The sequence below is a fragment of the Pelophylax lessonae genome (genome assembly GCF_965119305.1).
Source record: "Pelophylax lessonae genome assembly, chromosome: 13".
In the NCBI taxonomy this organism is placed as follows: domain Eukaryota; kingdom Metazoa; phylum Chordata; class Amphibia; order Anura; family Ranidae; genus Pelophylax; species Pelophylax lessonae.
The window spans coordinates 159,563,017-159,635,105 of NC_138780.1; the positions used below are offsets into that span (position 1 = coordinate 159,563,017).

General features: G+C 43.4%; 2 protein-coding genes across 2 annotated transcripts; one reads left to right on the top strand and one right to left on the bottom strand.

The window, feature by feature from the left end:
* Positions 1-10,800: 10,800 nt before the first annotated feature.
* COA8 (cytochrome c oxidase assembly factor 8) lies at positions 10,801-31,654 on the bottom strand. The gene is made up of 5 exons (XM_082275562.1): positions 31,502-31,654; positions 20,741-20,938; positions 19,472-19,535; positions 15,791-15,881; positions 10,801-11,187 (listed from the first exon to the last, which is right to left on the bottom strand). The coding sequence occupies exons 1-5, from the start codon at positions 31,607-31,609 to the stop codon at positions 11,082-11,084; spliced, it is 567 nt and encodes a 188-aa protein (XP_082131688.1). The 5' UTR covers positions 31,610-31,654; the 3' UTR covers positions 10,801-11,081.
* BAG5 (BAG cochaperone 5) lies at positions 31,649-59,422 on the top strand. Its single transcript, XM_082275561.1, has 2 exons — positions 31,649-31,803; positions 57,922-59,422. The coding sequence occupies exon 2, from the start codon at positions 57,953-57,955 to the stop codon at positions 59,309-59,311; it is 1,359 nt and encodes a 452-aa protein (XP_082131687.1). The 5' UTR covers positions 31,649-31,803; positions 57,922-57,952; the 3' UTR covers positions 59,312-59,422.
* Positions 59,423-72,089: the final 12,667 nt, after the last annotated feature.

A 72,089-nucleotide genomic window follows, 5' to 3' on the forward strand; every position in this document is an offset into this window, starting at 1 on the left:
AATAAATAAAGAACATTCCACTTGGATTTTATGTGTGTTGGATTTGACCATGGTCTATAACATGGGTGTCCAACCTTATGGCTTCTCTGGGCCACATCGAGTGTAGAGAAAATTTCTCGGGCCGCATATAAAATATATACTATAGTTAAGGTATATAAGTAATAAAATGCCGCCGCTCCCCCGGCACTAATTTAAACACAACTAGAGGATGATCAAATTTAATGGAATCAGTAAACGGAGGTTTACTTCTTCTGAGAGATATTAAAGGAACACTCTAACCACCATGACCACTTCAGTGATTTGAAGTGGTCATGGTGGTAGGAGTCAGAAACACTGCACATGCTCACACATCCCCCCCCCCTCCCCTCTGAGGCAGCCTCTGCCTACCGTTAGTTGGAAGCCGCTGTGGCCATGCCCCCGACCCGACTTCCTTCCCCCCCATCAAAAAAAAAAAATTGTCAGGGGGCAGTGGGCCACATTGCCTGGGGTTCCGGGCCGTAGGTTGGACATGCCTGGTCTATAAGCTTGTATGGGCAGGTCTCTCTTCTCCTCTTGCGTCATGTCTTTACATTTTAATACAGCCTGTAGGTGACATGCTACACCCTTTTATCTCTGCACACTACTGCATAATATGTGGGTACCCCAAAAAATTAGGGATAACAATAAAAAAATTAATCTTCATTTAAGACCTCAGACACAAATGTTTCCCAAATTCCCAGAATTGTCTAGATGTGCTCTCCCTTTTCAGATTTTTAAGCTGGCCATGCACGGTGTGAATTTCAGGAACTGGCCCAAGTTCGCTTCATGGGTGACCCTGTCGGCTCACTCCCACTTAGCATCCTTCTATTAAAAAAAAAAAAAATAGGTGGAAATTTTCAGGTCAACAGCTCCTGCATCTAGTCATACACAGCCGCTGGCGGTGGCTGCCAGAATAACAGTCTGGCAAAGGGAATTTATCCACTCTTGCTATTACCATGGATGGAGAAATCCTAAGATTTCTTTTGTTCAAGCCTGTAGCCTGCAAAAAAAAAAAAAAAAATACCCAGTGTATGGCCAGCTTTAGCATTAACATACATGCTTGGGAAATTTGAGCATGTATGTTAGGCCTTGTATACATGGACTTTACTTTGTACATTTGTATAGCTTTGAAGCTATCTATTGTAAATGACTAATTCTTCCACATAATAGTGATGAAGATGTGTTTGCAGTCCAAATGAGAGGAGTAGACCAGTGACAGCCATGGCTCCCTCCATAGATACAATGCGAGCGAGCAAGCATAGCACTGCATGTGTAGCTCTGTGTACATTCTAATGAAGACTGTGAACAGTCAGGTAAGTTTGCTTTATTGCAGAAGAGACATAACACACCCAGGGAGAAATGTGTCATAATGTGCAAGTTTGCTGTGTACAGAATCTCACAAAAGTGAGTACACCCCTGACACTTTTGTAAATATTTTTTTATATCTTTTCATGTGACAACACTGAATAAATTACACTTTGCTACAATTTAAAGTAGTGGGTGTACAGCTTGTATAAGAGTGCAGATTTGCTGTCCCCTCAAAATAACTCAACACACAGCCATTAATGTCTAAACCGCTGTCAACAAAAGGGAGTACACCCCTAAGTAAAAATGTCCAAATTGGGCCCAAAGTGTCAATATTTTGTGTGGCCACCCTTATTTTCCAGCACTGCTCTTACCCTCTTGGGCATGGAGTTCACCAGAGCTTCACAGGTTGCCACTGGAGTCCTCTTCCACTCCTCCATGATGACATCACGGAGCTGGTGGATGTTAGAGACCTTAAGCGCCCCACCTTCCGTTTAAGGATGCCCCACAGATGCTCAATAGGGTTTAGAGCTGGAGACATGCTTGGCTGGTTCATCAACTTTAACCTCCGCTTCTTTAGTAAGGCAATGGTCTTCATAGAGGTGGGTTTGGGGTCGTTATGTTGGAATACTGCGCTGCAGCCCAGTCTCCGGGGAACGGTCATGCTCTGCTTCAGTAAGTCACAATATATGTTGGCATTCATGGTTCCCTCAATAAAATGTAGATCCCCAGAGCCGGCAGCATTAATGCAGTCCCAGACCATGACACTCCCACCACCATGCTTGACCGTAGGTAAGACACACTTGTCTTTGTCATCCTCACTTGGTTGCCACCACACACAGGCTTGATACCATCTGAACCAAATAAGTTTATCTTGGTCTCATCAGACCACAGGACATGGTTCCATTAATCCATGTCCTTAAGTCTGCTTCTCTTCAGCAAACTGTTTGCGGGCTTTGTGCATCATCTTTAGAAGAGGCTTAGTTCTGGGACGACAGCCATGCAGACCAATTTGATGCAGTGTGCATCTGAGCACTGATAAGCTTACCCCCCCCCCCCCCTTCAACCTCTGCAGCAATACTGGCAGCACTCATACATCTATTTCCCAAAGACAACCTCTGAAATTGATGCTGAGCATGTGCACTCAACTTCTTTCGTCGACCACAGTGCGGCCTGTTCTAAATGGAACCTGTCCTGTTAAACCGCTGTATGCAGTGCTGTATCTTGGCCTAGGCCAACAAGGCCCAGGCCTAGGGCAGCACTTTGCAGGGGGGCAGCAAAATAGCTGATGGGGCTGCACTGATATGCTGCCCTGATGGGCACTGATATGTTGCACTGATGGGCACTAATAGACTGCACTGATGGCCACTGATGAGGCAGGACTGATAAGCTGCACTGATAATGCAGCACTGATGGGCAATGATATGATGCACTGATGGGCTGCACTAATGGGCACTGAGAGGCTGCACTGGTGGCCACTGATGGGGCTGTACTAATGGCCACTGATGAGGATGCACTGATATGCTGCACTGATGGGCAGTAATGAGGTTGCACTGATGATCACAATGGGCACTGAGGAGGCTGAACTCATGGGAACTGCTGAGGCTGCACTGATAGACTGTGGTTGTGGTCTGTGGTTTACAGATTACAGGGCGGGTCATAAACAGGAAAGGTTGTGGCCTTTACAGGAAGGGGTGGGTCATATTTAAATTAGGGGTGCCCAAGTTTAGTAAGGCCTAGGGCAGCACAAAACCTAAATACACCATTGGCTGTATGGTCTTGGCCACGTGTTGCAGCTCAATTTCAGGGTCTTGGCAATCATCTTATAGCCTAGGCCATTTTTTATGTAGAGCAACAATTCTTTTTTGCAGATCCTCGAGGAGTTCTTTGCCATGAGGTGCCATGTTGAACTTCCAGTGACCAGTATGAGAGCGTGAGAGCGATAACACCAAATTTAACACGCCTGTTCCCCATTCACACCTGAGACCTTGTAACACTAACGAGTCACATGACACCGGGGAGGGAAAATGCCTAATTGGGCCCAATTTTGACCTTTTCATTTAGGCGCGTACTCACTTTTGTTGCCAGTGGTTTAGACAATAATGGCTCCGTGTCAAGTTATTTTGAGGGGACAGCAAATGTACACTATTAAATAAGCTGTACAATCAATACTTTACATTGTAGCAAAGTGTCATTTCTTCAGTGTTGTCACATGAAAAGCTATAATAAAATATTTATAAAAATGTGAGGGGTGTACTCACTTTTGTGAGATACTGTATATTTTGACATTATGGGAAATGCTGGCCGCCATCACTACCAACCTTTACATCCACTTAAAAGGCTTTAAAAAAGCCTCTTGTCCTGAAGCAATACCAATGAATCAAGGGCAAGACAACGCCAACAGGCCCCCTGCAACAACCAAAAGGGTCAAAGATTAAATTCAAATGGCAGCCTGGAGCACCTTGCAAACCAAAGGAAGCATCAAAAAGCTAGTCAGATTGTGTCAGGGTAGCCATGGCTGAGTGGCAGACTAAGAGCTTGAACCACATCCAGAGTATAAAGTGCCACCTCTTCGGAGGGGGAAAAAAGAACAGAATAACTATGCCCTCATTGAGGTAAAAGGAATACACCACCTTAGGCAGATAGGAGACCTTAGGTTGAAGAATGACCTTAGCCTTGATCCATCAGTAAGGGCTTCCGACAAGATAATCAAACCAGTTCGGATGACCTTCTAGCAGAGGTAATACGAATCAGGAACTTATCTTAGTTTACTAATGAGGTCAGACAAGGGGAGATCTCTGATGGCTCAAAAGGAGGAGCCTGTAGCACCTGGTTTAAGTCCCACTGCACCACCAGAGGGCATCTAGGGAGAGAGATATAATAGATCTCTTTCACAAAAGACTTTACCAGTAAGAGCTACCAGCAGCTGTTGAAAAGAATGGCCAAAGCCAAAATCTGGCCCTTGATTACACTCAGAGCCAAACTCTGATTCAGCTCCAAATGAAGAAAGGCCAAGACGTGCCACAGAATACTGGGGAGGATTAACCTTCCGCTAGATCTCTAGCTCTCAAGAGTTGGTCCTCAACAGCCAGGTTGTCAAAGCCAGTATGGTAGCAGCAACGGAACATCTGCCCAAAGGTGGAGAAAGAGGAGACATCCAATGACTGAAGATGCTAGAAAAGAACTATGGCTTTCTGGGAGCAGGAGTTATATTGGGGGTCCTCACAGTTTTTTATGCCAGCGACCAATCACCTGAGGTGCCTGCCTATAACCAAATGGTCTCCGAATCTGCCTGCGTCCTGTACTGTATGAGCAAGAAAAGAAAATATTACTGAAGCCAAATCATTCCTCAGCTGCCCTTTAATGCCTATACAGGCAATTATAGAGCCAGCCCTTATGTGTCCCAACAAAAGTGACCTAAAGAGGCCTTTACTCCCATGTCTGCCCATTTGCAGCAAACTATTTAACCTCTGCCTAGATCACTGTGGCATATGTACACTCCATAATAGATGAATTGGGTATCACAAAACAGGCCCTTTGATGCGATTTCTCTTCAGCTGACGCTAGATGAGGCTTCTATTTTAGACTTCCCATTCCACGTATAATTTTCCATAGAATACCGTGTACTTTCTCACTCTGTTTGACCTGTTAATGTGCAGCTTACAATTTCTGGCAAAGGTAATTATCTCCTAATAGTGGAACCCCTGCGGTGCTACTTACATGTGGAGGAGGGAAAATTAATATGACTTCACAATAATAGAGCCTCACTGTCAGATCAATGCAAGCAACTGATGCTTGTATTAGTCACCTTAGCTGTCATAGAGTCACATTCTCTACAATACAAGATGAAAGTTTAAAAAAAAAAAAAAAATAAATCAACATTGACTTTTTATTTCAGATACAAGAAAACCTAGACATTGAACAGAGCTTCAGATATATCTCATGAATATTTAATGAGTACAACACTGCAGAATGTTACAGGTCTCATTATGTGCAATTTGTTAACATTGCTATGTAAGAATGGTTTAAAAACGGCTTCCCACATATTCTAGATGTTACATTTTCAAAGTCAACTCCTTTTATCCCTTCCTATTGTAAAATGCATCTTTAAATCCACTGTATATGAAACAGCCCTTCCTTTCCAAACACCTTTTCATTAATATTTCAACAAAAAAAGAATGCAGAATTTACTCTTCAGTAGACCATGTAAAAGACAAAGGCCTTAAAATATTCATTATGTTTTGGTTACAGAGCTAAAGCAGAACTATTGCCAAAGAAGCCCACCGGCCACTATGGAGCCCAGCGGCAATGGAAAGCCTGATGGGAAATTTCTCCTTGCCAAAGACTTCCTCTACAGACTGTGGATTGTTTAAAGTGCTCTTTTTTTTTCTCAATGTGTTAACACATTGGAACTTCAACAATATGACCCATCTTGTTTTTCAGATTCACTTCTCCCCAAAATATGCAGACTGAACAGCCCTGTTACCGATACGCAAATGTAGACTTTTTATGAAATGTCAACAGCTAAGCCCTCATTTCCATCTCTAACCAACCATTTGATGCCAATATATACAAACAGCAGTGACTGTCACAGAAAAAGCAGAGGTGTCTTGGATGGGATTTACAGCCTGGCCTCACTTTCATAATGGGCGATCCTGGATGCAAAAAGATTGCGGCCAGGGTCGGACAGCCGTCTTTAATGGCAAGTAACTGCTGCTTCTGCAAATACATGCAAACAGCCACAGGACCTGTCAGGCTATCATTGCTTTGTACAGGCTTCTGGGCTGCAGCTGTTTGCTTACACCTCTACTGCCAGCCGCAATAATCAGCTTTCTTGCTGTAGGAATCCACCATATGCCACTAATTACCCACGTGAATATAGCCCAAATAAAATATATCGACTTTGCATTTTCTTTAGCATTTACATTAAAGCGGAGTTCCGGGCACAAAAACGATTTTTTTTTTGTGCCCCTCCGCTAGTTCGACATTACCTGAAAAGGAATTGGTTATTTTTTTTTGTTTACTCACCTTTTAATTGAAGATCGTAAATACTCACCTCAGAGTACTTCCTCCCTCGGCGCCGCGGCTCACCCCGTCACTTCCTGTCTTGCTATGATTCCTGGGAGCTGAACGTCATCGCTCCCAGGAATCAATGTGACGGCACCGGCCCCGCTCGTCACTTCCGGGCGACGCCGCATTCCCCTGCTAAACAGCTTCTGGGCATGCCCAGAAGCCATGGAGGAATGCGGCGCCGCACCGGAAGTGACTAGAGGGGCCGGTGCAGGCGCATTCTGGGACAAGAAGACGCGGAAGAAGACACAGAAGAGGACCGCGCCGGCTTCAGCTGCCCACAAGAGAGATGGAAACGCTGTGGAAGAAATTTTATAAGTAAGTATTTCTTCTAAAAGGTTAAGTGCGAACCGGGACAGATCAGAGGCTATCCATTGTGGAATGTGCTAGCCCTGACTGTCCCGGGGGTATGTTTATTAAAAAATTACTTCTGTGCCCGGAACTCCGCTTTAAGGTTATCAATTTGCTTTGGCATAAAAAAAAAAAGTTTCTGTGTATAGTTTGTAGATAGATGTAGATACATAGACACACATACTTAGGGCTCTTTCACACGGGCGATCCGATCAGATCCGCCTGTCAGTTTTTTAGGCAGATATGATCGGATCCTCCATGCAGCTCTATGGGGCAGCGGGTGTCAGCGGAGACACCTCCGCTGACACCCGCTGCCATCCGCATCCGATCCTGTCAGTGAAATCTGGACGGATGGAAACCCTATTTTTCCATCCGTTCAGTAATCGGAGCGGATCGGATCTGATGAGAGCGGACAGGTGGTCCGCTCTCATCTGATCCCCCATAGAGGGCAGCGGGGGCTGAGACACCTCCCTCTCCGCTCTGCAAGCGGAGACGGAGCTGTCATCCACCGGCTCAGCGGGGATCGCTGATCGATCCCCGCTGAGCAACACGGATCCGCCTACGGAGGCGGACCGTGTGAAAGAGCCCTTACATAGTCAGGTTGAAAAAAACACCAGTCCTAGTTCAACGAATAGAAAAAAGAAAAACTTCCATATACGTCCCTATAGATCCAGAAGACAGCAAACAAACGCCAATGAAGCATGATCCAATTTAATCCACAATAGTTTTCTGATCATGCAGGAGGAAATTGGATAACCCATCCATCAACTATAAATGAGGGCAACTTTTTTTGCTCAGACATCTGTTTTTTCCTGCTGTGCAGCTCTACACAATGGTTGTAATTTATTGCTCCTCTTTACAATATACTGTGCATACTATGAGTTAGGCAGCCCATACAGGACTCATCTTTTGTCGTTCAACCAGCAAATTGAACAAAACAAAAGGATTCATATCCCCATCTACACATCAAGGTGAGTGGAAGAAACCTCCCCGCTGAGCTGATGTATTCTGACAGCGGGAAGACTTTCCTGCCATCAGAATACACTGATCAGCACTATGGGCTATAGCCGTCAACACTGATCGAGTGGAAAAAAAAAAAAAAAAAAAAAAAAAAAAAGAAAGATTTTTGTAAGTTCTTACCGTAAAAACGTTTTCTCTGATGTCCATCGACAGACGCAGCCTCGTCTCCATGAGCTGAGTGGGTTATGCTCCTCCCATCAGTAGTCTAGGCAGGAAAATTTGAATGTACACGCCCTTAGGGCTGTACCTTCAGGTATAACCCCCACTGCCACAGCCCAGCACATCAGTTTAGTTTTAAAGCAGTGAAGACAAAAGTTCCAACCCCAAACAGAAGGGCGGATGCTGCGTCTGTCATTGGACATCAGAGAAAAAGATTTTTCGGTAAGATCTTACAAAAATCTTATTTCCTCTATTGTCCATCGACAGACGCAGCCTCATCTCCATGAGCTGAGTGGGACGTCCCAAAGCAGTATAGGCATGAGGGGTTGGAAAAATGCAACCAGACAGTAATGTCAACTCCAAGTGGCTAAACCTAGCCAACCGGGCAACATAGAGCTAGACCAAACAGGAGTTCACCCAGGTAAAAGATCCCTAAGAGAACAAAAAAAAAAAAACATTCACTTATGAAACAGCAGCCTGCAAAACCTTGGGGCCAAAAGAGGCATCCGAAGATGCCAACAAATCCACCTTGTAAAATTTTGTAAAGGTGTGCACAGACGAGCAAGTCGCTGCCTTACAAACTTGTACAACAGAGACCTGATGGCGAAAAGCCCAAGAAGCACTCAGCGCTCTAGTAGAATGCGCCTCACCATACCATGGACCGGGTGGGCTCCGCTCTGGGCAGACTGCCTCCCATCCAAAGTGGGGGTGCTGCCAGCCGAGGGGTAGGCTGCGGCTCAGGGCGTGTTCCAAGTCATCGCGTCCCAGCGAGGCATCCGCTCGCAGGCTCGCCCCCCTCCGGAAAAGGGGCACTGTCGTGGCTAGGCCTAGGTTGGGACTATAACCTGCTCAGGCTCGTAGGCCAGACTGGGGGGACCATAAGGATCTAGATTATCCAGTGCGAAGCCCCAGCCGGCATCGTTGCTTGCAGATCACCAGGAAAATTCTTCCCTGAACACTAGCTAGCGAGCGAGTAAAGAGAAATAAAAGTAAAATATTCCTAAAAGAAATAAAAAACTGAGACCGGAGTCCCTGCAGGAAACCTAGGTCCTACTCCTTCTCTAGGCAGAAACAAAACTGATGTGCTGGGCTGTGGCAGGGGAAAGTATGCCTGGAGGGACAGCCCCTAGGGCGTGTACTTTCAAATTTTCCTGCCTAGACTACTCCTGATGGGAGAAGCATAACCCACTCAGCTCATGGAGATGAGGCTGCGTATGTCGATGGACGATAGAGAAATCCAACAAGGAAGTTGTACAGAATCAATTAGTGGATTGACTTCTGTAAAACCACCCTGCCCATACACAGACCAAAATTTGGCCGGTCCCTACTGAACCAGCCAAATTTCAATCCAGGTATGGCCAGCTTAAGCTGACAAATTGAAAATAATTTACTCCCCATGCAAAATCGTATTTCAACAGTTGGTAAAGTTACACTAAACTCTGGTTTGAAAAAGGAATCTATTCAAGCATGTATTAACATCCGTTCTATATGGTCCCACTGTACGTATAATGTAGTCAACCTCTCTTGCTCTCTCCTGAGATGGACTAAAGACCAGGAACTATGGGATTTATAGTGTGCATAGAGCAGTGAAATTTTTTTTTAAGAAACTCAATTATTTACCTAAATTGTAGGATATACAATAGACCTGTTTCTATTTTTTTTTGGAATGAGGATTCCTCGTTGTGCATGTTGACCCTGGTAACATGAAAACTTCCCAAAAGTCGTGGCATCAGGACACAAAAGGCAGGAAAAAAGATCAGTTGGCGGGCCTGGATGCAGCTTCTGTCTCATGGAAAGAGGTGCCAAGGAGGGTCACATGATGTTGGACTCAAGCAACCAAACAATGTTTTCTTTTATAAATAGGTAACAAGCTTTAAAGTAAAGGAAGAGCATATAACAAGCTGCTCTTCAAGCAAACGATATGTTTGAAAAAAATTCCTGTGTGAGCTCCAAACCAATTTGTCTGAGCTTACACAGAACTGGAGATTCTCTTCTTGCCCCCATGAGCTGAACCAATCCCCAGGCACCAATGGGGTCATGTGGAGAGGAGGGGAAACAAGTAATGCTCAGCCATATTCAGAAGTATTTCCTTCACTCCTGCAGGCTAAATAGGCCATCAGGGGGCTGAAGAAAAGGTGAGCATGCACAGCTTCAGGAAGAGGCCTTAAATGGGCAAAATAATTGGTCACTTTAAAGAGAGCTTATACCTAAAATAAAATAATAAATTAGATAAAAGCAGAGAAAAATAAAAGGTTTTCCTTTCCATAAACGATTGTTTATTAAACGTGCTTCTGAACTTACCAGCAAATGTCACTACTTCAGGAAGAAATTACCTGGCACAACCCTCTCCTCTTCTGGGGGTTTTCGATTACTGCTGTCAGTGCTGGCCTAGGTCAACCACTATTCCTTCATCGCTCTATATAGGGGATGGGGTGTGGGGAGAATACTCTAGTATATATGCTAGCTCTAACTGCCGGCATCACATCCAAGATGGTGGCACCCAGCAGCAAGCTCAAAGATTTTGGACATCTACACAAGGGTGGATTTTACAGGTAAATAAACATGGCTAAAATATGGTGAAATGCACATATAATTCTATGAGAAAAAGCTTTTCTTGAGATAAATGGTCTGGTGACAGGGTCTCTTTAGGGAAAACACTAAAATAACTAAATACAAGTGCAGTGTAAATACACTATACTTCCCCTTTAAAGTAGCCATCTCTTTCCAATCCACTGCCACAATAAACATAAAATAATGCTGCCAACTGTTCCTTAGCAGCATCTCTGTTTTTAAAAATGATTCAAAAGAAGGAAATGACTAATGAGCTTCAACGCAGCCAACATTAGCAGCCATGAATGAACACAGATCACAGCACTAAACATTCAAAGTCTTTTAATATTTAGAAATATACACTCTTTAATATACAGCTCTCCCTGGTTAAAGAACGGATTTGGCATCTTTGAGTTGAGGTTTTACAATATAGACATTTTCTGATTCTGAACACTTGTCCTATCGAAAAACTTCAGCCGAATGTCAATGCGAGGTAATCTGAGACACTGTTAGGAAAAATAAACCGTGCAGCCAGCAGAGATGACGTCTGTAGACTCGGCTGTATTCTTGTAAATGACGGCAATTTTTTCCCCACTTAACAAATATTGTCAATTTTCTTGTTTTGTCCATTCCCAGCCGATCTTTTTTAGTGCTCTCTGCAGTCTAACTTTTCCCATAAGAAATGTGATTTCTAAATTCCTTTTATACCACTCTCTGAAAAACACAAGCAAGAAGAAAAAAAAAACAAAACATTATTTTATAGGTTCCATAATATAACCCTTCCGCATGGCTTATTCAAAAAGGTTTCCTCAAAGCTCCAACTGAATTTGGTATTGTAAAGCCCAGCAATGCAATGAAGCACCTTGCAAATGGCATCTATTACATAGAATGCTCAGTTATGACTGTACAGCCTTTAGAAGTATCCAATCTAATCAATCCGTTGCCACATAGAAATAGGTGCAACCAGGTATTTATGCATCCCTGCAAAACATGCAATAAATAGATTTTGTTTGTTTTACAGATTGTACAGATTCTTTTGTAAAACACACACACCTGGGTTAAAGTGGAAGTAAACTCTGTTTTAGCACTTATACCTACAGGTAAGCCTATAATAAGACTTACCTGTAGGTACTGTGAATATCTCCTACATTTCCTAAATCTCCTAAAGTATATGCAGCCAGTGATGTCACCGGCGGCTCCCACGCACATGCGAGGGACGGACGTCATCGTGCCCCTGGCCACTCGTGTAGCGGGAGGCGGTGTACCCAGAAGGAAGACTGGGTGAAGATAGAAAACCTCTCAGCGGTGACAGCGTGCCGCTGGACGGCTTCGTTTTAAGGCAAGTCTCTCATAATGTGCTAGTATGCGATACGATTTACTACCACTTTAAGGTGAAAGTTCACCCAAGAATTGACTCTGTCAACGTTAATGATTGCCGTAGATTTACGGTCTGGACTTCAAGTGGTAAAACAAACTCACAGCAGCTGCCATGAACTTCCATTTTTTTTTTTTTTTTTTTAGCCAGCTCCTACCTTTTCAGTTACGGAGAAAGAAAGGCGCCTCTGAGTGCAGCTGAAAACACTTTATTGCACAAACGATAAGCAGACTAAAGCTGGATACACACTATACAACTTTTGTTGTTAGATTTCCTTTAGATTTACCTTCAACTATGTAGTGCAAGGGCCGGCCTGATTGCATACAAATTGAAAGTGTTTAGATTTACCAAAACCATATAATATGAGGTCAAACCTAAAGGACAAAATCTAAAGAAAATTGTATAGTGTGTATCCAGTTTTACAATTAGGATAACATGTGTCCTCACGGCTCGGGATCTCTTCTTCTCTTCTTGTTTGTGCATTTAAGTGTTGTTAGCTGCACTCAGAGGCGCCTTTCTTTCTCCTTGCCTACTAGTTGGAACTGCTTCTGCCATTCCCAAGAGCTGCCCTCAGTGCCAGCGTGGCACCCTTGCACATTATCGGAAGTCCATCCATCTCCCCATTTTTCCTCCCCCTACTAAGATCTAGTTGGAGGACTGGTTTTTCAGCAGAAACGCCCAACAAATATTCCTTAAAAAAACTAGCTTTTCAGTTAAAGTGATCACTTTCCCTCTTTGGCCCCTTTCACATGACCATTCCGATCAGGCCAGCCTGTCTGTTTTTCAGACAGACCGGATCGGACCCTCCATTCACCCCTATGGACCGGGGACTGTAATTTTACAGCCGCCTACCTCCAATCTGAACCGGTCTGACAAAACAAACAGAAGGTGATCAATCTATTCTTCTCCGTGTAGGTGGATTGGAGGATAGTCGGGTGTAAACAGACAACCGATTCTGTTCACACCTGGCTGCCCATAGAGCAGAGCGGGCTGTGTTTGTGTCTGCTTAGCATAACTAAGCAAACACGAACCTGTCATCCATCCGCTCAGCAGGGGATCAGCAGAAAGATCCCCTGCTGATCATAACGGAGTCCACCCTATGTGAAAGGGGCTTTATGGCACCCCTGATCTCCCCATAAAAAGAAACTGTCGCTTGCAAATTCTTTCCCATAGGGGCTTTTTAGCCCCCTTCTGATAGAAATTGAGTTAAATGAACAAAAAAAAAAAAAATAAGTGTTAAAAAATGTAAAAGGATGAAAAAAAAAATAATGAGGATAAATATAAATGCAACACTGGCACCCTGTGCACAAATGCAATGCGATCGTGTGTGTAGGATGCGTGAATGCATCTGCTGCTTATCTTTTGATGTTTTCACCTGTTTTGATACATTGTTTACAATAAAGATGATTTTTCCGTCAGGTTTTGAATAGAAGGTAAAGTAGAACTATAGGCAAAACTCCCCCCCCTTTTGGATAGATTATTATTTCAGGTACTTATATAGCGATGTCAATTTACGCAGCGCTTTACATATACATTACACATTCACATCAGTCCCTGCCCTCAAGGAGCTTACAATCTAAGGTCCCTAACTCACATTCATACATACATAGTAGGGCCAATTATTTTTTATACAGGATCCAATAAACCTACCAGCATGTCTTTGGAGTGCTTAAAGCGGTTGTATCCCGCTTTTTGACACTTTTACCTACAGGTAAGCCTATAATAAGGCTTACCTGTAGGTACAAATAATATCTCCTAAACCGGCACGGTTTAGGAGATATTTACAGTGCATGCAGCCGCTCGCGCGAGCGGCGCATGCGCTCTGAAGGTCCGGGGGGACCTTCAATTAACTTGCCGGGAGCTTGCCGGAAAAATCACTCCCGCGTGCATGCGCGGGAGTGACGTCATCGCGGCTCCGGCCAATCAGCGCGCTGGAGCCGTCTCTTCCGGCCAATCAGCGCGCCGGAGCCGCCGAACCCGGAAGAGACGACGAGGGATCATGGCAGCGCCCGCATCGATGTCCGGGGGTCCGTGTCGGGGCTTCGTTTTAAGGTAAGTTAAACATAATGGGCTAGTATGCGATGCATACTAGCTCATTATGCCTTTGTCTTGCAGGTTTTTTTTTTTTTATTTTTTTTTTTATAGGGTTTACAACCGCTTTAAGGGAGATTTATAACCCGTGAGATTTTTTCTGCCATCTATGTCCCATTGCGGAGATTTCCCTTCAATTCCTGTCTCTAGGCCAAACAGAAGTGAGAGAAAATCCCTGCAAATTAACCACTTAAGCCCCGGAGGATTTGGCTGCTAAACGACCAGGGGGTATTTTGCGATTTGGCACTGCGTGACTTTAACGGACAATTGCGCGGTCGTGCGACGCTGTACCTAAACAAATTTGGCGTCCTTTTTTTCCCACAAACAGAGCTTTCTTTTGGTGGTATTTGATTACCTGTGCGATTTTTTGATCATGCGCTATAAACAAAAAAAGAGCGTCAATTTTGCAAAAATAGCAATATTTTTCACATTTTTATATGAAATTCCCCCCCCAAAAAAATGTAAAAATCAAAATTTAACATTTTCGGCCAATTTGTTTTATGCTACCTATGTTTGGTAAAAAAAAAAAAAAAAAAAAAAAAAAATCGGAGAAAGCGTATTTTGATTGGTTTGCACAAAAGTTATCGCGTTTACTAACAAAGGGAAAGATTTGTCATTTTTGTTGTTTTTTTTTTTAACGCGTAATGGCGGCGATCTGCGATTTTTTTTGCGGTACTGCGACATTGCGGAAGACAGATCGGACCCTTGACTGACATTTTTGACACTTTTGGGGTTACCAGTGACATTTCTACAGTAATCAGTGCTATATATATGCACTGTTACTGTAAAAATACACTGGTAGTGAAGGGGTTAACTTTATTTGAGAGGGAGGGGCTGTGTGTGTCCCTAGGGGCGTGCTTTCTACTGTGATTGGCTGTGGCTTCAGCTGTATGAACGGTGATCAATGGTTCTACATAGTAGAACCGTATGATCATCTCTCATACACAGGGGAGAATGACAGGCAGCTTGTTTACACAAGCCGCCTGACTTTCTCCCTCTCCCCCGCCGATCGCAGAGTGGCCGGCGGACATCGGGTCCGCCGGTCACACGCGCGGAGGGGTCCGGGGGCGCGCGCTCGCTCCCTAGACCCTCACAAGCAAGCGACGTAGACCTACGTCAGTTTGCCTGTGAGGGGCTGACCGCCGACGTAGATAGTCGTGCGGCGGTCGGTAAGTGGTTAAGGGAATTCCTTGGGGACCGCCAGATCACTAAAACTAGTATCACCCATTATTATTTTTCTGGGGATAACCCAAAATTTGTGATTTTCTTTTGCTTTCCCTTTCAATGATTATGGTAAACAGGACAAATAGAGAGGATGATTCTTCTTAAAGTGGGCACAGACAGCAATAAAAATTGACACGCGTTCTAATCCATCTCCACTTTATCCAAAATAAACAAAAAAAAAAAGTTTTGACTTTAGTTATATTTTAAGGTGCTATAAACAAAAAAAGAATTTACAACCCATTAATTTAATTTCATTCAAACCTCAAAGATTTCAGTGCAGAGCGTATCAGTCATTGTAACACAATACTCCCATGTCCATTTATCTGACCAATAACACATCTGTCTAGAAGAGACCGTGAGAAAAGGTTCCTCTGCTGAGATTAGCCAGTTGCTCTTTGCATAAGAGGTAAATCAACTTAGCCCAACAAGGGAAATAAGCATTTTTTGGGATTCATTTAAATCCCAATTCTCACTGTAGTATGCTTTTCCCCAAATGGCAATCTATTGGCTCTGTAACCTAAAAGTCATATAGCTTTCTTCTGTAACTTGCTGAATGTGGAAGGCCCTGCTGCTATGCCAACTCTTCTACCTGGAAAATGACATCCAGAAAGGAGATGTGACCATTACCTGTTATAGCGTGCATGCTTCTCAAAGTTTTTGCTTAGGAAATCCTTATAAAAATCTGCCATTACATCTGCATCTAACGTCCTTTTGCGTCCTGTGAAGAAAAAGAGTAGAACTCTGGTTGGGACATTCTCAGTATGTATTCCCTAAACAGTTGAAAGACATGACTTGCTTTAAGGGAATCTACAAACAAAATGGGATTCACTTACTAAAACCGGAGAGTGCAAAACCAGGTGCAGCTCTGTAAAGGAACCAATCAGCTTCCAGTTTTTTTTTTTGTTAACTTGACTGAACAAGCTGAAGTTAGAAGCTGATTGGCTACCATGCAGAGCTGTACCAGATTGTGCACTCTCCCGTTTTAGTAAATGAATCCCTATGTTTGCTAAGTTTATTATTCCTGAGCATTGAACACTTTCATTGGATTTTATATGAGAGAATACAAGAAGACTAACTTGAGGAAAGGAAATTTAAAGAAAGAGGTCAGCAATGGCAGCCTATATATATTTCTCTCATCGAGGCCTCCACTATGATCCCTAAAGACTCATCTCTTCATGGAAGCTTATACTGCTTTCAGCAAATTCCCGAATCTTCTACTTCAGGCCAGTCAAGTTCCTCCACCCCAAACTCGCTTATTCATGTCTTTATGGACCTTGCTCTGTGCACTGGTGTGCAGTCATGTTGAAACAGGAAGGGACCACCCACAAACTGTTCCCACAAAGTTGGGAGCATGAAATTGTCCAAAATGTCTTGGTATGCTGATGCCTTAAGAGTTCTCTTCACTGGAACTAAGGGACCAAGCCCAATCCCTGAAAAACAACTCCACACCATAATCCCCCCTCCACCAAATGATTTGGACCAATGCAAAAAGCAAGGTCCATAAAGACATGGATGAGCAAGTTTGGGGTGGAGGAACTTGACTGGCCTGCACAGAGTCCTGACCTCAACCCAACAGAACACCTTTGGGATGAAATGGAGCGGAGACTGAGCACATCAGTCCACATCAGTGCCTGATGTCACAAATGTACTTCTGGAAGAATAGTCATACATTCCCACACTCCTAAACCTTGTGGACAGCCTTTCCAGAAGAGTTGAAGCTGTTATAGCTGCAAAGGGTGGGCCAACTCAATAATGAACCCTACGGACTAAGACTGGGATTCCATTAAATTTCATGTGTGTGTAAAAGGCAGGTGTCCCAATACTTTTGACAATATAGTGTAGATCATTCCTTCTGTTTAGATTATCACTTGATTTCTTTGATAGGGGTTGATCCAAAAATCTTTGATAAAATGATAGCCCCTCATTTACAACCTCTTACCCCTTCAACAAAAAATAGACTCAAACCAAGCTGGCTTCATCCAAGGGTATAACAACATCATAAAACAATTTTAGTGGCTCATCACGCTCAAACTGCAAATACCCCCCTGTGCCTTTTGCCTCTTGACACAGAAAAGGCTTTTGATAAAGTCAGTTGACCTTTCCTTCGCCATATTCTTCTTCAAATGGATCTAGGCCCCAACCTTCTACACAAAATTATAGTATTCTACTCGTCACCTTCTGCCAGGATCTGCATCTTGATTGTCTCATAACACAGAGCCTACAACCCATCTTTTTGGGAATCCAGGGTTTTCCTCTGCTCTGGCGATGCCTTCCGTCTCTGGAGACCCCCCTGCCACACACTATTCAATCGACGCTATAATGGCTGGCATATCAACAGCTTAATTCCTTCTTATCCTCAATCCCGGACAAACAGGACTTATCCTCTCTATCTCCCCTATTTGAGAGCCTTCTTCTACAGGACTGGACACAAACAATTTCTCTAATCTACGCCATTCCTCTCTACTGCACTCATCCCGCTCTTACCAATATACTGATTAATAGACGATTAAACTTAGGGTCTTCTCTCGCTTATAAGGGTTGGGAAAAATCTTCTGTTTGGACACAATGGGGGAGATTTACTAAAACTGGTGAACCCAGAATCTGGTGCAGCTGTGAATGGTAGTTCATCAGCTTCTAACTTTAGCTTGTACAATTAAGCTTTGACACTAAAACCTGGAAGCTGATTGGTTTCTATGCAGAGCTGCACCAGAGGTTGCTGCACATGAGGTTTTAGTAAATAACCCCCACTGAATTTCCCTGTCAACAAAGCATAGGAAACCAATTTTAAAATCCTCATTCATTGATTCTGATATCCTCCCACACCCCATAACACCTACCCCTCAGTCTCAGATCAATTCTGAGGATGCCAAAGCTATCCTGGTACTATGTTTCACATTTGTTGGGGCCCCCTTACAAGATATTTTAGAACTTTACACTAAGGCCACAGGTACTGTGGTCCCTCACCTTCCCCAGTTCCTAACCTTCCCTAAATAGGTTTGCTTTCTGTGTTACCAGGCTTTATTTAACATGCTAAATAGATAACCTTCAACATTTCCTTATGGCTATTCGTACTTTGATTCCACACCACTTAAGCCCCGTACACACGTACCGATCGGCCGTCTTTTGTCCAGGGCTGTCGTGTCTGTTGAAAACTGCAAAAAACTGCACACGAATTTTGTCGGCCAACAACAGCCGACTGCAGAAGTGATGTCATGTGATGGTTAACTTTCCTTGTCTTTTTTCTTTTCTGAGCATGCCCAGTCTTGCAAATCTGCTGTCTGTCGGCCGAAATCTGTACTAACTGGCGAACAATCGGCCGTTCTGGTGTTGGCCAACAAAAATTTTAATGCCTGCACGACAGATTCTGTTCGGCTGAAAATGCGCTGTCGGCTGTCGGAAGCATCATACTAACAAGCCTACAATCGGCCGATCGGTCGTCGGCCGAATATTTACGGCCGACAATCGGTACGTGTGTACCTGTGGCTTTACCCTCCCTAGAGTGGGTCAGTGAATTAGACTCTCTCCCATGGAGCTCAAGACAATGATAAATAGGATTCTTATTCACAGACCTGGGTTGCTTGGACCGTCCTCCAGAACTCCTAGGAATTTTGTGACCAAATGTCAACCCTCTAAGTTTATGCATTTTCTGTTTGCATGTGGGGATGGTTGTGAGGCCCTCAGCATCCAGCATTACTTACCCTCTACAACTCCTCTCTCCTAAACTACCCCTTTCCAATACTCCTCTTCTTATATGCCCGCTTTTACATTTGTTTTTTTTATTTCTCCTCCTTTTATCTACCTGCTTATTCCCCCCACCCATGGAAAATTTCCTCCCCCCCCGTCTACACATCTTATAATTATTTATGTGAACACAAGCACTCAAGTCTTCAATTTTTGGAAATCTTACTATTCTCTGTCTATATCTGGAAAACCACCCTTTATTTTCCAGTGTACACACTCACATGCCTCCATATGATTTATCCTGTTTGAGATACAGTCACCTTTGTGATGTAGTATTTCCAAAATGGTTCTGTTATGTCCTGGAAATTCATGCCTGCGCTCTCGCTACAGAAATGTGATTCTCTTATAACCTAATTCCATTTACCCCCCCCCCCCCCCCAATATTTGCTGCAATCTGTATCCCTTATTTGTCTTAACTTAAAATCCAATAAAATTGGATTCTGAAAACTTTTTTTACATGTAAAGCAAGTCATAGATGTGGTAGGACTACAGTGTTTCATACAAAGATTATATTGATCAATATTGATATTGATATATGAAACGACTTTCTGTTTTAACACATCTTACCTTCTTCATCTTTCAGCCCCAGACCTAAAGCGCTAAGTTTTGAAATGACAAATGCTTCCTTTTCCTGAAACACATAAAAAATCCCAGTGGGATTGCATTATACAAATTGAAGGGCCAGTCAGTGGATTTGGTAAATTTTATTGAACCCCTTCACGCCAACCATACGCGAATAAGCAGTTCCACTGTACTGGACTTTTTTTCCCCGTAGGGCTGCATATTTGCGTGCTCCCAGCACAGAGAACGAGGTCTGATCAAAAGCCCTGGGCCCTGTTCCAATGATCGGGACCAGGAACTTCCGATTTCGGGTCACCTGATCACTGTGATAGCCTCTGGTTGGCTATCACAGTGACTGTTAAGCCTGCCCCTGTGTTTTCTGTCTCTCTGAATGGACAAGACACATACATTGTATATTTCTCTGTCCTTGCAGAGATAGAAAAAAAAAAGTGTGTGTAGAAAAAATATATATATAAAAAAAAAAAAAAAATAAAAAAAAAATGCTCAGATCAAGATTTTCTCTAGGTCAGACCCAGGGTTAGTGCTTGGTATTGCTGCGATTGTCAGGAGCAGAACATTTTATTTTGGCCTGTTCTTTGGTGGTAGGTTATAGTAGTAGCAAGAAAAATAGTTAAATTTAACATTTTTTTTTTTTTTTTACTATTTTGGGCTAGTTTTCCTTCGATAATATAAAAAAAAAAAAAAAATCTGGAGATATCCCTTATTTACCTCAAATGAAAGACCAATTTGAGCTGAAAAAAACACAAGAAATAATCCAACTGGATGCACAAAGTAATTGTGATGGATGTACAGGTTTACCAACACATGTCAAAGTTGCAAAATTGGGTTTAGGCATTAGGATTTATTTTACCCTTAGGAAAGAAGGGGGTTAAAGAGCTAGCCAAAGTTTGACTCAAGTCAAAAGAGGTATGTGCACAACTGTCAGTCTTTCCCCTGATAAAATACAAGTTGGGCTACCGGTCAGGAGGCCTGCTGGTTGATGACCTGACTCTTCTCTGCTGCAATCATGTAGTACAGCCAGGTAATCTACCAACTGTTAGCTTTTTATAGGACAGTAAAGAGAAGCAGCCTAAAGATAAGCTCATTCGTCTCATCTCTCCTCCCTGGACCCTAGTGCCGCATCCCTTTCCCCAGTCTGGTGTAGGTACTAGAGGGTAAGAAAAATTCTAATTCAGATGCTCATACTACATAAAAATTAACATCCGATTTGTTATAAATACTTAAAGCTGCCCTCTAGACAATTATTACAATCACCTTAAAAAATGAGAGATTCTGGCTTTCCCAAAACCTTTGATTCCATTCGTGTGTTTCCTGTCTCAATTCTCTGAGTTTTCTTTCCAGATGGGACTCATCATTAGGAATAAAATATTTTATAGGTCGCAGATTGGAGAATCGATCAGGAGGACCAATCCAGTCATTTTTGGATTGTGCTGGAGGACAGAAGCTGATGGCCTGAAAAAGAAATACAGAATATTACACATTTCACCACTCAAAAGTGGAACACCGCTGATCTGTTTCCTCCCCCGGTACCCTTCCCTACTTCCGGGAGACAGCGGCGCGGCAATGTCCCTTGGAAATTTGGCCCCCTCCTTTATCCTCCGCCGCTGGGCCTATTACAAAGCACAACGCGCTTTGCGCATGCACAGTAGGGAACCAGCAAACTTCACTGCCGGGTTCCCTTACCCTGGATGGCGGCAGCGGCGGCACCCGAGAGCCGATACGAAAATCGGCTCCGGGTGCCGACATCGCAGGCTCTCTGGACAGGTAAGTTCTACCATTTAAAAGTCAGCAGCTACAGTATTTGTAGCTGCTGACTTAATTTTTTTTAAGGGGAGCAGAACTCCACTTTAAAAAGAAATCTAATCTGCATTGTGTTACGAGTCACACCAAAGATGCAGCAAACAAGGTTTTTTAAAATGCAAAGCTTGTATTATTAAGGTGCGTTAAAAGACATTGTCACCCCCCGTCCATTCAGGGCAAGGTGACAGTGTCCATAGGAATGCATGGACCTTCTGAGGAAAGCTGCAGGGTCTGCATTCTTTTAAAAGTAATTACCCCCTGGGGAGTATCTCACAAAACAATGGGATTTTTGTTGCAGAGGGTGCCAGGAAATTTCTGGGGGAAGTTCTGAATACCAACGGTGTAGAGAATTGTCTCCAGGTTTCCATATTGGATTCAATTTTACAGAAAGTTACAGCACTGCAGACTGAAAAGTAAAAGGTAATTTTTAATAACATCAAAGTAGAATATGGCTCGTGTAGCAATTGTATGTGCTATAATAGTTTTCTCTATTTGCTATATTTTTTTTTCCCCTCACATAAGTGCAGTTACCTTTTAACCACTTCCATACCAGGCCGATTCTGGCACTCCTCTCCTACATGTAAAATAATTTTTTTGCTAGAAAATTACTCAGACCCCCCAAACATTATATAAAAGTTTTTTTTTAGCAGAGACCCTAGGGAATAAAATGGTGGTCGTTGCAACTTTTTTATGTCACGTCTGGGCCACTTTTTGCGATTCGGCGCTGTGCGACTTTAACTGACAATTGCGCGGTCATGCTACGCCATACCCAAATAAAATTGACGTCCTTTTTTTCCCCACAAACAGAGCTTTCTTTTGGTGGTATTTGATCACCTGTGCGATTTTTACTTTTTGCGCTATAAACAAAAAAAAGAGCGTAAATTTTGAAAAAATAACAATATTTTTCACATTTTTTTCTGTTTCAAGTATTTTATTTAATAGAAGAATGCAAATGAGTAACAACGTTTGACATATAGATCAAATTTTTTTATATGAAATTCCCCCCCAAAAAAATGTAAAAAATCAAAATTTTTTAAAATTTTTGGCCATTTTGTTTTCTGCTACCTATGTTTGGTAAAAAAAAAAAAAAAAAATCACAATATGCGTATTTTGATTGGTTTGCGCAAAAGTTATTGCGTTTACTAACTAAGGGAAAGATTTCTGTCATTTTTGGTGTTTTTTTTTTTTTAACGAGTAATGGCGGCGATCTGCGATTTTGTTTGCGGGACTGCGACATTGCGGTGGACAGATCGGACCCTTGACTGACATTTTTGACACTTTTGGGGGTACCAGTGACATTACTACAGTAATCAGTGCTATATATATGCACTGTTACTGTAAAAATGACACTGGCAGGGAAGGGGTTAATTTTATTGGAGAGGGAGGGGTTAATGTATGCCTGGTGCTTACTAACGTGTGTGGGGGGAGGTGACTGAGTGACACAAGGACAGATCGAGGGTTCAGCTATGCAGAACCCTGCAATCTGACCCTGCCTGTCACGTAGGAGATCCGCCCGCTCTGTGTTTACACAAGCGGGCGGATCTCCACACTCGATCGCTGTTGCTTCTCCCCCGCCCGACTCCCGCTGTGACTGAACACAGCGGGAGCGAGCCTCCGGCGGCACGCGCCGCCGAGAAAGGGGAGTGTCTGGCGACGTAGGTCTACGTCGCCAGACGATAACAGATCACTTTGCCGCAGTAGTGCTCGAGTGAGTTAAAAAAAAAAACAAAAAAAAAAAAAAACCACAGTAAAGTTAGCCCATTTTTTCCTGTATAATGTGAAAGTTGATGTTACCTCAAGTAAATAGATACCCAACATGTCACACCTTAAAATTGCGCACACTCGTCGAATGGCGCCAAACTTCAGTACCTAAAAATCTCCATAGGTGGCGCTTTAAAAAAATTTTTACAGATAACCTGTTTAGAGTCACAGAGGAGGTCCTGGGCTACAATTATTGCTTTCACTCGAATGTTCTTGGCGATACCTCACGTGTGGTTTGAACGCCGTTAACATATGTGGGCACGACATACATATGGTGTTCACTTCTGCATTTGAGCATTATTTTGACACTTGTAATAACATCCCTTGTAATAGGAATAGGGCATGACAGGTCCTCTTTACAGCGAGGTCTGGGGTCTATAAGTCCCCAGATCATGCCTCTAGGCTGGAAAGCCTGAGATAAAAAAAAACAAATAAAAAATAACTGTCAGTGTTTACGTTGCCTCGAAGGTCATAGAGATGACTGAGGAACATCTGGTCCTCAGTCAGCTCTATGGTAAATGGCCACTGCTGGCCAATTAATTCTCCGGTTCGGTGATTGCAGGGGCAATTAGGTAGAAGCAGCGGAGGGCGGCAGGGGAATGTCCCTCTCCTGCTGCCTGTAAAAACAATCAGGCAGCTGAACAGCCGCTATGATTGTTTTTACATGATGGAATCGCCGGCATGTAGAAAAAGAGGATGTCTGAATGATGCCTGCAAATGCACCCATTATTCAGATATACCTACTTAAACTCCACAGCGTCATATGATGTCCACCTAAGGAGAAGTGGTTAAAGGTTAAGTTCACCTTTGTTTAACTGCTACCTGACTGGGCTATTACCGAATAATGGCTACAGAGCACTCAGCCAGTTCAGAGAGGGTGTCCTATGATGTCGTCCTGTGATCGTGCCAGAGGTGGTGTGCTCTGTGACCACAGCGGCCATTTACCATGTGATCAGCTGTATCCAATCACAGTGCCCATCACTGCAGCCTATCAGTGCCGCCTCATCACTGCAGCCTATCAGTGCCGCCTTATCACTGCAGCCTATCAGTGCCGCCTTATCAGTGCCCATCAGTCCAGTCTCATCAGCGCACATCAGTGAAGGAGAAAAATTACCCGTTTGCAAAATTTAATTAAAAAAAAAAAAAACTATGGAAAACTTTTTTTTTTTCAAAATTTTCCATCTTTTTTCCGTTTATTTAGCAAAACAAAAATAAAACCCAGTGGTGATTAAATACTACCAAAAGAAAGCTCCATTTGTGGGAAAAAAATGATAAAAATGTCATGGGTACAGGGTTGCATGACCGTGCAATTGTCATTCAAAGTGTGACAGCGCTGAAAGCTGAAAATAAGCCTTGGCAGGAAGGGGGTTAAAAGTGCCCAGTAGGCAAGTGGTAAAAAAAAAAAAAATGCACGATTGTGCAAGTAAAAAGTGTGCATTTATTTTTCACAGGTCAGCGGGATAAATAAAAGAGGTAACTATATCCAACCGGGACACAGTCAGCAATAAATAAACTGACAGGGGTTCTAGAGATTTCCTGGTGACTCTAAAGTGAAATAAATGCCTATAGATAACCCTTAATGTATTTTCATAACACTAATTGGTATATGGAGAAAGTGCAGTACAGCCATAATGTTCAACTTTTTATAATCATCTATAGCAACAGTGACATCTGCTGGAAGTGAGACGTTATAACAAAGAAACAGAAACAGTTTGTAACATCAGCACTGTATCAGAGCAGATTCTACTGTTCTTGGCAAAGAGAAAACTACAGCCAACCAGCGGACTTCCTTCTTGTACCAATAGAAATCCGGGGTTATCATCGCTGACCTCTGTTTAAATACACAAGCAAGATGCCAGGCTGTCTTTAGTTTTCTAAAAAGAAGAGAAGCTCAGCAATAGCTCTGGTCTGTCCTAGAAGCCTTACAGCAGTAGTAGACAAACTTCCGGAGGTTGAGATCTACCTGGACAACATGGAGGAAAGAAAAAAGATCCCTGGGATGGGGGGGGGGGGGTTTGGCACACTAAAGATAGAAAAGAAAAACAAAAGACTGTCAAGCTACCAAAAAAAAAAAAAAAAAAGGACGTAGACGGCCCCCCACTGTAGTGTTCTCTGTCCATTCCCCCTCCCCAAAGCAGTGTCCTCTGCCTCCTTCACTTACCCCCCAAAACAGTGTATTCTGCCCCCCTGGAGTGTCTTCTGCCCCCCTGGAGTGTCTTCTGCCCCCCTGGAGTGTCCTCTGCCTCCCCATGCCCCACAGAAATGTCCTCTGTCCAATTCTCACCACAATGCCTCCCCCCCCAACAGTGTCTCCTTTGTCCCCTTCAAACCCCCCCCCCCCCCTCCACAGCGCTGTGTAGGTAGCACTTCCTACCTGCCAGCGTGTGTCCAGTAGACAGGAAATCGGGATACGGCATAGTGCTGGGTGGAAGGTGGGAGCAGGAGCTGCCAGAGTCAGCATTTCATAACAATATAAATGGGGGGGGGGGGGGGGGGGGTAACATGGTTAGTACCAGGTACAAAGCAATCGGCATACTGGGTAAAAAATAATTATAGTATATAATATAGGATCCATAAACTAGACATTAGTATTATGCAGCCGATTCGCCAAATGTTACTGACAAGGAGAAACGGGAAGGGGGGGGGGGAGGGGAAGCGGGACTTTGTATGAGGTGTGTGAAGACGATTGGCAGATAAACAGTAAAATCATTGGTACAGAAGAACAATTTAATAATAAATCTCATCACGATATATGGCATAACAATGAATGCATGAGATAAACATGTGACAATTTATAATACAATAAAGAAAGTGGTAATTGACAATTCATGCAAAGCTTGTAGGATGTACATTGGAGAGGAATGTAATGGTAGAGTAATGGTTAGTCATTGGTTGGAAGCCTAGATCTTTATACCTTATTTTGGAGATTTTTCCACCTGGGCTGTTGTCTGGTTCAGGAGCTGCGAGGCACTCCGGGGGGCCTCCTCTCTCCCCTATCGCCCCTGTGTGGATGCGGGGAGCTCGGGCGACACCCTGTTGTGCATCGGCGTCACGCATTCCGCGCCGTACATGTGACGTTATCTGTGACGCCATCACGTCGACACGTGAAGTCCATCTCGCACTCAAACATTAGGGGGATTTGCGGTGCCATCATCCTGGGCGAGCTCTCTTGCCCGCGATGCAGCAGCCTCCTCCCTCCACTGAGCGTGGACGTGACGCTGGGGATCTCACCGTGACCGACTTCGGGTACACTTTTTGGACACTCCTCACTTCTACCTATTTCTCTTTTCATATTTTTTTAATTTTTGTCTATATCTCCCTGAGGCACCTATTACACTTCCCTATGGTCACGTATTTGTGATCTTTTTTTGGTGATTTTTACCACAATTCACAGATTTTTCTTTTTTCTCTTTCTTAACACTCTCACTAATATGGATTATTATTTCTTACCCTTGGCATTTTTATTCTTCTGGTGATCACTGGTTTACTTTCTTTCCGGTATGGGTACTATCCCTATAGATTTGTCACTATAGCATTCCAATATTTCTAAAGTAACAATTTATCTTTTACACATTTATTTATATAGTAATCCCTTGGGATTGTTTTATGTGACATCTTCACCACTTAAGAACTTCGGCCACTCATGCCCTTTTTTTTGGAATGCCCACTTGGAGTACCCTACTGGCCGTGGATGAGGCCACCACAGCTTCCAACAAAGACTTCTTGCCCATCTGGACAATTGTCCACCATATTTTCACCTCATCCTTAGGACTCCACTGTCTAGTGGGATTGGGATGCACACGCTCCTGATGAAGTGGAATTTATCCACGATACGCGTCGAGCCTATCAATGTGCATCTTTTAAATCTTTGAATACCTGAATTCTTTACATGGCAATAACCATTACTATACATTCCTCTTTTGTTGCCAGCGGTTTAGACATTAAATGGCTGTGTGTGGAGTTATTATGAGAGGACAGCAAATTTACACTGTTATACAAGCTGTACACTCACTACTTTACATTGTAGCAAAGTGTCATTTCTTCAGTGTTGTCACATGAAAAGATAGAATAAAATATTTACAAAAATGTCAGGAGTGTACTCACTTTTGTGAGATACTGTATATTACACACACACTGCTCAAAAAATTTAAAGGAACACTTTTTAATCAGAGTACAGCATCAACTCAATTAAACTCCTGCGGTATTGATCTGGTCAGTTAACCACTTGCCGACCGCCACAAGTACATATACTGCGGCGGTCAGCCCCTCACAGGCAAAGTGACGTACCGGTACGTCACTAGCCTGTGAGGCTCTGGGGAGCGGGCGCGCTCACGGACCCCCCCCCCCGCGTGTGAGCGGCGGACCAGATGTCCGCCGCTCACTCACGATCGTCCGTGACAGCGGGACAAAGGCAGGCGGCTAGTGTAAACAAGCCGCCTGTCATTCTCCCCTGTGTAGGAACAGTGATCATACGGTTTTACTATGTAGGACCGTTGATCATTGTTCCTACACCTCAAGCCACAGCCAATCACAGTTAGAATCACGCCCCTAGGGACACACATAGCCCCTCCCTCTCAAAAAAAAGTTAACCACTTCACTACCAGTGTAATTTTACAGTAACAGTGTATATGTATAGCACTGATTACTGTAGAAATGTCACTGGTAACCCCAAAAGTGTAAAAAATGTCAGTCAAGGGTCCGATCTGTCCGCCCCAATGTCGCAGTCCCGCAAAAAAAAAAAAAAAAAAAAAAAAAAAAAAAAAAAAATCGCAGATCGCCGCCATTACGCGTAAAAAAAAAATAAAACAACAAAAATTACAAAAATCTTTCCCTTGGATAACTTTTGCGCAAACCAATCAAAATACGCTTTTTGCGATTTTTTTTTACCAAACATATGTAGCAGAAAACAAATTGGCCGAAAATGTTAAAAAATTTAGATTTTTAAATTTCATATAAAAAAAAATGTGAAAAATATTGTTATTTTTGCAAAATTGACGCTCTTGTTTATAGCGCATGATCAAAAAAAAAAAAAAAAAAAAAAAAAAAAAAAAAAAAAAAAATCGCACAGGTGATCAAATACCACCAAAAGAAAGCTCTGTTTGTGGGGAAAAAAAGGACCCCAAATTCGTTTAGGTACAGCGTCGCACGACCGCTCAATTATCCGTTAAAGTCACGCAGTGCCGAATCGCAAAATACCCCCTGGTCAGGAAGGGGGTAAAATCTTCCGGGGCTTAAGTGGTTAAGTAGTGGGGGGGGGGGGGTGTTAATCAGTTTCAGCTGCTTTGGTGTTAATAAAAATTAACAAGTGCACTAGATGGGCAACAACAAGACAACTCCCAAAACAGGAATGGTTTTACAAGTGGAGACCACTAACATTTTTTTCCCCTACTCATTTTTTTCTGACTGTTTTTCACTAGTTATGCATTTGGCTAGGGTCAGTGTCACTACTGGTAGCATGAGGGGATACCTGGACCTTCTAGAGGTTGCACAGGCAGTCCAACTCCTCCAGGAAAGCACATCAATACGTGTCATTACCATAAGGTTTGCTGTGTCTCCCAGCACAGTCTCAGGAGCATGGAGGAGATTCCAGCAGACAGGCAGTTTTTCACTAGTTTTGCATTTGGCTAGGGTCCCTCTAAATAGGATTGGGATTTAAGTGACTTTGAACGTGGCATGGTTGTTGGTGCCAGACGAGCTGGTCTGAGTATTTCAAAAACTGCTGATCTACTGGCAAACTCCACACAACACCATCTCTCGAGTTTACAGAGAATGATCCGTAAAAGAGAAAATATTCAGCTGTGTGGAGGAAAATGCCTTGTTGATGTCAGAGGAGAATGGTCAGACTGGTTCCAGGTGATAGAAAGGCAACAGTAACTCAAATACCCACTCATTACAACCAAGGTATGCAGAATATAATCTCTGAACGCACAAAACAATGAACCTTGAAGCAGATGGGCTACAGCAGCAGAAGACCACACCGGGCGTCACTCCTATCAGCTAAGAACAGGAAACTGAGGTTACAATTCACACAGGATCACCAACATTGGGCAATAGAAGATTGGAAAACATTGCCCGGTCTGAGGAGTCTCGATTTTCACTGCGACATTCAGAGGTTAGGGTCAGAATTTGGTGTAAATAACATGAAAAGCATGGATCCGTCCTGCCATATATCAACGGTTCAGGCTGGTGGAGGTGTAATGTGGGGGGGGATATTTTCTTGGCACACTTTGGGCCCCTTGAGAATCGGTTAAACACCACGGCCTACCTGAGTATTGTTGCTGACCATGTCCCTCCCTTTATGACTACAGTGTCCCCATCTTCTGATGGCTCCTTCCAGCAGGATAATGCACCATGTCACAAAGCTCAAATCATCTCACCACTGCTTTCTTCAACATGACAATGAGGTCACTGTACTCCAATGGCTTCCACAGTCATCACATCTCAATCCAACAGAGCATCTTTGGGATGTGGTGGGAGATTTGCATCATGGATGTGCAGCCGACAAATCTGCAGCAACTGCATGATGCCATCATGTCACTATGGAGCAAAAATCTCTGAGGAATGTTTCCAACACCTTGTTGAATCTATTCCAAGAAGAATGAAGGAAGTTCTGAAGGCAAAAGGGGGTCCAACCCGGTACTAGCAGGGTGTACCTAATAAAGTGGCCGGTGTGTGTGTTTATATATATATATATACACACACACACACACACTATATATATATATATATATATATATATATATATATATATATATATATATATATATATATATATATATATATATATACACACACACACTCACATAATATCTCACAAAAGTGAGTACACCCCTCACATTTTTGTAAATATTCTTGCCAATGGCAGGTATTGATGTGCCATCCTGGAGGAGTTGGACTGCCTGTACAACCTCTATAGGGTTCAGGTATCGCCTCATACTACCAGTAGTGACACTGACCCCAGCCAAATGCATAACAGTCAGAAAAGTTGAGTAGAGAAAAAAAAAAGATCAGTGGCCTCCACATGTAAAAGCATTCTGTTTTGGAGATTCTCATTGTTGCCCATCTAGTGCACCTGTCAGGGGGGGAGGGCAACAGGTACCCGTTTTTGACAGGTACCCTTCCCCACTTCTGGGATACGGCGCCGTCCCTCGGAAGCTCGCCCCCCTCCTCCGATAGGGGTGCACTGATCCGATATTAGGATTGGATATCGGCGCCGATATGGCCATTTTAGATGGATCGGTAACATTGACCGATCCACTGGCCGATCCGGTTTTTGCTTGGTAACGGCTCAGCCATCCCTTACTAGGTGCAGTAGCAGTATGGGATGGGAGCGACTACTTCCTGTATAGGTCCGGCTCACAGGCGGAGTGATATCAGATGCACTCCGCCTGTGAATGGAGGAGCCACACACAAGCAGCGGCTTTGCTCTGTACTACAGCTGCTTGCTTTGTGTGTAGCTCTGGATCGGTTCCGGTATCGGCGATCTCACAACGCCAGATATCGGTATCGGGTCCAAAAAAGTCGGATCGGTGCATCCCTATCCTCCGAGCCAGTAGGAATGCGCAGATTAGGGTCCCGCCCGTGAAGCTGCAAGACTTCACTGCCGGCTTCTCTCACCGTCAATGGCGGCGGCAGCACCCGACAGCCGATGGAAACATTGGCTGTGGTGCCGACATCGCTGGACTCCAGGACAGGTAAGTGTCCTAATATTATAGTCAGCACCTACAGTATGTGTAGCTGCTGATTTAATTTTTGGAGGGGGAGGCGGAACTCCACTTTAAAGCATAGTTCCACCCAAAAGTGGAACTTCCGCTCATTTGCTCCTCCCCCCTCTGGTGCCACATTTGGCACCTTTCAGGGGGGAGGGGGAACGGGTACCTGTTTTTGACAGGTGCCCTTCCCCACTTCCAGGAGACGGCGCCGCGGCGCTGTCCCTCAGAAGTTTGGCCCCCTCCCCCTTCCCCTTCCCCCACCCCCGAGCCAATCCGAATACGCAGTAGGGACCCAGTGGCTTCACGGCCGGGTTTCCTTACCGACAATGGCAGGCAAACATCGGCTGCGGTGCCGACTCCCTGGACAGGTAAGTGTCCTAATATCATATTCAGCAGCTACAGTATGTGTACAGTAAGTGTAGCTGCTGACTTTTAATTTTTGGAGCGGGAGGCGGAACTCCGCTTTAAGTTAACACCAAAGCAGCTGAAACTGATTAACAACCCCCTCTGCTACTTTACTGACCAGATCAATATCCCAGGAGTTCCATTGACCTGATGCTGTACTCTGATTGAAGTGTTTTTAGAACAGTATATATATAGTGGTATAGCTCTTCTAATGGGTTTAGTCCTTGCTATGTCCCTCCCAAGCACGCCATTGTGACCCCTCCACAGCCATATCCTCCAAACACAGCTCAGCCTGGGCCGCCGCACAGCACTCTGGGTAAGCCCGCAGTGACGTCACCTGTGGAGGCCTCCGCTCGGCGCCGGACGAGTCTCCGTAGTGCCGGTACCGGCAGAAGAGGACGAGCCGGGGACGCAGGCAGGTCACACGCACGCAGGGCGCCGCCATGTTCCAGCGCCGCACCGCGCGGCTTTACGGCAGGACGTCAGCTCCGGAGTCGCCATGGCAACGCCGAACTGCGCAGACGTCTGCAGCCTGCGTGCCAGACAGTTGGGCCCCGGTGAGCCGCCGCTGAGCGGTGTGCCTGGGAGCCCGAGGAGGGGCGTGGTCGGCTCTTATAGTAACCCTTGACTGGGTGTGAGGTGAGTGTAAGCTCCTTGTATAGGTCAGAGACAGGGGGGAGGCATGGAGCTGAGGCCAGGCTTTGTGTGGGTGCAGGGCAGGCGTTAAAGCGCACTCCTGAACGCCCCCTGATACGTCGCATGTATCCGCCAGTCGCAGGTTTGATTATCGCTGTCTGCTGCGTTCGCTTTGCGTCACACAGCGTGGGCTTGTTTGCTTCTAATGCGCTCGCTGTAGAGTATTGAATCCAGAACCCTGCCATGGTCACGTGTTTCTGCCGCCAGCGCCAGAGCATGCAAGCCAATAAAACCAATGGATACGCCACGTGAAGAACGCAGCCCTCTGCTGCCTTGGGGTGTGTGCCAGCAAGGCGCCCGGCGTGTTCCCGGGTGGACATTGGCTGCTTCAGATGTGCGGAGCGGTCCAAGGTTTGCTTAGTATCCCCTGCAGCGTTTACGTGGCGTCAGACTCCGCGGTCTGGCTGAATTCCATAAGAAACGCAGCCATGAAGGCGCTGGGGGACGTGCTTTTATAGCAAGTGCAACAGGAAGGGGAACCCTCGGGTGCCTGGCACCCAATTTCTGGGTTCCTAGGAGCCCAGACATCCCGGGATCCTCCAATAAACAAATCATTAACCTCCCTGGCGGTATGATTATGTCAGGAATTATGTACCAAAAGCGGTACAATTTTGTGATATTTATAATATATATATATATATATATTATAAAATATAAATATTATAACATATAATAATATAATTTACAATTTATAATATTTGATATTTTTCTGATACTAAGGTGATACAGTGTAATCCTCTCAGATTACATTGTATCACCTCCTTTTTATGTGTTTGTGTTTTGTGCAACGTTTGAATTTCCCTCCCAGTTCCGCTCCCATGCACCATTGCTGCTGCAGGGAACGGAACCAGGAAGTCATCAGAGCGACGGACGAGCGGCGGGGATCTCGGCGGCGATCACAGCAATGGGAGATCATCGCTGCATCGCCAGGAGAAGGTAAGGAACCCCACTGCAGGCTCTGCACATCTACCCCGAGCGTGACTCGGGGATACCGATCCTAGCATGAAAAAACCACCCCGAGTCACGCTCGGGGTTACCGCTAAGGGAGTCAAAGTGTTTGTAAACCCCCCGGTACTGTTTGTACCTATGGCCTATGATAAAGCTTACCTATAGGTACTCCAAACATCTCCTAAACTTGCACCGTTTAGGAGAAATTTACATTGCATGAAGCCGATGACGTCATCGGCGCATGCGCCCTGAAGGAATGGCCGCCCATGCCGTTTCTTCAGAGCCCTGTGCCGTGACCAGCGGCTCTCGTGCGCATGCACGGGAGTGACATCATGCAGCTTCAGTCAGTAGCACAGCCAGAGTTTGCAGAACCGGAATGAAGACGGGCAAAGATGGAAGCGGCCTCCAGCGGGGACGATGAGGGCTTCGTTTGCAGGTAAGTGTCACATAATGTGCTAGTATGCGTTGCATACTAGCACATTATGCATTTACTGTGCAGATAAACAAAAAAATTTTTTTTTCAAGACGACTTCCTCTATAAAGTGGTTGTAACCCTAAAATAAAAATAAGATCCTGTTCCTTTAACCACGCCAGCTCTGGAAAGTTTACCCCCTTTCAAGAGGAAGTAAACTTTAAGGCCCCTTTCACACCGTAGAGTCTGTCGGCGGAATCCGTTTTTCTCAGCGGGGGATCGATCCGCCGATCCCCTGCTGAGCAAGCGGATGGCAGGTGTGTCTCTGCGCTGTGTGTGGAGACAGAGCTGTCAGGTCCCACTGTTCTCTATGGGGTAATCCGCCTGTCCGTTTTCATCCGATCCGCTGGACGGATGGAAAATAGGGTTTCCATCCGTCCAGATTTGACGGACTGGATCGGATCACATGTCTCCGTTGACATCCGATACCCCGTAGAGATACATGGGGCATCCGTTCAGATCCACCTGAAAAACTGACAGGTGGATCAGAACGGTCCGCTAGTGTGAAAGGGGACTTAGGCATAATTTGTACCTATAGGTAAGCCTAGAATAAGACTTACCTATAGGTACTGTAAATATCTCCTAAACATGTACAGTTTAGGAGATATATACAATAAATGCAGCCGATGATATCATCAGTGTATGCGCTCTGAAGGAACAGCCACCTGTGCCGCTCAGATTCCTGTACCATTAATGATGGCTCTCCTACATGTGCGTAGGAGTGACATCATCGTGGCTCTGGCCTGTCAGACAGCCGGAGTTCGCGGACCCAGAAGGAAGACCGGAGAAGATGGACGCTGCCTCTAGCAATTATATTGCATCGCTGGAAGGCTTTATTTTCAGATAGTTTTCACATAATGTGCTGGAAGGCTTTGTTTTCAGATAGGTTTCACATAATGTGCTAGTATGCAGTGCATACTAGCACATTAGGCCTTTACCTTGCAGGTCCAAAAAAACAACCAGTAGTTTACAACCGCTTTAGTGACCAGGCGATTTTTTTGCGATACAGCACTGTGTCACTTTAGCTGACAATTGCGCGGTCCTGCAACGCTGTACCCAAATAAATTTTTTCCTTTTTTTCCCACAAATAGAGATTTCTTTTGGTAGTATTTGATCACGTCTGCATTTTTTATTTTTTGCACTGTATACAAAAAAAGGCCAACAATTTTGAGAAAAAAAATAAATAATTTTGTACTTTTATGCTATAAAACATTCCCAATAAAAAAAAAAAAAGTAAAAAATCTAATTCCGTCATCAATTTAGGCCAATATGTATTCTGCTACGTGTTTTTTGGTAAAAAAAAATCCTAATAAGTGTTTGATTTGCACAAAAGTTAGAGCGTCTACAAACTATGGTATATTTTTATTTATTTTTCTTTATATTTCACTAGTAATGACAGTGATCAGCGACCTATAGCGGGACTGCGATATTCCCGCGGACAAATCGGACACCAAACTGACACTTTTTGAGGACCAGTGAAACCAATACAGTGATCAGCGCTAAAAGTATGCGCTGTCACTATACTAATAAATCTGGCTGGTAAGGGGTTAACATCAGGGGTGATCAAAGGGTTAACTGTGTTCCCTGGGAGTGATTGCTAACTGTTGGGGAGGTGCTTTGATTGGGGGAACGTAAAGATCCGTGTTCCTGCTTAGCATAAAACACAGGATACGTACATTCCTCTCACAGTCCTGACTTTCTCCTGAACGATCTGCAGGTCCCAGTGGACATTGCGTCCACTGGACCCGCAGATTGGCTCCCGCTGTGTCCAGTCACAGCGGGAGTGGGTCGCCAGCAGCGTGCGCCCCAGACCCAGAAGTGTCAGATCACGTACTAGGTCCGTGATCTGGCACAGAGTGGCTGCCCTGCCGCAGTATATACACGTGTATAGGCATGCTGTATAGCACAGTGCTTGTGCTATGTAATTTTTCCCTTCCTGTCTTGTAATATACCAGGTTGATCCTGCCAGTTCCTGTGCCCCCTTGTCTGTGCTGACCACGGTAATCATGGCTGCTAATCCTCGATTATCTTGGTTAGGTTACATGCCTCCGTCAGCCTGCTCCTTCCCCTCTCGCTCTCCCTTTCCCTCCCTGTCAGCATGAAAGCTGCTCTCCTCACTGCCCCTCTCCGCCACTATTCGCCACTATTCCAGCTGCTTTATGAAGCATAAATACATGTACCCCCTCCGCCTTAGGATGTCATCAATAATGGGTATGTGATTTTTTTTTTTTTTTTTATAAATGAAAAGGCTAAATGCCTTTTCCCAGCTGCCGGTGTTCGGTCACATTATTCCCCTTAGGTGTCTGGCTGAGGTCACATGGGAATTTCGGCCCCTGCCACTTCTCTCCATAGATCAGCGGAGGGGGATCACTTGACCGCACAGCTGCAGTGTGAGAAAAGTTATTTAGCCTTTTTTATATAAAAAAGCCAAAAAACCAAAACACTTCCACTGTTGTTAATAGCAGCATACTCCAGAGGGGATACATGTAAAGTCACATTGTGACTTTACAAACCGTTTAACTGGGACAACTAAAGTCCGTTTATCCTTGTTTGGTTGATGAGCATGGTTGTCATTTTCAAGGGCTAATAGGTGGTAGGAGGCCAGACAATTATTGACTTTTCTTGTCCAAGTTAGAATTTGCATATTTTTTTCAGGTACTTTTATAGCATCATCAATTTATGCAGCACTTTTCATATACATTGTACATTCACATCAGTCCGTGCTCTTGAGGAGGTTACAATCTAAGGTCCCTAACTCACAGTTACATACTAGGCCCACTGAGACAGGAGACAATTAACCTACCAGCATGTCTTTGGAGTGTGGGAGGAAACTGGAATACCCGGAGGAAACCCACGCAGGCACAGGGAGAACATGCAAACTCCAGGCAGGTAGTGCTGTGGTTGGGATTTGAACTGGCGACCCTCATGCTGCTAGGTGGAAGAGCTAACTATTTACTGTGGGAGCACTTCATGCAGCTCTGGCCAGTTGCACAGATACAGGAAGACGGGCAAGGATGGATGCGGGCTTTGTTTGCGGGGTAAGTGTCCCATAATGTGATAGTAACCCTAAAATAAAAATAGGATTCTGTTCCTTTTAACCACTTCAGCTCGTGAAGGTTTACCCCTCTTCAAGAGGAAGTAAACTCTAGGGCATAATTTATACCTATAGGTAAGCCTCTAAGGTGCTGTAAATATCTCCTAAACGTATACAGTTTAGGAGATATTTACAATAAATGCAGCCGATGATGTCATCAGCGCATGCGATCTGAAGGAACAGCCACACATTCTTGCTGTATTGATCATGTGCCTGGGTAATCATTTCTAGAGGTGCACCGAATGGAAGTTTTGGTGCCGAAATGCAGGATGCACGTGGCCGAAAACCTAAAATTACAGTTTTTAAAAAAATATTCATATTTTTATACATAATTTAATTAAATTTGTTTTTTTCTTTTTAATCTTCACTCTGGTCCGTTGTGATGTGTGTTAAAAATCTGGCTTACTGCATTTTTGGTCAGTTAAAAAAAAACGCACCAAAAACGCACCTCCCCGTTGAAATACATTGAAAACGCAGCAAGAACACATCCCGTTTTTACTTTTTTGATGTGGTTTTTGAGACACATGACCTATGAAAAACAAACCATAAGCACAGTAAAATCGTGGTAAAAACGCTTCAAGTTCGCGGCAAAATAAAGTGCGTTTTCCTTTGCCATTATCGTGCAGATAATTCCATTTTTGGCCAATAGGTTTTGGCGGCTGAAATTTTGGTGCATCTCTAATAATTTCATGTAGTGTTTCCTGAAAAGGGTGGAGAAATGAAATAGGTATTGGCCAGTAATAATGTCTACGGTGTTACCCAATACAGCTAATATGATGCTATACATTCCTCCAGTAGCTAGAGATGGATGTTGAGGAACACCAGATGTGTAAGAGAGTGCCGCCACCTTAGAAACATTGCCAGCAGTGGTTGGACAACGTTAGGGAAACTTGCAATATGTAACATGGTCGGTACCCTGTTGGGGAAACGCATTGTATAACATGGACTTGACCTTGCACCATCATGAGCGTACAGTACTGTGCAGAAACTGAGTGAATGTTCCAGTCCACTATTCTTCTAAGCTGGCACACACAAAAATAACTACTCCCCTTTGCTTTTGGGCAGTGATAACTGTGTGCAAGGCTTATCCAAGGGGTGGCATTTTCCAAGTAAAGGCCCTAAACTTCCTTTTAGGGGAAACAAAGGAAGACCTGGGCAGAAGTATTGGGATAGTTTGGAAGACACACAAGAGACCTGGGAGGATGTATGCTTTCCGAACTACTGCCCTTTAAAAACATGAGAGGTGTGTTGGGTCCCATGCTTTCAGGTTTTGTTGGATATCTCTAAGGAGAGTGGTGTGGTTATGTTGGAGCAGAGCTCAGTTGGGTTTAGGCTTGTGACGGTATCAGATTTTCATGCTGCGATTAATTGATTAAGGTTTTGCCACGGTATACGGTATTATCACGGTATTCTAATATTAAATTTAAATTATTAAATTTCCACCTCACTTCAATTTCATTGCTGAATTTAGGGGCTTTGGTTCACTTATGCACATTATTATATAGTCAGTACAGACTCTGTGAACCAGGCCTAAAATAGGTCATCAAGCAGTGTCTGGCCTACCTGGTGATAACTGGTCCTGGAGCTCGGCTCCGATCCGATGGCCTGGTCATTAAGAGGGCAAATCCTTGTGGTCAAGAAGTGGTTAAACCTGAAGGAGGTGTTTATAAATTACTTTACTATTGCTTTAGGCCTGGTTCACATGTAACCCGCATACATGTGAACCAGGCTTAAAGCAATAGTAAAGTCATTAATTGGTTAAACCTGCAGGAGGACCGGTGTTTTTATCTTGATTTGCCCCTTTAAAGACCAGGCCATCGGATCAGAGCGCCAGGACCAGTCATCACCAGGTAGGCCAGACACTGCTTGATGGCTATATAATAATGTAATGTGGGCTGCTATGCGTGCGTGTGTGTGTGTATATGTATATGTATATATATATATATATATATATATTAGAGCTGTACGATTCTGGCCAAAATGAGAATCACAATTTTTTAGCTTGGAATAAAGATCACGATTCTCTGTGTAACAAAAAAAAATTGGGATAACTTTACTGTTACGTTTTTTTTTTTTTTTATTCATTAAAGTCTATTAATTGCGTTTGAAAGACTGCTGCGCAAATACAGTGTGACATAAAATATTACAACAATCGCCATTTTTTTCTGTAGGGTCTCTGCTAAAAAAATATATAAAATGTTTGGGGGTTCTAAGTACTTTTCTAGCAAAAAAAAAACTGATTTTAACTTGCAAGCAGCAAGTGTCAGAAAAAGGTCCAGTCTTTAAGAGGTTAAACTTCCTTTCTCCCTGGCAGAGGGAAGGAAAAGATGCAATGTAATCATTTTTGTTTATAGTTAGGAGACTTAATGCTGAAAGGCTTAGCTGTGTGAGTGAATGAGTCATCCAGCTCACTGAAATGTATCAATTCACAAGTCAGACCCAGGAGCAGAGAAACTCGGTATTTTAAAAATGCCACAATAACAATACCGTGGCTATGCAATACCGCGATATATCGAATTACCGAAAACCGGCATATGTCTAGTTGGGTTGGAGGGGTGCTGAATGCCTAAATATGTAACATTGTTGGATTGCCATTCAAATATGAAGTTCTGCAGGCATAGTGCCACTGTTGCTTGGGAAATGGTCAAAATTTAGTGTAAACAATTTGGAATAGTTTTTTCATTTGTACCTGGAATTTCTCCAAAGCAGATATATTTGCGTAAGGTGATATGGGGGTTCCGTAAGAAATAGGAGCATATCCTCTAAAAAGGCTAATAATTTGTACACCTTACTGGATATGATGAAGCCTTTTGTGTTGGGGCCCTTGAGGAACTGTGGAGAGGGTGGGAGTCGCTGACTCGGGCTCTTAGCAGTACGCTGAAAGGCTGAGCCAGCTGCCAGTCAGGCATCTGGTTCCATGGATCTCATCATTTTTTGGCCATACTTTCTCTTTTAACTTTGACTTGAAAGAATGCCATGTGTCATGGAGTGCGGACTATTGCACCCTAATGTGGCGCAGCACTCTGTAGGTAATGTAAAGTAACCCTGAAGAAGTATCCAGTAGGGAATTAAATGGGATGAAATCACCCCCAACTATTACGATGCTAGTCTTGAACTCATGCAGTTTTTCACACACCCTGATTTTGAAAAGTACATGCTTACTGTTCGGGCAGTAAATATTTGCTTTCCGAGCTTTCCTCGGCCATTTGATTAAGCAAAGTATTCTTGGAGAAGATAACAGCCACACATTTTGTGTTAGAGACTTCATTGGTGGCATAGTAGATCGTAGAGAATCTGATTTGATAGTCTAGGGCTCAAGTTCCTTTTTAGAAATGGGTTTCACGGAAAAGCGATGTGAATTGTTTGTGACTTTCATGGAGCATTTAGGAACGCTTTTTGGAGGCGTTAAAGGGATTGTAAACAATCACTTTGTAAAACAACCCATTCGGTATAAAATAGAAATGAAAGGCAAAACATTTTGTGTATAGATCTATTAAAAAAACATAAATACCTTTTTCCCCTTTTTTGTAAGTGATTACATTCCCTCTGTTCTCAGTTGCATAAGAGCTGGGAGAGGAGAAACAGGGGTGTGAGTGACTGCAAAAGGGATAAGCAGGCAATGGGATGGGACAAAAAGAATTGAAAAAATTAGGGACGGGACTGTGGGAGGCAGAAAAGAGAGAAAAGGTGGGGAGTAGGGCTGCCACGACGCGTCGACGTAGTCGACTACAAAAAATCGTCGACGTGCGTGAAAGGCGTCAACGCGTGACGTCACACGCCCCCTGGCCGGCCGCAGCGCCACTTGAAGCATTGCCGGCCGGGTGAAATCCCCCCCCCGGGCTCCGTCCACACCGGTGTCAGAGACAAGGTGAGTGCTGACCGTCTCCAGCACCCCCCTACTCCGCCACAGCTTCTGCCGCAACACATTCGCCATCCTCCCCGATCACCCAGGTACTTAGAGATGTCACATGTGCGGCGCTACACCGGTTTGTACTGTACTGTGGCGGCTTGTAATGGTCTGTACTAGGTGGGAGGGCTTACTGAGGGGTCTGCACTGGGAGGGGGGGCTTACTAAGGGGTCTGTACTAGGTGGGAGGGCTTACTAAGGGGTCTGTACTAGTGTACTGGGAGGGGGGCTTACTAAGTGGTCTGTAAGCCTCCCAGTACAGACCCCTCAGTAAGCCCTCCCACCTAGTACAGACCACGTAGTAAGCCCCCCCTCCCAGTGCAGACCCCTCAGTAAGCCCTCCCACCTAGCACAGACTGTACTAGGTGGGAGGGCTTACTGAGGGTTCTGTACTGGGAGGGGGGCTTACTAAGTGGTCTGTACTAGGTGGGAGGGATTACTGAGGGGTCTGCACTGGGAGGGGGGGCTTACTAAGTGGTCTTTACTAGGTGGGAGGGCTTACTGAGGGGTCTGTACTGGGAGGGGGGCTTACTAAGTGGTCTGTACTAGGTGGAAGGGCTTACTGAGGGGTCTGCACTGGGAGGGGGCTTACTGAGGGGTCTGTATTAATTACAGGATTAATTAGCTAATCAAAAAAACACTCAATTAAGCAAAAAAAATAAATAAATATCGTTAAATTAATCGACTAATCGTAAAAATAATCAATAGATTAGTCGACAGACAAATTAATTGTTAGTTGCAGCCCTAGTGGGGAGGAGGGGCAGCTCCAAAAAGGAGGACGATATAGAAAGAGAGAGGGCTAAGGCTGGGTACACACTAGAAGTTCCTTTTTTTTTCAATCCAGCAGGTTGGACAAACAATAATCTGAGAGATTGCTGTACTAACACAAGCAATGTTATTGCGGCAATCTCCCCTGCTGTGTCTTTGTGTTCTTACAGGGGGAAAGCCACTCTGCCAGAACACACTAAGTGCTGGCAGCCATTGGGTGACATCGGCCAGTTCAATAAAAACTGTCCGACATTTGGCCCATGTGTATGGCAGCAGGTCTGACAGAAGCCAGCCATTTGGCCGGCTTCTGTCGGACGAGCATGCTGAAAAGCCAGTAAATATTTTTAATTTAAAAGAGGGCTGATTGGAGTGTTCTGGTGGGGGGGCCATCCCCCTGTCAGAACCAGGGCTGTGGAGTCGGTAGATAAATGTTTTTTTGTACTTCCGACTCCCCGACTCCTCTGTATTAATATGCGAATGTATTTTATACATTCCTTGAAGGAAAGAAAGGCAACATATATGTCATTACCACAGGACTACTGGCTGGGAAGCTAACAGTCTACTGTATTGAACAGTTTAAGGAAAAGACAAACACAATGAAAACACTGGTTCTGTAACGCTTATGCGACGTCGCTTCCCTTTAGCACCTTCCATTTTGTCTAAGAAGGAATCAAAGTCTAATTCTTCGTTTGAAGAAGATGATCCTGAGTTACCACTATTGCTTAAAAGAACTTCATCCTGTGGAGGTATTTCAGGTCGTAATCCCTTCATGCGAACTGCTACATCACAGAGGGCCTTTTTCCCCAGTAGCAGTCTGTTCAACAAAAGTCGGCTCATTGGGTCGACATAAATAGCCGCTAACAAGATTTCATTTTCCAGCAAAAGACTCTCTCTTTTCATCATTGAAGATGCAATTCCCTCAGCTATTAACCCTCCATTTTTGTTCAGGTGATATAACAGGCTCTTCCATTCCAAGAGGAATTTACCCAGGGTTAGATCGTCACATTGCAACCTCTTGGTGACAGTGAAGGGGTGAGAAAGAAGGTTCTCCAGCTCTTTTGTTTGTGTCCACTGGCTTTCAGTTAATGCAAGATTTTCATTGTCCATTTCTTCAATGAATTCTTTAAGTTCAAGCAATCGCTTCACCATTAAATAAGTGCTTCCCCAGCGAGTTGTTTGATCCAAAATGGCTCCTTTTCCTGCACGTCTTTTCAAAATTGCATCTGTTTTCGGGGCCCTGGCTGCAACAGTTACTTGCCGTAATTTGCCAATTAGTGTAGCTGCATGGCGATCTTTTAATCCATCTCTTATGGCAAGTTACAGTGTATGAACAGCACATCGCATATGAATAGTAGTAAGCTTCAATGCTTCTTCAACAACGTTGTCTAAAAAAATGTCAGCATTCTCTTCAGTTTCTAAACTTTCTCCAATACTTGCAGAGCTGTATTGGATGTCCTTTCAGAACTTTCTGTAGTTCTTCCTTTTTACATTTGGCCTCCTCAATTATGTTTCCTTATACTAAGTTATTATAACTTTTTGTGAATTGGGACACTTAAACTTGCTTTTTTTAATTCCAATCTAAATTTAGTAGGAGTCGGAGTCGGTGCATTGTTTGCCCACTCCGACTCCAGGTACCCAAAATTTCCTCCGACTCCACAGCCCTGGACAGAACACAATAGCTCAACAGGGGAGATCACTGTACTAACATCAGTTTGTTAGTACAAAATAGTAGTGCGTACTAGGCTTAAGAGAGAGAGGAGGATGGAAGGTAGAAAAGAGACTATAGAAGATCTCTCCCTTTAAGGGAGGGGGGGGGGAGTGGTTGAATTGGGTTGGCAGTTAAAAAAGGTGAAGTCTCCACTGCTTGCGTACCTGGATAGGATACCTATCACCTCACCTAAAGGATGAGGTTCTGACTATAGAGGAAGGTAGTATTGATCGACTTTCTGGTGCAACAGAGTGTGCACTATGTTATGGGGAAAAAAGAGGTAGACTGCTGATCAACATTATTCAGTGAATAAGGGGCTGATGAGAAGATCCAATAAGACCTATGTGGGTAGCGGGCTGTGTATGTCTTGGGGAGGGGCAAGGAACTCATCAAGGTCGTATAGAAGTGTATGGCAGTTTTATCGTGCTCGGAGTCGCAATGCCAGTCATCTTGTCAAGTTCTAGCCTAAGTCAGTCGTATGTTCTATCCAAATTATGTAGGGATCTGATGCTGGGTAGTGCAAATTAAAGGAAGTCCACATGTGATTGAGCTCAAATGCAGGTTTTTCCATGATATGTCAAGAAGCATAAGCCTACACGAGCTATTGTGTCATATGGCTATATTGTCTGCTTCCCCTACAGCAGAGGCCATATGGGAAAGTAATTAAGTGGGATGGCATAAGAGCAGAGGTTTATAAACTCAATCAGAACATATGCATAAGCAAGGCATCTATCCATCCTCCACACCACAACCGACTCCATGGTTGTACATGGACCGCAGAAGACAAAGCTCAGACTCAGGTGTTTCTGGTCGGGTGCTAAAGGACGCCTGCAATAGACCAGGCCAGTAACAGACATGTACAATACAAGATCTGGTATACCATTCCTAGTGTCCTACAGGAGCTAGGCTAAAGCAAGTTCAGGTTTCAGGGTTTCCGATTTCAGGGGTTCAAAAGCTGTGATGAAAGAGGTATCCCAGGCCCCATGACACTGATAGGGGTGAAATGATGCAGTCCAACTGAAGGAAACTTTTCACTCAGGTACCCTGGAGAAAAAAGAAGTGGGGAGAGGCATAGTAGCGTCTCGTGGGATATCCAAAAACAATGGGTAACAGTCAAATCTGCCAGCCCTGGTGTCCCCCTGCAAGATTGGATAGGAAGTGCCACAGGTAGGGAATGTTCCTCCTATCTAAGGATGGTTGAAGCATCCATCTATTGCGTAGGGTGATGGTGAAGTAGAAAAATGTAGATTTCTAGGCCATCATGCAGAATATGCACCTGATTTCAAATATATTGTGAAATCTATTCTTTGAGTTAAAACCAGATGATGTTTCTGGGGGTGGGGAGGGGTCAGTCCCCTTCTCCTAGTCCAAAGTGCTCAGTCCTCCCTTTCAAATTCAATATGGGTGTCCAGTGGTCCCTCCAGGATGTTGGTATATATTTTTAGGAGTGTGCTGTGGATTTGTTAACTTTCCAACAACTCTAAAATCTCCCCTTAACTAATATTTTTGTGGTGTCCCTTCTTGTTTCGGTCTTCCACATGTTGATGCATCCCAATCAAATTTTGGTGTTGTGGTGCAAAACTGATCCATATGTCATGACACATACTTCCCTCTCCATATTAGACAGTCTTGTGACTACTGAGCGTACTGTGTAACTTCTTCAGGTCTGAGATGGCTGCCACCAAGGTTCTTTTAAAGTCCATGGCAACCGATTGGATGTCGGACATTGTAGGCACCTGGCTACATAAGGCAAACGTAGGCTTGGTCCATGGGCTGTGTGCCACCTTGCCCAGGAATGGGGAGTCTAAGCCTTCAGAATTATCGGGAGGTTTAATGGGTTGTAAGTAGAATATTTCCAGTATGTTACATTCCATTTTGGAACAGGAAATCTTTGTGGAGGGGATCACAGGCCCAGATTTCCCCATGGTGCATAAAATGACAGGCTTGGGGCTTAAGAATCATTCCCTGGCACTCCATGCCAGAGTTCCTTTGGTGAGCAGCCATTTGTTTGAGCATCAGACCACATCCCACAAGATTTATTTTTATTTGACCATTTAATTTGGTGAAGCACCATGTACCCAACAATTACCATTTTTAAAGACAGTTTTCACTTTTTTTTTTTTTTTTAATCTGTTTTTTTGGTGCTTCTGATCTCCCCCAGCCACCTCCCATTTAAATGCTCTTATTTCAGCTTTGGTACAAAGGAAAAAACCCATATAGGGTTGTGGAAATTTCAGGGCAAAGAGAATACCACAAACACATAAGTAAAAATATAATGTTTAATAAATCATTTAAAACATATAACATGTTTAACATGCATTTAAAAGCTAGGGAGAAATGTATATAAAGACATATGTAGACTATAACATGACAAAATGTCGCATTTTGTTTCCAACGCACCCAACGCGTTTTGGGAATACCCTTCGTCAGGGATGTAGATATAGGAAAAAAATATGCATATAATAGTTTTCTCTAATGAAAGAGTTACAATGCAATTAAAATGCAAACAATGTGCCAATAATTCATGACATTATATTTGCTGATAGATCACATATCGCAACTATGCCAGTTGGATAAATACATACCACAATACCTTTTTGCCCTGAAAGTCCCACAAACCTATAGGGGGGTTTTTCCCTTTGTACTATAATTGGGATGTTGGCAACGAGACACCAAACTCTGCAAGGGTGAGTGAGTATTGATTCTTTCAGCTTTGGCAGCACAGCATTGCTTTGGACTGACTTCCTGACAGTGATAACAGTAAATTGTGCAATTTGTGTAAGCAAGGCTGCTTGTAGTCCACACCTGGGTAGCATGTGACAGGATGACGAGGAAGAAAGACAGGAAGTGCTAGAACAAGGACCTTCATGGGAAGAACAGGGATTATTATTGGAGGAGGGAAGATTTCCGCTAAGACAGCAGGCACCAGCACAAGGAACACTTCTCCACTGAATGCAAGTACCATTTCTTGTGCTGATTTAAAAAAAAAAAAAAAAAAAAAAAAATCAACTAAACTTAGGCTTTAAATTAAATGCTTGCATTTTTTTGTAGGAGAGCTCTATTCCCCTTTTGACACTAAATTGTGATGTCTTGGGGGGGGGGGGGGGGGGTAAGATAAAACATGGTTGTGAGGACACAGATTAACACTATGATGGCCTTTTCAAACGTTTGCAGTAGTTAAAATTTCAAATGATATTGTGTTAACCTCCCTGGCGGTATGATTCTTTTGGATTTTAGGTGCTGGGGGCAAACTAATGTGATTTTTTTTTTTTTTTTTTTTTTTTTTTTTTTATTTTGAACGGTATCAGTGTGTTTGGTGTGTTTTTACATTTGAATTTGCCGCCGGTTCCACCCCCCTGCGAATGTCACGTTGCAGGAGACGGAAGCCGGGGCACAGAGACGATCGGGAGGAAGATCTGCCGCGAGACACCGCCGAGACACATCGCTGGATCCCGGTGACAAGGTAAGTAACCTCTTTTACAGGATCCAGCGATCTTCCTAGCGGTACCCCGCTTTTGGCTCTGAAATCTAACCCCCGAGCCACACTCGGGAATACCGCTAGGAAGGTTAAATAAAGCCTGCTGTCGGCTAATGTCCCTCAGCTATTCCAAGCTGGGATAAGATCCGACTTTACAGTCTGGATCCACCCAGACGCCTGGACCTGCAACTGGCTCAGCCTCTGAGCTGTGCTGCTGGGAGGCTGAGCCAGCCACCCCCCCCCCCCTCCACAGCCCAGGGCTCCAGTGAGCACTGGAGGGGCAGAGCAGCATAGAGCGGTGACTGACCGTCCCTGCTCTCTGCTGAGAGCGGAGGGGAGAAGTTAGTGATCAGCGGTGCCTGATCACTCAGTTCTCAGTGCAGAGGCGGTGGGGAACAGATGCATCTACCTAGGTGAGTATAAGGTGTGTTTTTGTTTTTTTTATACTATACCCTATAACCCTTTACTTCTCTTTTAACACTCATGTAGTAAATGCAAATATTATCCACATGATTCAACGTAAATTGTTGGGACCTGGGGATTAAGAGAAGTTTAGGTTTATTCTTCCTTTTTTTTTTTTTTTTTCTTTTTTTTTTTTATACTTAGGTGGATGCAGCATTGGTCCCTTGGCGCCTCTGCACTGAGAACTGAACAATCAAACACAGCCGATCGCTCAGGTCTGACTGCTTCCTGAGCAGAGAGCTGCTCTGCCACCTCCTTGCTCACTGGAGCGCTGGGCTGTGGAGGGACTGGGAGCAGCCGGTTTAGCCTCTCAGCGACTCGGATCCCGCCTTCTATTATCATGATGATGCGGGGCCTGGACCGACTTCTGTGACATCAGCAGAGAGCAGACTTCAGCCTGCTCTGCTGAAAACAGGTCATAGGAGTGCAGAAGGAACTGCACTCCTGTGATCCATAGGAGATGTACAGACAAACGAGATTTGGCTGCACATCTCCTTTAGTGTCCATTCACATTGATCTGACTTGTCAGGCGACTTGTCAGCCTGACAAGTCGCAGTCCTCACGCTCCCACTGTGTAGTACAAGAGCCGTTCTAATAGGAGCGACACAAGTCGCTCCGACTTAGAAAAAGGGTCCTGTACTACTTCGGGTGCGACCTGGAGTCGACTTGCATAGACATTCATGTTATGAAGTCCGTGCAAGTCGACTTCACAGGTCGCCCCCTAAGTCGGAGCGAACTAATGTGAACGGGGCTTTTAATCTGGATAAGGGAATAATTGTATTTTTTATTTGGTGATCAGTTGATCAGTGCACAGCAAGGCAGGACAGAGATGCATCTGCTCCCCTTATGTAAAAGGTAAAGGGGTCATTGGGGCTCGATAGAAGTTTAGAGAAGAGGCAACAGCAGACATGTATATTAATCTGTTATCTGTTTCCCACCAAGGATGCTTCCAAATAATTACTTTAGCAAATAATTATCTGTGAGACATCAAAGTCTGATTTCATAGGAATTTACCGTGAGCCGAAAGTCATTATTCCTGCCTGAGCAGCTTGACTGATCTGATCTTGCTCCAAAAATAAGGCTGCGCTCCACCCTGACCAAGACCTTACCCAACTCTCACAGAACAAGCTCAGCCTCTTTCAGGTAGAATCATAGATCTATTTATATTCCTAGTAGAGCTCAAGCCTGCCTTGCAGCACATAACTTGGTGGAAGCATCACCTTGAGTGTGGCAGAAGCTTCACTGACAGGTCCTGTTTAACTGTAACGATAGCACAGTCGGGGATACACCTCCGCACCAAGGGCAGTACCCTGTCACACATAAGGAGATACCTGTTTTTACAGGTAGGTAAGGAATAACATCTCTAGAAAGGGCTGAAAATGCACGTAAGAAAGTATTTTTTTTTTATGATAAAATTGAACGTGGTACATTCCATTGCTAGTGCTGACATGTTAAAGCTTTGCAGTGATGATGTATATACTAATCCTTATTAAAGGACAGGAGATTATACTTAATATAGGAGATTGCTTTCTGTATGTAAAGCTTTCAGTGAGTTTCATATTCGGAGTGGAAATTTACCCCAATAATGAAAACGACTGATTTTAAACTCTGTTGGTGTTGCCTTGGTACGTTTAAAGCGATTTGTAAAGTTAAACCTTTCTGTTTTATTAACAAACATGTTATGCTTACATGTTTTATGCAATAGTTTTTCACAGAGCAGCCCCGAAGCTCCTTTTCTGGGGTCCCCTTCTGGCACTGTCCACTTCTCCTCTGCTGTGTCTGCGCCCCTAGCAAGCTGCTTGCAGGGGAGCAGACATGTGGGCTCGATCCTGAGCCAGGCTGTGTGTGTCTACTGACACACACAGTGTGGCTCAGCCCTGCCCACCTGCTTCCTCCCCACAGGATTTGATTGACAGAAGCAGAAGCCAACAGCGCCTGCTGCTGCCTCCATGTCCAGTGAGTTAAAAAAGAGAGAGCAGCGACACTGATCTCAGGCACAGCATTGGATTAAAATCGGGCACAGCATTGGATTAAAATCGAGCTCAAGTAAGTATTTAGGGAGGGAGCTGACCATGGAAGGTTTTTTACCTTAATGCAGAGAATGAATTAGGGTAAAACTAACTTAAGCCTCGTACACACGCAACGATTGTTTGCCGACCGATCGGCCGTCTTTTGTCCAGTGTTGTTGTGTTGGTTGAAAAGTGCTCTAGACTGCACACACATTTTGTCGGCCAACAACAACCAACTTCAGAAGTGATGTCATGTGATGGTTTACTTTCCGTGTGTTTTTTCTTCTCTGAGCATGCCCAGTCTTGCTCATCACATTTTTGTCTGCTGAAATCTGTACTGACTGACGAACAATCGGCCGTTCTGTTGACGGCCAACAAAAATTTTATAGCATGCACACCAGATTTTGTTCGGCCGAAAAGTCGCAGTCGGTTGTCGGAAGCATCATACTAACAAGCCGACAATCGGCCGATCGGACGTTGGCCAAAAATTCACGGCCAACAAGCGTTGCGTGTGTACGAGGCTTTAGTGTTACTAAACTCGCAATGGTAAAATCAGGCCGTATGTGCAGTAAAGCAATGTGGAACCTAAGGGGTTAACCCTGCGCATTGTGTAAAAGGCTGTTTGATCCTGTCTTTTCTGATTCCCCCCTTCTTTTACTGTCCCCAATCAATTTGCTGATAGGACAGAGCCTTGGAGGAACTCTGCACATGCTCAGTTTGGTGTGTATTGGTATTGATAGAGAGTTTTTTTCGGGGGGAGAGGGGGTGCATGTGATCACACAAGGCCAGTCAGCACTGTCCAGAAAGAGGGTCAGGGGTCATGTGGCCTCATAGGACAGTCGGAGGAGAATGAAAACTCCTCCCTGAGAAAAGGTATTTAGTAGTTTATATTTACTTAAATAATTGCATTCCCATGTACTGTGGGTGACCTGATATAGTGAATGCAGGCTCCTGGGTTTAGTAACACTTTAAGCCTTTACAACCACTTTAAATGCCAAACAGAGCTGCCATTGTTCGGAGAATCCATTGTTTTCAGTAGGGCCCATAACCACAACAATACATTGTGGAGCACCTAAATAAAGTGCTGCCTGGTGCATTTTTTGATACTTTCAGCTTTCTATCCAAGCCAGTTGAAATGGGATGTTTTATTTGTGCAACACACATGACCTGTGAAGTATCATCCCAGGTCTATTAAAAGGAACTTCACCATCCTTTAAAAAATGACATTGCCTGTGCTCTTTATGTTTGCTGTTGTTGTCATGCTGGATAAATATACTTACAAGCTCAGCAGATCCAGCATTGTCGTTCTCCCACACCACTCCCCTTCTCCAGGTTCTGTCCCATGCTGCCATCTTCTTCTTTTACATCATCAGGAGCTGGTTGTCTCCTCCTGCAGCCGGTCCCTTCCTGACACGGCACCTGATGTTTCTTTGTGTGGAAGACTACAGCCTCTTGGGATATGTAACCTTGGTGTCCTGGGAGGCGGACACATAATTTTCACCTAAGCAAGAATGGAGGCATGGGTCAGACATGAGTTGAAAGGTAAAAAGTAACCATTTTTTTTAAAGGCCTGCTATTTTATGGCTGATTTAGATTGGCACTGACATCAGTAGTTCGTGAATGAAAGCCTTTTTTTTATGCAGCTTCAGCCATCAGGTGTGCTTGCATGCGACCCATTTATGTCTTTTGGGATGCAGCGGTTGCACAGACAGCCATTACTATTCATTTGACAGCCGTGCAGGTGAGCGGTCCCAAACACAGAATATGTTCAGATCTGCTCACCTGTACCTGCATGGCTTTCAAATGAATAAGTTGCTGTGTTGTAAATAGAGGAGGGAAACGGGACTTTAAATGAAACACCTTGTACCGAGTACAAACAGACAGGCATCTCCATCCCTATATATTCTGTAAAATGGGGGGAAGAACGGTTGGGACTTTTAAGTTGCTGTGTTGGTGCAGCCACTGCGTCCCAATAGACATGAATGGGACTGCCTTCACTTGCACTTGATGGCCCAAGCCACATAAACAAGAAGCTCTTTCGTGACTATAGGTTTTAGTATCCGTCTGAATAAGGTCTTATGCTGTGATGGGGTGGGGGATTGGGTAGAAAGTTATTTGAGTGAAAGTTCTCTTGAAGCTGGGTTCACACTTAAGCTAATTGGATGCAGGTTTCTCCACATCCAATTTGTATGACAGGAGATTGTGACCGGCTCTAAATGGAGCCGGTTCACACATCTCCGGGGTGAATGCGGAGCGAATTGCACAGGGGTCCTGTGCGTCTTTGGCTCAGTTTCAGGTCCGAATCCAGCCAAAAATGATGGCCTGATTTGTCCCTGAAACGGAGAACAGGGTCGCACCGGACCCCTGCTGTCAGCCGCATCCATTCTAAGTGTGAACCCAGTCTAAATCCAAGAAATGCTGTATTACAAGTGCTTACCAGTCCTATGGTGGCTGCATTTTCTTTTTTCCCTTATTTTCAGCTGGTGATTTTTGCCTGCTCGCTACAGACTTCCTGTCCTAGGGCAGTGTTGGTGAACCTTGGCACCCCAGATGTTTTGGAACTACATTTCCCATGATGCTCATGCACTCTGCAGTGTAGTGAAGCATCATGGGAAATGTAGTTCCAAAACAGCTGGGGTGCCAAGGTTCACCATCACTGTCCTAGGGTGACAGCGCTTACTCACTGTATCTATGGAGGAGCACTGTTGTCCTGCCCATTGTTGTTTCTGTAGGATCAACAGGAACATTCTCTGCTCACCAGAAAAAATGTAGAGGTAAATGAACACCTGCGCAGTCCAATAGCTGAAAGAAATTGATCAAACTGCTCAATGCAATCTAACTGAACTAGTCAGACATGCCTTCACTAATGCATACAGCTGGTCATAAACTGCTGGAATTTTGGCTGATTCCTGCCATCTCGGGCAAAATCCGAGCAGTTTATGGTGCTGCTGGCACAGCTCTTTGTTGTTGAGTTGGCCTTTCTTGAAGGAGCCTATCAAAATAATGTCAGTTGAACAGCACCTGCATCCAATCAGATGTAGGCACTGTTTGAATGCAATAGCTGTAGCAGTAGATTCATCCTTCCTGTTTAGCGTGGATGGAGGAATCAGTTCGATTTCTTTCTTTCTATACATTTATGGCCATCTTTAGGATGTCTGGAGAGCAGAATTTGCTTGCTACAATGCCAGCACAGAGCACTGGTGGGCAGAGAGTGAATTTTATTTCCAAGAGAAAATCCTTCAGACAGTACAATGATGCAGGGCTGCACAGAGCAGAAAAAAAGCTCAATTGGGGTTTCAATCTCTTTGCTGAAGAATATACTGGGGTCCCTTGGGGATTAGTCATGTGACCAAATGCTAAGGCACCAATCAGGTTGAGGCTGCTTCATTTATCATTCCTCTATACTGCAATCCTGTTCTGCATTTTGCTGCATGCTCTCCTGTGTGAGCATTTTTTGGGATGTATTGCAGCAAAGAAAAGATAGCAACCTTCCCAAAACTGCGAGTCAGCTTTATCGCCGATCTTGAAGGACAGTGCTGTTGTCTGGCTCTTATAGTTTCTTTATGGAAGGTATAACTGCTTTTTCTTCTGTTGATCCAAATTTAGGTTTGGCAGAACAATCTGTTTGTATTGTTAACTTGTTAATTTATAGTAGTTATAAACCCCTAACTGAATGATGTACGGATGTAATGATGCGCTGTGTATCAGTCGCTATATATAAAGTAATTGGGGGCGAGGTAAATGGCGCTGCCTACTAAAGATGTAAAATGCAGATATAATGTGGAATGGTTTATATTTCCTTTTTTTAATTACACACATAAATACACATTTCCAGGTGGGGAGGGCACACACGACTACCTTCTTCCCGTCTGTGCTGTGATTCGTCACAGCACCTGCCAATCACCACGTTGCAGCCAGTGATTGACCGCTGACACCTGGCGATCGGCTCTGAGCTTCACAGGACACAGCTGTGTGAGTGTAAACGGCACAGAGCTGTGTTCAGTGACAGGGTATCTAGTTGTTTTTCATTCCCTTCTAAGCAGGGGATGAAAACAACTGGATCCCCAGTAAAAGCAGCAAACCGTACACACACAAACACTTGTTAGGCACATATTTAACCCCTTGATCGCCCTAGATGTTAACCCCTTTCTGCCCAGAGTCATTAGTACAGTGACCGTGCATATTATTAGCACTGGTAACTGTAATAATGTCACTGGTGATGTCAGTGGCAGTTAGTTCCCACAAAGTGTCAGTTTCCGATTGCCCGCTGTCCCGCCTATAATTCACCGATCACCGCCATTACTAATATAGAAATTCCAGCATATATTCCAAAGTTTGTAGACGCTATAACTTTCACGCAAACCAATTAATATATGCTTATTGGGATTTTTTTTTTTTTTACCAAAGAAGTAGCAGAATACATTTTGGCCAAAATTTATTAACGAAACGATTTGATTTTTGTAGGGGATATGTTTTATAGCAGAAAAAAAAATATATATATTGTCTTTGTTTTCTAATTTGTTGTCTTTTTTTTTTTTTTCATTTATATGTATATAGTAAATAAAAAACCTAGAGTTGACCAAATACTAACAAAAGAAAGCTCTTTTTGTGTGAAAAAAAATTATATAAATTTTGTTTGGGTTCAGATTTGCATGACCGCAGAATTATCAGCTAAATTAATGCAGTGCCACCTAGAAAAAAATGGCCTGGTCATTAAGGCAGTAAAAACTTCCAGAGCTGAAGTGGTTATTTTTAGAAATGTACAAAATGCAAAGTGAGCAAACAGAAGAAAAATCTAAATCAAATATTTGGTGTGACCACCCTTTGGCTTCAGACCAGCATCAATTCTTCTAGGTACACTTGCACAAAGTTTTTGAAGGAACCCGACAGGTTGGTTATTCCAAACGTCTTGGAAAACGAACCACAGATCTTTTGTGGATGTAGGCTGCCTCAAATCCTCAAGTCTCTTTATGTAATCCAGATAGATTCAATGATGTTGAGATCAGGGCTCTGTGGGGGCCAAACCATCACTTCCCAGACTCCTTGTTGTTCTTTATGCTGAAGATAGTTCTTGCTTGACATTGGCTGTACGTTTGGGATTGATATTCTGCTGCAGAATACATTTGGGGCCAATCACATGACTCCCTGATGGCATGATGGATAAGTGTGTGCCTGTATTTCTTAGCATTGAGGACACCATTGATTGTGAAGTGGTCTTCATGGAAGAATTGCAGCCCAAAAGCCTTTGAACATAGTAACTGGTGTGCAGAAAAATGGCAGCAGGTGCTCTGGACTGATGAGTCAAAATTTGAAATATTTGGCTGAAGCAGGTTGTTCCCGAAGAGGTGGAGAACGGTACAATGTGTAGGCAACTCTGAAGCATGGCGGAGATTCCCTGCAAGTTTGGGGCTGATTTGTGCAAATGAAGTTGGAGATTTGGTAGGGAGTTGTGTCCTCAATGCTGAGAAATACTGCACAGGCAGATAACTATAGGGGAGGCATTTGATTAGCCCCAAATTTATTCTGCAGCGGGACAATGACCCCAAACGTACAGCCAATGTCATTAAGAACTATCTTCGGCGTAAAGAAGAACAAGGTCATGGGAGTGATGGTTTGGCCCCCACAAAGCCCTGATCTCAACCATTGAGTCTGTCTGGAAATACATGAAGAAACAGAAGGATTTGAGGCAGCCTACATCCACGGAAGATCCGTGGTTAGTTCTACAAGATGTTTGTAACAACCTACCTGCCGAGTTCCAGTTCCTTCATAATAAACAAGCAAAAAATTGGGGGAGCAAACCCTGAACATGTATATCTAAAGCCGGTGCAGCTATGAACCAAGTGACATGTACAGTGGGTACGGAAAGTATTCAGACCCCCTTAAATTTTTCACTCTTTGTTATATTGCAGCCATTTGCTAAAATCATTTAGGTTCATTCTTCTTCCTCATGAATGTACACATAGCTCCCCATACTCTCACCAAGGCTCTTCTCCCCCGATAGCTCAGTTTGGCCGGACGGCCAGCTCTAGGAAGGGTTCTGGTCATCCCAAACATCTTCCATTTGAGGATTATGGAGGCCACTGTGCTCTTAGGAACCTTAAGTGCAGCAGAAATCTTTTTGTAACCTTGGCCAGATCTGTGCCTTGCCACAATTCTGTCTCTGAGCTCTTCAGGCAGTTCCTTTTGACCTCATGATTCTCATTTGCTCTGACATGCATTGTGATCTGGAAGGTCTTATATAGACAGGTGTGTGGCTTTCCTAATCAAGTCCAATCAGTATAATCAAACACAGCTGGACTCAAATGAAGGTGTAGAACCATCTCAAGGATGATCAGAAGAAATGGAAAGCACCTGAGTTAAATATATGAGTGTCACAGCAAAGGGTCTGAATACTTTGGACCATGTGTTATTTCAGTTTTTCTTTTTTAATAAATCTGCAACAATGTCAACAATTCTGTGTTTTTCTGTCAGTATGGGGTGCTATGTGTACATTCATGAGGAAGAAGAATGAACTTAAATTTAAGGGGGTCTGAATACTTTCCGTACCCACTGTATATTAAAGAATAGCGCACACATGCAAAAGAAATGACTATCAAATATGGAGATAATCCATAAATTAAAATGGGGATTTGGTCCCACCATATGGCCATATCGTGCTCAAGCCAACCACTACGTCAAAGTACCCCATTGTCAGTGGGTCCTACACTATCCATAAAAAAGGGGTGAATCCAGCCTCTCTAACCCTTGGAGACAACACTCCTACGTCCACAGAAGATCCGTGGTTAGTTCTCCAAGATGTTTGAAACAACCTACCTGCCGAGTTCCTTCATAAACTGTGTGCAAGTGTACCTAGAAGAATGAATGCTGCTTTGAAGGCAAAGAGTGGTCACACCAAATATTGATTTGATTTGAATTTCTCTTCTGTTCATATTTTTTTTTTTTTTGATAAAAAAAAAAAACCTAACAGTTTTTATTTCTGAAAGCATTCTTAATTTACCGCATTTTTTTTTAACCTGCCTAAAACTTTTACACAGTACTTGTAAATAACTGAGCATTTAGCCATTTGCATGGTGTTCCACTTTAGATGAGATGCAGAAATGCTGAGTCCACACTTTGCCGAGTCAGAATTGTCCTTCAGAATTGTATTTTCTGATTTGATGCTATGCAGCCGCTGTGGAGCAGCAAACCTTCCTGCTGTAACTTGTCTTAGAAACAACGGTCTCCTATTGATACCAGTCCAATCTATTTTCCATGATACAGTGCAGTGATCACAGCCTGTGGATTAAAAGCACATCCCTGCAAACAGATTCAAAGCCGCATATGCTTTGTCTGCATTATCACTGTGTTACTGGCAAAGCTGCAAATGCTATTTTTAGTTAGATCAATTGTGCCCTTTAACCACTTCAGCTGCGGTAGGTTTTGCCCCCTTTCCTGTCCAGGCTATTTTTTCCAATACGGCACTGCATTACTTTAACTGACAATTGTGCCCTCATTCGACACTGTACCCAAATAAAATTGATGTCCTTCCCCCCCCCCCCCCCCCAAATAGGGCTTTTTTTGGTGGTATTTGATCACCTCTGCTGTTTTTATTTTTTGCGCTATAAACAAAAAAAAAGGTAATATTTTCACTGCCTTCTCCTCAGATCTTTTCTCTGTTGAAGAGCTAAGCTTGCTGAAAATTTTTTTGATAGCCTCACATATGAATAAAAAAAAAAAGTGTCTATGCAGCAGTACCCACCCACTTCTCACTCCATCGCTCTTCTTGTTTCCTCTTCTCATTCACGGTGCCAGACATTTCCAGGTTGAATGACGGCCAGCATGATTGAACCCACTTCATATGAGCCTAATCTGTCATAAACACATCCTTGGTTTGTCATTACACAGCCAGGGCTCACAGTTCTCCTGAATTGAGAAGCTCACATGTCATTACAGAAGTAGGGACTGGCCACAGCTGCTATGAGGAAGAACCATTGACATCACTGGACTGGCCTAGAAGTTGCAGGAAAGAAGAGTATTTATGGGGTTTTTGGTTCTTTGTTTCTTTAAAAAAGTTAAAATGGGGCTTTGAGAGGGAAAGAAAAGAAGTTCCTTTTTTATGAGTGCTACTGTATCTTTGTGATTCTTCTGTTAACGTGGCCCACTGGAATATTGCTCTGCATATCCCACATGATTCCTTACTGATTCTCTGTGGTTGCATGTATTTGGCTGTAATAGATCCCGTCATGGCATTAAATGTATAGAGCAGTTGTCTCCAAACTGTGGCCCTTTGCTTACCTTTCATCTGGCCCTTGGTACACTCTTACTTCCACTGACACCAACAACAGAGCAATAATTCCTGCACTGACACCAATGATGGGGCACTGTTGCTTCACTGACACCAATGATGGGGCACTGTTGCTTCACTGACACCAATGATGGGGCACTGTTGCTTCACTGACACCAATGATGGGGCACTGTTGCTTCACTGACACCAATGATGGGGCACTGTTGCTTCACTGACACCAATGATGGGGTACTGTTGCTTCACTGACACTAATGATTGGGCACTGTTGCTTCACTGACACCAATGATTGGGCACTGTTGCTTCACTGACACCAATGATTGGGCACTGTTGCTTCACTGACACCAATGATGGGGCACTGTTGCTTCACTGACACCAATGATGGGGCACTGTTGCTTCACTGACACCAATGATGGGACACTGTTGCTTCACTGACCAATGATGGGGCACTGTTATTTTACTGACAGTAATGATGGGGCGCCGTTCCTTTACTGACACCAATGATGGGTCACCATTCCTTTACTGACACCAATGATGGGGCGCCGTTCCTTTACTGACACCAATGATGGGGGCGCTGTTCCTTTACTGACACAAATGATGGAGCACTATTCCTCCTACTGACACCGAACAGTTGGGCACTATTCCTTCTATTGATACCAATGATGGAGGACTATTCCTTCTCCTAATAATAAAGATTAAACGTTGATTACTCCCACTGATTCCAGGACATTTTCTACTCCCATTGGCCACAGTCCTGCCCCTCTAAATTCTGAACGACAGTAAACTGGCCAATTGTTTAGAAAGTTTGGAGACCCTGGAATAGAACATCGGGGAGGAGAATTTTATGTTCTACATTATAAATCAGCTTTTGCTTTTTCTGTTGCCTTTTATATAAAACAAATTAGGTTTCTAACATTTTTGCATTACTTTACAGTTTTGACTATAACGGGGAACTCTTTCTGAGAATGGATATGGGCAACCAACATGCTTCGATCACAGCTCTTCAAGAGATTCAGAGGAAAGTCAAAGACCTTGAGCAAAGTGTGGCTACCTTCAGTGGGTTGCAGAGTGACCCAGAGTATAGAAAATTGGAAAAAGCCCTGACCAAGCAGCTCTTTGAAATTGAGTCTATTGATACTGAAGGGAAGGCCAACATTATACAAGCCCGTAAAAGAGCCATAGAAGAAGTTGAGAGGCTTCTGAAAGAATTGGAGCAGAATTCAAACCATCCCTGCAGATTGGAGATTGAGCAGATATTTAAGGAGGCACAATGTCTTGTAGCCCAGCAAATAGCCCCTATGTATGGAGGGAGAAGATGTATCACAGAGGAATTTGAAGAAGGTATTCAGAATATCTTAATTAGACTTACACAGGTCAAAACAGAAGGCAAAGCCTCCCTAAGAAAAGCCCGATATCGCACCCTTACTAAAGTTCTTGCAATTCAAGAGATATTAGAGAACTGTTTAAAACAACAGGTCTTGGCACTTCCTCTGTCTACAGATGCGCACCCATCCATTTCTAAAATCAACTCTGTTCTGCTTGAGGTAAACAAGGCACGAGGAAGCCTCATTGCACTTCTTGCTGGTGTAAATGAATGTGAAACCTACAGACATCTATCTTGCATTCTCTCCGGACTCATTGCAGACCTAGATGCGTTAGATGTTTCTGGCCATGTGGAAGTAAGGAACTATAGAAGAGAGGTAGTGGAGGAAATAAACAACTTGTTGAAATACCTGGATCTTGAGGAGGAAGCTCGTTTTACCAGTGCTTATGACCTGGCCAAAAACCAGTCCATTGTTAAAATTGAGTCAATTCGTAAAAGATCTACAGAAATAAAAGCCTGTGTTTTAGAGAGGGGGCACAATATATCTGACATTCATGTGGGAACTAAGTCTGAGCTTCAGGGTCTCATTGCCCAGCTGGATGAAGTAAGCGTTGAGAAAAATCCTTGTATACGTGAAGCAAGGAGGAGAGCAGTGGTGGAGGTCCAAACTGTTATCAGCTATATCGACCTCAAGGAAGCTCTTGAAAGGAGACAGAGTGCCTATAATCAGGCCAACCCAGAACATCCATCTCACACCACTGTTTGGATAGTTCTTGGGAACCTTTCGGATCTTCAGAAAGAAGTCCTCTCTTTTGATGGCAAGCGAGCAGATAAAAATTACATGCGACTGGAAGAACTTCTCACTAAACAACTCCTTGCTCTAGATGCCATTGATTCCCAAGGTGACGACCGCTCAAAAGAAGCCAGAAGACAAGCTGTAAAGTTTGCCAATAATATCCTTAGTTATCTGGACATGAAAACTGATGAATGGGAGTATTAGATTTCTCTTTAACTAAAATCGCACATGATTTATGATTGTATGGGAGTGGATTGTGGTCGTTTATCAAGTTTCATCAAGCTTTAAGTTTATTATTTGTGCACGGGACGTGCAAAATTAGTTTTTAAGTTTCCTCCTCAGATTTTCTTTGTGTTCACATTCCTAAGTTAAGAGGCAGAAATATACATATAATGCCATATGAAAAATATTGCATTATAGTTCATATTATTTATTAATCATATTAACGTATCAAGAGGTTGGAACTGAAATCACCAGAACCTGACTTCTAACAACAGGAAAAAAAAAAAATTGTGTTGATAGCACTTGTTTTCCTAAAGAGACTGCTACTAAAATAAATGTTTTTCGTGCAAAAAAAAATGTAATACCCTTCCAGCTGCCTGTGTCACTAATCTCTGCTATAGTGAAGAGCAACTGTTGGCTGATGAATCTTCTAAATCCAACACTTCTAGGGGTGTCGGTTTTCCAGTCCCCTGCAGCCCTCGGTGGTTCATTTCTGTCAGCCCCTATGTTACTGCTGTGGAAGAAACCAGAGTGCAGGGGGGGGGGGGGGGGCTGGAAATTAACGTTCCCAAAAGTGTCAGATTGTGAAAAATTTTCAGCCAGCAGTTTCTTTTCACAATAGCTGAAACCTGGCAATGCAGGGTGAGTATTCACTATCCTTTTATTATTTTAAGGACAAAATGGCTTTTAAGAGAGCCTGTGATGAGGGGGTATGGAGTCTGCCATTGCTTACATCTCCTGAAAACACTAATACTTTGGATATTATTGCTGTTATGTTTATGGCGAGTGATAGAAGAAACAAAAAGCAGGCAGCTAAGAGGTTCCTGCAAAGTTTTAGTTTCTACAATAACCCAGAAACGCCAGAACAGAAACACTGTTGGTATATACAGACTTTACAGCCAGATGGTTAAAGTTGGGCCATGCCCGCGTTGTGAACTTCCCTACTGGTAAAAAACAGGAAGGGGTGGGGGAAGCAAATGTGTAACTTTGGAAGTAGAGATTGTACAGAATCTTGGGTCCAGGGACTTCATGGCATTCTGGAGGAATACTTTCTCTATGTGACAGGTTTGCTTTAACATGCATTGGAAAAATCCTGACTTGTTGCTTTAAGCAGAACATAATGTTTTCACTCATTCCTATAGGTTGGCCCCAAGTGCACTGAATAGTGATCTGTAACACTGAGCAATCAAACACATCAAGAGATAACCCATGGTACGGTCACTGTTAAATGAAAGTGATAGGTTACCCGGGTTTACATTATGTATGCTTTAACCAGTTGGAGCTTTCTACTTAGAACGGATGGGGCAACCTGTCAGCGGAGGTCTTTTCAGTAAAGCATAATATAAAGTTCAAGGAATTGCACAAATGGGGTAGTTTGCTCATGGAGAAACTTGGTATAGACCGTGCGCATAGAGAGGGAAAAGTTTCCCCTTTTATGCTGAAAGAGTAAAATCCCTTTGGAAACACATCCAGATTTATTTCTTAAGGAAATTTGAGAGCAGTGATGATGTATACAGTGTAGTAACCCATAGCTACCAATCAGAACTAGCCTCCTATCACTTAACAATTAAACAATGTAAGATAATTGCTGGTTGGTATATGTGGATTATTGCACTTTGTTGAGAAAAGAATTTGCAATTTAATTTAAATTCCCCTATTTCAGGAAACCCAATTTATGTGGTTGTTTCCCCTTGGTGTCATTGGGAAGGTGGGGCGGGGATGGTGCAGAAGGTAAAATGTTGCTGGCAAAGCTGAGGACCTTGCATTTTTGGAAAGAGGAAAAGCTGCAAGCTTGAATATTGGGGGTAAGAAAATGAGCATGGTAATTGAAACCAAATTCATAAAAAAAAAAATACTTTTTTTTAGCTGTACTTAAAGTGGTTCTAAGGTCAAGGGATTTTTTTTTACCTTAATGTAAAAAAATGTTCCAGCAGTTGTCTTACCCCCTCCCTACGATTCAGTGCTGTGCCCATCTGCAGTGGTGCTCTCCCCTCTTCTTACAAGAGAGAGGCTGCAGTGGAGGGCCATTGGATCCTGCTGCTGTCAATCAAATCCTGTAAGGCAAAGGCACATTTTGTGTGTCTATGGACTAGCCTCTTAATTTAGATGCCTTCAAAGAATTGTTTTCCCTGCCATGTCTCCTGTGCTAAATTACTCCTGCTTCTGGAACTGCTCTTCCCAAGTCAACAGGAATACAAAAGCAGTGTGATGCAGCTTATGAGGAGGTTTAAATGCAGGTCACATGTTCCCATGAATGAGTTCAGAAGAACCTCAAACATAAGTTGAATGCACTGGACCACATTTGCCCATTTATGCAAGCCATAAGGGAGATTGAACTGGTCTTTTTTGTGGGGGTAGGATGTGGCTTTTTCTGCCTTTCTTCCTGACTTTTTTGTACTGCCAAGGCAACCATTAAGTGGCGTTGTGCTGCACACAGGTTTTTTATTTTTATTTTTTATCCTAATGCATATAATGCATTAAGTAAGGTAAAATCCTTCTGCCTTTAGAACCACTTCAAACTTCTGTCCATACAAAGAATAGCAATTTTCAAAGTTCAGAAATCCATAGGAACCTATTAGCTTTATTCTTGTGTTTTAAAATGGGTATCCCTCACACACCTTCCTTCCCTTTTTTACTTACCTTTCTCCTGTCAGGAGAGAAGTATAGGTGATATAATTCTTGTATTCCTAATCTTTAGCTTTAGGGGGGAGTCTGCAGGCCCCCCTAGTCACCAAGGTGGACTCTGAACTTAAGAACTAGTGAGGTGTTAAGCAGACCAGTCACCAAGCACACAGATAGCTAGATGGAATGACCAGTCTCTTCAACAGGTAATGCTGCACAGTTATCAGTTTTCCTGATAAATTAAGCCATAAACCTGGAGTAAGGCCAGTAGAAAAGCAAAGACACTTCCATTTTTCAAAAAAAAAATAAAAATCCACACAAACAGCTTTAAAGCGGAGTTCCACCCGAAATTTATACTTGCCTCCATCTTCTCGCTCCCGGTCACCTGAAAAACAAATGGATAATCGCAATTTTTTTTTTTTTTTTTTCACTTACCTTTTAGAGAAAATATACTCACCTTACTTCCTTCTTCCTCCCCTCGGCGGCCACGGCGATTCGTCACTTCCTGGCTTTTGCAATGATTCCTGGGAGCTGAACGTCATCGCTCCCAGGAATCATTGCGCCTGCACCGGCCCCGACGTCAGTTCCGGGGCGCGCGCGTCATTCCCTTCTAAACAGCTTCTGGGCATGCCCAGAAGCTGTGGAGGGATGACGCGCGCGACCCGGAAGTGACGTCGGGGCCGGTGCAGTGCATCGTGGGACCGAAGAAGGAGGAAGAGGACGCGGAAGAGGATCGCGCTGGCTTCAAGCTGCCCACACCCGAGATGGCAGCGCTGGAGAAGACAATTTCAAGGTAAGTATTTCTCCTGAAAGGTAAGTGCAACCCGGGACAGATCAGAGGCTAGCCATTGTGGAATGTGCTAGCCCTGACTGTCCCGGGGGTATTTTTATAAAAAAATGTATAACTAGGGTGGAACTCCGCTTTTTTAAGTAGGTAACCAGATTGTGTATTAGCAAGTTCACACCACTACACGTCATTCGGTATTTTATGACATGTATAAACAGAAGCTTCAGCAATTTCCATGAAAATTTAAGTTTCCTCAAAGGTTCAGTCCACCCAAAACTGATATTCAGTTTTGGATGCACAGTCCTTTGTTAAATCACTTGCTTGCTTTAGTCTTCGAGATATGTTTCCTGGAGTAAGCAATCTTACTCCATGCCGTAGCCATTGTGAAATCAAGCTCCTCTTTCCAGGACCACATTCTGAGACTCTTGCAAACACAGCAGCAATGTTGTAGCAGCATGCTTCATCTTTATGGAAGCCAAACCACAAGCGCGGATAGCTTTTGTATTGAGAATGCCCAGTGACTGACAGGTGATGTGCAAAAAAAAAAAATATATATATATTTACAGTATCTCACAAAAGCGAGTACACCCCTCACATTTTTGTAAATATTTTATTATATCTTTTCCTGTGACAACACTGAAGAACTAAAACTTTGCTACAATGTAAAGTAGTGAGTGTACACCTTGTATAACCATGTTAATTTGCTGTCCCCTCAAAATAACTCAAAACACAGCCATTAATGTCTAAACCACTGGCAACAAGTGAGTACACCCCTAAGTTAAAATGTCTAAATTGGGCCCAAAGTGTCAATATTTTGTGTGGCCATCATTTATTTTCCAGAACTGCCTTAACCTTCTTGGGCATGGAGTTCACCAGAGCTTCACAGGTTGCCACTGGAATCCTCTTCCACTCCTCCATGATGACATCACAGAGCTGGTGGATGTTGGAGACCTTGCGCTCCTCCACCTTCCATTTGAGGATGTCCCATAGATGCGCAATAGGGTTTAGATCTGGAGACATGCTTGGCCAGTACATCACCTTTACCCTCAGCTTCTTTAGCAAGGCAGTTGTCATCTTGGAGGTGTGTTTGGGGTCTTTATGTTTGAATACTGCTCTGCGGCCCAGTCTCTGAAATGCGGGGATCATGCTCTGCTTCAGTATGTCATAGTACGTGTTGGCATTCATGGTTCCCTCAATTAACTGGAGCTCCCCAGTGCCGGTAGCACTCATGCAGCCCCAGACCATGACACTCCCACCACCATGCCTGACCTTAGGCAAGACCCACTTGTCTTTATTCCTTACCTGGTTGCCGTGACACACGCTTGACACCATCTGAACCAAATAGGTTTATCTTGGTCTCCTCAGACCACTGGACATGGTTCCAGTAATCCATGTCCTTCGTCTGCAGCAGACTGTTTGCAGGATTTTTTGTGCATCATCGTTAGCAGAGGCTTCCTTTGGGACTACAGCCATGCAGACCAATTTGATGCTGTGTGCGGCATATGGTTTGAGCACTGACAGGCTGACCCCCACCCCTTCAACCTCTGCATCAATGCTGGCAGCACTCATACATCTATTTCCCAAAGACAACCTCTGGATATGACGCTGAGCATGTGCACTCAACTTTGGTCGATCATGGCGAGGCCTGTTCTGAGTGGAACCTGTCCTGTTAAACCTCTGTATGGTCTCGGCCACCATGCTGCAGCTCAGTTTCAGGGTCTTGGCAGTCTTCTTATAGTCTAGGCCAGTGATGGGGAACCTTGGCACCCCAGATTTTTTGGAACTATATTTCTCATGATGCGCAACTACACTGCAGAGTACTTGAGCATCATGGGAAATGTAGTTTCAAAACATCTGGCGTGCCAAGGTTCGCCATCACTGGCCTAGGCCATCTTTGTGTAGAGCAACAATTCTTTTTTCAGATCCTCAGAGAGTTCTTTGCCATGAGGTGCCATGTTGAACTTCCAGTGACCAGTATGCTAGAGTGGGAGCGATAACACCAAATTTAACACACCTGCTCCTCATTCACACCTGAGACCTTGTAACACTAACGAGTCACATTACACTGGGGTGGGAAAATTGCTAATTGGGCCCAACTTGGACATTTTCACTTAGGGGTGTACTCACTTTTGTTGCCAGTGGTTTATATATTAAAGACTGTGTGTTATTTTGAGGGGACAGCAAATTTACACTGATTTACAAAAACGTGAGAGATACTGTATATATTGGATTCTAATAAGTAAAAAACACAACTGATAGAAACCCTTTGCAACCTCCTGTGAGTGTTATATTCACCATGCACTAAGCTCCGCTTGCATCTGTGATGGTATAGTAGTGTGACCTTACTTCAAACATTTGTTAGGAAACATTGCACTGTTAGCAGCAGGACTACACAACCTCTTCTTCTACTGAGGTGTCTGTGAGACAACTAAGGTCAAGTGTAGACACCCCTTGAAGCTCCATCTCTAGAGGAACGGCAGGTCCTAATGTGCCTTTTCATTGGCCAACTGCTTGGGCATGTTGGGGCTTGGCATTTTTTAACAGGTCAATCTTCCCAGCTTGAAAGACATTGGGTACCTCTCTAATAAAAAGCCTTACAATTCCATTTCCATCATAAGCTCGGTCTACTCCTAATACTTTGTATGTTACTTGAAGTATAAAAATGTCAACAGCAGGAGTACTGTATGAAAAACTCTTTTCTCTCCTTGTGTCTAGTATAAACCTGCATGAAAAAGGGGGAGAATACTGCACATTTCCATGGCATTTCTTTGATATCTGTAGTTTCGGTCACAAAAGGGATAGAGAATGTGTTAGAAAAGGGCTTTGACAATTTTTCTGTTCTTTGCGTCAGTCTCTCTTCTGTCCCTTGGTATGAAATACAGTAGAGAGACAGGGTCTCTAAAGTCTGTCTAAACAGAACCTATATATTATCATCAAAAATCGTGGAACCTACATGTAATTCTGCTGACTAGCCCACAATGCCTGAACATATCACTATGCTGTGTAATGTTATTACAGTTCATATTATTTTCTTTGTAGTGTTGCCTTTTGAACACCTTAATGTGCTTATTTTGAAATTGAACTGTGGTTAAGCTATGGACATTTCCATATTTGCACAGTCTTAAGAAGCAGTTAACAAGCTTTAAAACAAGCCCTCGCAGATGTCTATAGCTGTAAGCACTGTGGAGTAATGCTCCCTAAAGTCTACAGCCAAAGCACTTTTAGCAGCTCAGCTCACCTAACCTGAACGATTTCACAGCTTCTCTTGTGAACCTTGAGGATGCATTTCTCCACAATGACTGTAGCTACAAAGGTCAGTGAGAGTTTGTTTGTTTTAAGGCTCTTTTTTACAACCTTTTAGGATATGTAACTATATCAATGTCCTTACCATAGGTTTACTATAAAAAGTCAACCCACCTAAAACATGTTGTTACCCACTGACTTGTGTGTCTCGGGGGGGCTGTGTCTAAGTACCCAACTGCCCCCTCCACTTTCTTTTCTTTGGCCAGTACTAGGAGATCATATTTTCTTTGCAGGGTTTCTATTTAGTTTACATTCCTAAGAATTCCTCAGATGAGAGCTCTCTGATTGTAATTAATGGCTAAATTGGAACTGCATGGTGGAATCATCAAGATAACTTTGTCCGTTGCTGTGTCTGATCAGTACAAGAGGACAGTGGGTGATTCCTCTAGTAATTTTAACATCAATTGGTATGTAATAACCTTTTAAAGCAAATCTGTCTGAGTTTGCAATGTTTGTAAAAATAAAAACGAAACCTGCTGCTTAAAAATGGGCACGTAGGTAAGCCTTACAGTAGGGTCCTTGTAAATTTTAAAATTCAGCATGTATAGATAATATCCTATCCAGGTACCTCTGTTGTGATCCATTGTTCTTTCCTGGGTGACAATGAGGACCTTTCAAGTAAACACTACATTGGATCATTGACTTCCTATGTTAGAACGCCACCCCACTATCCACAAACCGGCGGGACCCAAGAATGGCCAAGTTGTGCAAATAGAGACTTCTATTTATTGTGTTCCTGAGAACAGAGGAGCTTTGTGGTTGTACAGTAATAAAAAAAAAAGGATGCTATGTGGAGACCTCATTGTTGTGGAAGCTGCTATATTGGCTGACCTCTGCTTACGAAAATGCCAGTTGCTTGTCTGTCCAACTGACCCTCTTGCTCAGTACTTTCTTACTTTCCATGTCAATGACTCAGAAACAATTAAAGCCAGAGACAGCCAGGCAACTAGAATTTTTAGAAGGTCAGCAATGGCTGATCCCTGCCCATAGTTATCCAATGGCCGGTTTAATTTTAAGCATCAGAGTTTCTTCACAAACACTGAAAACTCTTGACAGGTAAAATCTATAGTCTAATGCCTGGTACACACGATGAGATTATCAGATGATTGATCGTCTGTTTTTTTTTTTTTTTTGCATGCTAGTCCTATATTTATAAAAGGTTACTAAAGTTCAATAAAAGTCTCTGTTTGAAAGTGGAAAAAAAAGTTACGAAAATTTTTGTACGACAGAATAGAAATTCGGAAGTGATGTAATGTGTTACAGTGTATTTGTATCGTATTTTCGGACAACTGTACGATTAAACGAAAATCGTACAAGAAAAATTTTCGTGCTTGCCCTATCGGATAATTTCACAGGAATTGTCATGATCAGCTCTCAAAAGCTGTGTACAAACGATCCAATTATGGCAGTATTTTTTTCTACAATTTCCGATCGTGTGAACGGGCCTTAATAGATCACAAAACAAACACATTTGACATCATTGAGTCCTACCACGATGTGTAAAGACCGCCATTTTAACCTATGTGTATTTAACAGCAACTTATCTCATATTTACCTTTGTAGACATCATAGTTGATACAAGAAAAGCTATTTATTTGCTCTGTTACATGTACACCAGATTCATATTTATTTTTATTTATTTAATTCTGGTTCCACACTTTTAAAATAGTGGTGACAATAATAACTGACATTTAATTCTTGAATATCTTAAAAGATCAGTCCACCCAATAATATTTCAGTTTTGGGTACAGACCCTTGAATCTCTGCATTTCAGTGACTATCTCTCCCGTCTTGTGCTCCAGATCTGTACATCTGCCTTGGTACGTAAAAAAAAAAAAAAAAAACCACTACATTTACCGTGTTAGAATTGTCTTTTTGTGTGATTGAAAATGCAACTGGAGTAGTATTATGTAATGCTGTGATCTTCCTCAGGGGTCTTGATACTGGAATCACCCACCAAACTGCCATTGATACAGAAAGCTCTAGGTCAAGTAACCAGCCCATAATCTCCAATTGTTGGTACTGATCAAGATGGGTACATTTTTAATTTTTTTTAAGATAATAATATCTTATTGGCCAGTTCTGCATGCTCTGCCTAGAATTTTCAGCCTACACTACTGTACTGGGGAAGCACACAAAGTTCAGTGAATGTAAACCAAGGCACATTGCCTGCTTCCCCACCGCTTACGTGTCCTGTAAGCTTGCTCATGGCATTTTTTTATTTTGCAGCCGTACTGTTTCTAAATCCCAATTGCAGGTGCCCATAATTCCAAATGCCTTGGCTTTTTTTTTTTTTTCACATAATCTTTGCTGCTGAATGCAAGGATCAGCCAGTCCAATTGTAAGTGAAGATCATGTGACCAAATACCATAGGATTTAATATCTGTGATTTCTCCAGCTAAAAACAGTATATTACATCTTCCGCTGTTATTTATATTAAAGGGAAAGTGAAGTGTAGTGCAAGTTTACTAAGGACATACATGTATATTGATTTTTTCTTTTTTATATTCAATCTAGAGATTTGTAGATTAAATCATTTTGTGCAGTTATGGTCTCTTCCCCTTAGGCATTTATATAAGCATAATAGTATTCTTAAGGCCCGTACACACGTAGCCATTGTCGGCTGTAAATATTCGGCCACCGTCCGATTGGCCGATTGTCGGCTTGTTAGTATGATGCTTCCGAAAACCGACTGCGACTTTTCGGCCGAACAGAATCTGATGTGCATGCTTTAAAATTTTGTTGGCCAACACCAGAACGGCCGATTGTTCCTCAGTCAGTACAGAATTCGGCCGACAAACAGCAGATGAGCAAGACTGGGCATGCTCAGAGAAGAAAAAACACACGGAAAGTTAACCATCACATGACATCACTTCTGCAGTCGGTTGTTGGCCGACAAAATTCGTGTGCAGTCTTTAGCACTTTTCAACCTAAATGACAGCACCAGACAAAATGAACAGACAAGGAGTCACTGCTCAAGGTGGTGTAATTGCCTGATGACTCACACAGGTGCATGCCCCGGCTCGCCTCCGTGAAAACTTGATAAAAGGAATTGGCAGCACTCCAGGTTGAGTCAAAATCCAGGTTTATTGACTGGACATCCAAATATGACAATCGTGACAAGGTAGACGCGTTTCACACACTGACTGTGTGCTTAATCATTAGGGCTAATGATTAAGCACACAGTCAGTGTGTGAAACGCGTCTACCTTGTCACGATTGTCATATTTGGATGTCCAGTCAATAAACCTGGATTTTGACTCAACCTGGAGTGCTGCCAATTCCTTTTCTTTTATCAAGCACCAGACAAAAGACGGCTGAACGTTCGGCCGACAGTCGGTGTGTGTACGGGCCTTTAAAGAGACATGTTTTAAGCCTAAAAACTCTGGGCTGTGCAGCCTGCAGAGTTCAAACCAAGAGGTCCTAGAGAATTCAGGCCCTGTTGTTATCTTTGCACAGCAGCTGGGAAAAGCCACATGACACAGTTGTGCAAGTGTACATGCATGCATAATTTTAAAAATTTCAGAGTGCTTGAACAAAGAAAAACATTCTGCTTTATATTGAAGATTTAGTTGCACTTTAAGGGCCTTTTCACATTGGGTGCAGTGTGTGCCACCCTCTGAAAAGCTTTCTGCGGTGGATCACTGTTCAAAGGGCAGTAGAGAAGCGCCTACCAGATGAATAGGAGGCGATTCTGATGCCTCTCAAATGCCTTTATTTATATTCCAAAGTGGTTTTGTCTTGAAATACAAATTCACTCCCTTTTAAATAATTAGGCAGGGCGCCGGGGGATCTTATGTTATTTAAATGTCTGCTTTGAATTGGATCCTGCAGTCTATCATGAGGGCAGTGTAGGATCATGCAAACTTGGTTCAAGTGACATCCCATGCAGAAATGAACGTCCTCTTGCTTTTTTGGCTTGCTGAAAATCAGTAATTGTATATGGCTTTCTGCATTAACGTGTGGCTTATTTTAATACTTTAGTATGACTGTAGTCATTTTTTCTGAGCTGATTCCTACAGCTGTCCTAACATTTCATGCAAACCGACCATTTGATACTTTTGTATATGTACTAAGAGTATTTTTTTTTTTTTTTTGGAAGAAAAAAGTTCTGAAACTGCTACTTGCAGCTTCTTCCTAAATGAAATGACTGAGTTTTGCTGTTCTCAAAGCTTTGCTTTAATTTAATGTTTATTTTAATGCACTGTCCAGTAAGATGAATTGTACTTACTGAAGAATGTCAAACCAACTGTGTTTACTTGAACACTGGCATGGATTAATAAATAAAATGTTTTACTGGACTGGAAATGTATTTCCTCTGTGTATGAAATAAAAAAATATTGGTTGCTTTCAACAAGGCACATAAAAGGATAAGTACTTTTTTTTTTTTTTTTAACCATGATGTTTAGTATTTGTGTTGCAAATCCTTTATACAGGGCACATAGATAGGCAGAAATATAAATATAATGGTTTAACCACTTGCCGACCGCCGCAAGTAGATATACTGCGGCCGTCAGCCCCTCACAGGCAAAGGGACGTGTGGGTACGTCACTAGCCCATGAGGCTCTGGGGAGCGAGCGCGCGCTGCCGGAGGCGCGCTCCCGCGCGGTCACGGACTCCCCCGCGCGTGTGACCGGCGGATCCGATGTCCGCCGGTCACTCGCGATCTTCGGGTGGAGAGGGAGAAAGGCAGGCGGCTAATGTAAACAAGCCACCTGTCATTCTCCCCTGTGTAGAAACAGTGATCATACGGTTCTACTATGTAGGACCGTTGATCACTGTTCCTACACCTCAAGCCACAGCCAATCACAGTTAGAATCACGCCCCTAGGGACACACATAACCCCTCCCTCTCAAAAAAAGTTAACCCCTTCACTACCAGTGTCATTTTACAGTAACAGTGCATATGTATAGCACTGATTACTGTAGAAATGTCACTGGTAAACCCAAAAATGTCAGTCAAGGGTCCGATCTGCCTGCCCCAATGTCGCAGTACCGCAAAAAAAATCGCAGATCGCCGCCATTACGCGTTAAAAAAAAAACAACAACAAAAATGACAAAAATTTTGCCTTTGTTAGTAAACGCAATAACTTTTGCACAAACCAATCAAAATACGCTTTTTGCGATTTTTTTTTTTTTTTTACCAAACATATGTAGCATAAAACAAATTGGCCGAAAATGTTAAAAAAATTGGATTTTTACATTTTTTTTAGGGGGGAATTTCATATAAAAAAATATTATTTTTGCAAAATTGTCGCTCTTTTTTTGTTTATAGCGCATGATCAAAAAATCGCACAGGTGATCAAATACCACCAAAAGAAAGCTCTGTTTGTAGGAAAAAAAGGACGTCAAATTCGTTTAGGTACAGCGTCGCACGACCGCGCAATTGTCCTTTAAATTCACGCAGTGCCGAATCGCAAAATACCCCCTGGTCAGGAAGGGGGTAAAATCTTCCGGGGCTTAAGTGGTTAAAGTATTTGTAACCTTTAAAAAAATAAAAATGAACCTGTTCCCCGAAAGCAGGGGTCAGCAGCCTTTTTTCACTTTTTCACTTAAGGGCCGGATTCGATATATGTAAATGAATGGAGGGCCACATTCACCTGCTAATAAATGAAGATTATAATAATCCTAACATAGTAATAATAACAGTACAGGTGTACCTCACTTTAAGGTGCTTTACTAATACAAAGCCAGTTCATGAGGGAGCATGTGGCTGGAGATTCCGATTTTACTGCCCCCTCCCCCAACCTGACACCCAAGGGTGGCTGATGCCAGCCAGCATGGTCTGGTGATGGGGTCCCTGTCCCTAGGGAAAATGGGGTTCCTGCCCTTATAGGTGATGGGGTCCCTATCCACCCTATTGCAGTGTCCTCTGTACCCCCATAGCAGTGTCTTCTGTCACCTTCACATCACTCCCGTGGTGTCCTCTGTCCCCCTCCCCCGATAGCAGGGTTCTCTGTTCCCTGCACCCCCCCCCCCCCACCCACTGTAGTGTCCTCTGTACACCACCCTACACACAAACACACACTGTGTAGGTAGAGCTCTCCTAC

Coding starts and splice junctions, on each gene's coding strand:
- COA8 (XM_082275562.1), bottom strand. CDS start 31,609: ATGGCGGCGCCCTGCGTGCGTGTGACCTGCCTGCGTCCCCGGCTCGTC. Junction 19,536..20,740: donor AGAATCTCTCATTTTTTAAG/GTGATTGTAATA, acceptor TATGTGTTTCAG/GAAAAGGAAGCATTTGTCAT. Junction 11,188..15,790: donor AAGCATGCACGCTATAACAG/GTAATGGTCACA, acceptor TGTGTTTTTCAG/AGAGTGGTATAAAAGGAATT.
- BAG5 (XM_082275561.1), top strand. CDS start 57,953: ATGGATATGGGCAACCAACATGCTTCGATCACAGCTCTTCAAGAGATT.